Genomic DNA, 72,089 nt, shown 5'->3' with positions numbered 1-72,089 from the left:
ATTAAAATAGAGTATGGATGTTTTTGCCACAACAAATAAGTAAGCAAAAAGTCAGTTATGGTAATCAGTTAGATGTAAGCATTCACATTGTATATCAAAGCAGCACATTGTACACCATAATTGTATTAATGCACACAGATACAATTTAATAAAGAAAAAAAGAGTAAAAAAAACCAAATCAAATCAGCACATTGTACCCCATAAATGTACTAATATACACAGTTATGATTTAATAAACAGTAAAAAAAAAAACAAAAACAAAAATAGATACATAGATCTATGGAATCTAGAGATGAACCCAGGCATATATCATCGTTTGATCTTTGATAAGCTTAACAGAAGCATGCCCTGGGGAAAAGAATTCCTATTTAGTAAATGGTGCTGTGAGGACTGGTTAGCCTCATGTAGAAGACTGAAACTGGATCCACACCTTTCACCATTGACAAAAATCAAATCTCGCTGGGTGAAAGATTTAAATTTAAGACAAAACAATAAAAGTTCTACAAGAGAGTGTGGGGAAAACTCTTGAAAATATTGGCCTGGGGAAATATTTTATGAAGAATACACCCCTGGCAAATGCAGCAACACCAAAACTGAATAACTGGGATTTGATCTAGCTAAAAAGCTTCTGCTCAGCTAAGGATACCACAAGCAAACCAACAGACAGCCTTTGGAAGGGGAGAAGATTTTTGCATGTTGTGAATCTTACAAAGGCCTGATAACTAGAATCTGCAGAGAACTCAAATTAATCAATTTGAATAAATAGCCTCATTTTTTTTCTTGTTGGAGATACAGTACAAGATACCAGGTTACACTGATTGCATTTGTTAGGTAAAGTCCCTCCTATAATTGTGTCTTGTCCCCCAAAGGTGTGTCACACACTGAGACCTACCCCCTCCCTCCTTCCCTCTCTCTGCTCTTCTCTTCTCCTACCCTTCTTCCTTCCCTCTCTCTGCTTTTCCTTTCCCCCAACCCCCTCCCTCCTTCTCTCTCTGCTCTCTCCCTTTCCCACCCCCCACCATGTACTAAGTCATTAATTGTCCTCATATCAAGATTGAGTACATAGGATTCATGCTACTCCATTCTTGTGAAACTTTACTAAGAATAATGTGTTCCACTTCTTTCCAGGTTAATACAAAGGATGTAAAGTCTCCATATTTTTTAATGGCTGACTAGTATTCCATGGTATACTTATACCACAGTTTGTTAATTCATTCCTGGGTTGGTGGGTATTTAGGCTGTTTCCACATTTTGGCAATTGTAAATTGAGCTGCAATAAACAGTCTAGTGCAAGTGTCTTTAGGGTAGAAGGATTTTTTTTTCCTTCTGGAGAGATGTCCAGTAATGGGATTATAGTATCAAATGGGAGGTCTAGCTTGAGCTCTTTGAGGGTTCTCCATATTTCCCTCCAAAAAGGCTATATTAGTTTGCAGTCCCACCAGCAGTATAAAAGCGTTCCTTTCTCTCTACATCCACACCAGTATCTGCAGTTTTGAGATTTTGTGATGTGGGCCATTCTGACTGGGGTTATATGATATCTCAGGGTGGTTTAGATTTGCATTTCTCCAATAATTAGGATAATGAATATTTTTTCATATGTTTGCTGTTATTGGCCTATACAAAGGCTACTGACTTGTGGACATAGATTTTATATCCAGAGACATTACTGTATTGTTTGATGACTTCCAGGAGTCTTGTGGTTGAGTCTTTGGGGTTCTCTAAGTATAAGATCATATTGTCAGCAAAGAGGGAGAGTTTGACCACCTCTGCTCCCATCTGGATTCCCTTTATTTCCTTCTCTTGCCTGATTGTATTGGCTAGAACTTCCAGCACTATGTTGAATAGTAATGGTGACGGATGACAACCTTGTCTGGTTCCAGTTCTAAGTGGGAAAGCTTTCAGTTTTACTCCATTCAGTAAAATATTAGCTGTGGGTTTGTCATAGATAGATTCGATCAGTTTAAGAAATGTGCCATTATGCCTATTCTCTTCAGTGTTCTAATTAGAAAAGGATGCTGGATTTTATTGAATGCTTTTTCTGCATCTGTTGAGAGGATTATATGGTCTTTGTTTTTGCTTCCGTTGGTACAGTGAATAACATTTATGGACTTGTGTATGTTAAACCTGCCTTGCATCCCTGGGATGAAACCTACTTGATTATGATGTATGACTTTTTTGATGATAAGCTGTAATCTACTGGCTAGGATTTTGTTGAGAATGTTTGCATTTACATTCATTAGTTAAATTGGTCTGCAGTTCTCCTTTTAAGTTGGGTCTTTTCCTGGTTTTGTTATCAGGGTGATGTTTGTTTCATAGAATGTTTTGGGGGAAGATTCCTGCCTCAATTTTTTGGAATAGTTTCTGAAGTATGGAAATAAGCTCTTCTTTGAAGGTTTGATAGGATTCTGGTGTGAAGTCATCTGGACCATTGCCTTTTTTTGTTGGGAGATTTTTTTATTGTTTCTTTGATCTCAGTGCTTGAAATTGGTCTGTTCAGGAGATCTATTTCTCCTAGGCTAAATCTAGGGAGAGGGTGTGATTTCAAATATTGATCCATTTCCTTCACATTGTCAAATTTCTGGGCATAGAGTTTTTGGTGGTATTCAGAGATAATCTCTTGTATTATCTCTGTGGCATCTGTTGTTATTTCCCCTTTATCATTTCTGATTGTGGTTACTAGAGATTTTACTTTCCTATTCCTAGTTAGTCTGGCCAAAGGTTTATCTTTTTTATTTAGTTATCCAAAAAAATGAACCCCTGATTTATTACTTTTCTGAATTATTCCTTTGTTTTCAATTTCATTAATCTCTGATTTAATTTTGGATATTTCTTTTCTTCTGCTGGGTTTAGGCTTAAATTGTTCTTTTTCCAATTCCATAGAATGGCTTGGGATTTGTTGATGTGCTCTCTTTCTCTTTTTCAGATGTAGGCATCTAAAGTGATCAATTTTCCTCTCAGGACTGCTTTTGCTATATCCCACAGGTTTTGGTAGCTTGTGTCTTCATTGTTGTTATGCTCAAGGAAGTTAATTATTTCCTGTTTCATTTCTTCCTGCACCCATCTGTCATTCAGCATAAGGTTGTTTAATTTCCATGACTTTGTGTGGGGTTGAATGTTTTTGTTGAAGTTGAATTCTCCCTTTAATGCCTTGTGGTCTGAGAAGATACAAGGTAAAATTTCAATTCTTTTGATTCTGTTGAGGTTTGTTTTGTGTCCTAGGATATGATCAATTTTGGAGAATGTTCCAGGGGATGATGAGAAGAATGTATATTCTTTATCTTTGAGATGGAATGTTCTATATGCATCTATCAAGCACAGTTGTTCTAGGGTCTCACTTATGTCCCTTATATCTTTGTTTAATTTCTGTTTAGAGGATCTTTCCAACTCTGTAAGGGGAGTGTTAAAGTCCCCTGTTATGGTGTTATAGGATATCATGTTGTTCAGACTAATTAAGGTCTATTTCAAGAATCTAGGAGCATTTAAGTTGGATGCATAAATATTCAGAATTGAAATCTTTTCTTGTTGTATTTTTTCCTTGACCAATATGAAGTGACCATCTTTGTCTTTTTTGACTTTAGTTGCTTTAAATCTACATGTATCTGAAAATAAGATTGCAACCCCTCTTTTCTTCTGAATTCCGTTTGCCTGAAAAATTGTCTTCCAACCCTTAAGTCTGAGTTTTAATTTGCCTTTTGAGGCTAGGTGTGTTTCCTACAGACAGCAAATGGATGGCTTGTGTTTCTTAATCCAGTTAGCCAATCTATGCCTCTTCAGTGGGGAATTCAAGCCATTAACATTTGTTGAGATAATTGATAACTGTGGTAACATTCTATTCATCTTATTTTGTGAAAGTCCATTGCTTAGTTTTATCTTTTGCATCATTGTGGAAGCTAGGTTCTGTCCTTTAATTTCTGGGTGCTTACTTTGCTGGTGGTCCATTGTGATGGTCAGTGTGTAGAACAGGTGAAAGTATTTTCTGTAGAGCTTGTTGTGGCAAATTTCCTCAATGTTTGCATATCAGTAAATGATTCGATTTCTCCATCATTTTTAAAGCTTAGTTTAGCAGAATATAGAATTCTGGCCTGGAAATTGTTCTGTTTAAGTAGATTAAAGGTAGATGACCATTGTCTTAGAAGTTTTGTCCTCTACCTCTGAGATTCTTTCTTCTGCATGGTCTAATCTGTTGTTGATACTTTCTATTGCATCTTTAAGTTCCCTAATTGACTGCTTCAGTTCCTTCAGCTTTGCTATATCCTTTCTATATTCTTCATATTGTTCATCTCTTATTTGATTGTTTTTGGAATTACTTTTGGTTATTTTCCACTTTATCAGCAATTTCCTTCATTGTTTCCTTCATTTCCTTCATTGTTTTCATCATCTGTAATTTAAATTCCCCTTCTGTCATTTCTAACATTTCTTTAAAGGTGGAATCCTCTGCAGTAGTTACCTCCTGGTCTCTTGGGGGTGGGGGTGGGGTTTGCTCTGGACTGCTTTTTCATGTTGCCAGGATTTTTCTGACCAAAAGGATGAGAAGTTTGAAGAGCAAGAAGGGAAAAAAGATTTAAAAAAAGAAAAAAGAGAAAGGAGAGAGGGTGAATAAAAGGGAATGTTGACAAAAAGAGGTGAGGCAAAGAAGGAGGAAACCAGGAGTAATAAAGATGTACAGTAGGGTACTTTGACCCACACTTAAAATACCCCAACCCCTGGGAGTGCTGGTTTGGGTGGTTCCCTTGAGGTCAGTAGTTCTTTTTCAGCCTGAGCAGATACAGTACCCCCACCTCCACCAAATAGAGAGTAAAGACAAAAGTACTAAAAATCAAACTGAACAAACAAACAGAAAACCTTACAGGATAGATTTTGGGGGGAAAACCAAATAATAGGGGCAGAAACACTAGCAAAAATGAAGCTCTTATTATTAAAGAGGGCAACAATGGAAAATTATATTTAAACTAGAAAAATAAAGAAAGAAAAGAAGAAGAAGAAGAAAAAAGGAAAATCTAGAGGGAAAATGTTGAAATTAAAAAAAAAAACTAAAAAAGCAAAAACCAAAGCAGTATATGAATCTTCCTGATTATTATCTGGTGTCTGGGAAACAGGTGATCTTCTGGGGTATGAAGTATTAATCACAATGCTGATATAGCTATATGAGATGGAGACTGGAGGTCTCTGCTGATTTCTCAAATCGCACCGGGTTGAGAGCTTAAATCTCTCCTCAGCTCTCTTAAAAGACACTTTAAACTGTTAACCTGGGCTAGGCAGAAGCTTTCCCAGGAATGCATTTATTGCTGGGAACTCTCCTGAAGTGGCTGCCTGCTTATCTAGTGTGCCCCAACCGGTCTTACTCTATGCCCTTCATGGCTGAGGTTGTAAGGCAGACTTTGTACTGCCAAACCCTGAATGCTCCACTCTTCCCCAGTGTTTCAGTGGCAGCCTTTGGCCTGGTCAGTCAGAAGAGCACTTGCCCAAGGTCTCTCATCCCGAGTCTAGCTCTGTGACCCTGAGGGCAGAGCCTGCAGGGGCAGATCTCCCACAATGGTTGAGCGCGGCCTTGGCCGAAAAATATTAGCTCCATTCCAGCCACAGGGCTCAGTCCCAGTCCTAGAAACGCTTAAAGTCATCTGCACTTTCCCCCAAGTTCTCCAAAAGGTAGTTTAACCAAGTGCCCAAGTTCAAAAAAAGAAAAGCAGCTCACAGGAAAGGACTTTCCTGTTTGCAATCTTGCTGCTGTTGTTGATACAGCAATGCAGTCACTACCCGAATGCAACCACTTGCCTGTTCTCCACAGCTTTTGTCCTTCTCCTGGGGTCCAGACATCTCTTGCTGTCTCCCTGTGTTCCCAAAGGGATGTTTCTGGGCAGAGCTCACAAGCCAGAGATGCCTGAATTCTTCTCTCCCCAGTCTCACCACGCCTGGTTGCAAAGAAGCTGTTACTCTGCCACCATCTTGCTCCAACAACCTCATTTCTAAGTGAGCAAGAAACTTGAACAGAATTTCTTTGAATGACACAAGAATGACTGACAAAACATGAAAAAATACTCATTGACTTTAATCATCAGAGAAATGCAAATCAAAACCACTCTTAGATATCACCTAACTCCAGCAAGATTAGCCAATATCAGAAAGTCCCAAATCTGCATATGTTGTTGTGGATGTGGAGAGATGGGAACACTTTAGTGCTGCTGATGAGATTGAAAACTAATACAACCTTTATGTAAAGAAGTATGGAGAATTCTTTTTTTTTGTTTGCATTAACAAATTTATTCGGTTTAGCTATATATATATGAGAATTACGTTTCAACTGTATATGATGTACATGGACCTGATGTTTCAATGCAAAGAAAAAGCAACGCAACAAAATATTTCCAAGGGGAAAAAATGGGTGGCAGATAAGCACCATGCACTCAAACCTTCTCAGTGGAATAAAATATCAGAAGTAAATAAATACAGGGTCATCTCTGCATAAGTAGAGCCTATTTAACCTAGAAGGCAGGTGGTTCTCTTTTCCTTCAACCAGAACCTAATCTGAGTGAGAATCCTCTACCAGAATCATTGTCTTCTCACCCTGAAACTTGACTGAGAAAAGAAAGACACTCTGGGAGCATTTGAGAGAATCTTTGCCATTGACCTTTCACTTGCTCATTGGGTGATCTCAACAAGCTGCCTTCCCTTTAGAATCTCAGACTATCTTTCTATAAGATGAAAAGTTTCTTTCCAGATTTACAAGTTGGTGACATCTGCGTATCTCATCCATCTGTTCCATTCTGCTTTGCAGCGTTCAAGAGGACACATACTGAATAAATACAATTGTGTGATTAGTGATGGGCCATTAAGAGGATGAGGCTGCCCCCTTTCCCACAGGCCTCACACATTTCTCTAGAAACCCACATGGAATTTGACTATGATATGCTGCTTTTACCTTGATTGTCACTCTTTTTTTTTTCCTTTCTTTTTTTATATTGTTGGGGATTCATTGAGGGTACAATAAGCCAGGTTACACTGATTGCAATTGTTAGGTAAAGTCCCTCTTGCAATCATGTCTTGCCCCCATAAAGTGTGACACACACCAAGGCCCCACCCCCCTCCCTCCGTCCCTCTTTCTGCTTCCCCCCCATAACCTTAATTGTCATTAATTGTCCTCATATCAAAATTGAGTACATAGGATTCATGCTTCTCCATTCTTGTGATGCTTTACTAAGAATAATGTCTTCCACGTCCATCCAGGTTAATACGAAGGATGTAAAGTCTCCATTTTTTTTAATGGCTGAATGGTATTCCATGGTATACATATACCACAGCTTGTTAATCCATTCCTGGGTTGTTGGGCATTTAGGCTGTTTCCACATTTTGGCGATTGTAAATTGAGCTGCAATAAACAGTCTAGTACAAGTGTCCTTATCATAAAAGGATTTTTTTCCTTCTGGGTAGATGCCCAGTAATGGGATTGCAGGATCAAATGGGAGGTCTAGCTTGAGTGCTTTGAGGTTTCTCCAAGAAGTATGGAGAATTCTTAAAGCAATGAAAATTGACCTTCCATTTGATCCTGCAATCTCATTACTAGGTAATTACTCATTACCAGAAGAACAAAAATCATTTTACCACAAAGATATTTGCACCAGAATGTTTACAACAGCTCAATTTATAATTGCCAAGTTGCTGAAGCAACCCAAGTGCCCATCAACCCATGGACAGATTAACAAACTGAAGATAAGAGACTTATTTTATCAAAGAGAAGAGACTTATCAAACTGTGAAGAAAAGATAAGAGACTTTAAATCTAGTATGTTTACCTGGATGGAGCTGAAACACATTCTTCTTAGTAAAGTATACCAGGAATGGAAAAAAACTTGAGTTTTCTGTAGATCCTAGTTATCAAGCTTTTGTCTGATTCATAATATGCAAATATCCTTTCCCATTGTGTAGGTTGCCTATTTGCTTTGGCTATTGTCTTCTTAGCTGTACAAAGCTTTTCAGTTTAATTAAGTCCCATTTGTTTATTTTTGTTGCTGTTGCAATTGCCATGGAAATATTCCTCATAAAGTCTTCAAGTGTTTTCCCCACACTTTTCTTGAGTATTTTTATTGTTTCTTTCTTTCTTTCTTTTTTTTTTTTTATTGTTGGGGATTCATTGAGGGTACAATAAGCCAGGTTACACTGATTGCATTTGTTAGGTAAAGTCCCTCTTGCAATCATGTCTTGCCCCCAGAAGATTTTTATTGTTTCATGCCTTAGATTTAGATCTTTTATCCATCTTGAATCAATTTTAGTAAGTGGAGAAAGATATGGGTCATTTCAGTCTTTTCATGTTGTCCAGTTCTCCCAGCACCATTTATTGAACAGGGACTCTTTCCCACAGTGTATGTTCTCGTTTAGTTTATCAAAGATTAGGTGGCTATAAGATGTTAGTTTCATCTCCTAGTTTTCTATTTGCTTCCAGGTGCCTATGTCTCTATTTTTGTGCCAGTACCATGCTGTTTTTTTTTTTTTTTTTAATTTTTTTATTAAATCATAACTGTATACAATGATATGATTATGGGGCATCATACACTCACTTCATAAACCATTTGACACATTTTTATCACAGTGGTTAACATAGCCTTTCCGGCGTTATCTCAGTTACTGTGCCAAAACATTTATATTCTACATTTACCAAGTTTCGCAAATACCCCTGTAATATGCACCACAGGTGTGATCCCACCGATTCCCCTCCCTCTACCCACCCGCCCCTTTCCCACTTCCCCCTGTTGTTAAGTTGTAGCTGGGTTATAGCTTTCATGTGAGAGTCTCAAATTAGTTTCATAGTAGGGCTGTGTACATTGGGTATTTTTTCTTCCATTCTTGGGATACTTTACTAAGAAGAATATGTTCCAGCTCCATCCATGTAAACATGAAAGAGGTAAAGTCTCCATCTTTCTTTAAGGCTGCATAGTATTCCATGGTATACATATACCACAATTTATTAATCCATTCGTGGATCGATGGGCACTTGGGCTTTTTCCATGACTTAGCAATTATGAATTGGGCTGCAATAAACATTCTGGTACAAATATCTTTGTTATGTTGTGATTTTTGGTCTTCTGGGTATATGCCCAGCAGAGGAATTACAGGATTGAATGGCAGATCTATTTTTAGATCTCTGAGTGTTCTCCATATATCTTTCCAAAAGGAATGTATTAATTTGCATTCCCACCAGCAGTGCAGAAGTGTTCCCTTTTCTCCGCATCCACGCCAACATCTCTGGTCTAGAGATTTTGTGATATAGGCTAGTCTCATTGGAGTTAGATGATATCTCAAAGTAGTTTTGATTTGCATTTCTCTGATGATTAAAGATGATGAGCATTTTTTCATATGTCTGAAGGCCGTGCGCCTGTCTTCTTCAGAGAAGTTTCTCTTCAAATCCCTTGCCCAGCCTGCGATGGGATCCCTTGTTTTTTTCTTGCTGATGCGTTTGAGTTCTCTGTGGATTCTGGTTATTAAACCTTTGTCAGAGTTATACCCTGCAAATATCTTCTCCCATTCTGAGGGCTGTCTGCTTGCTCTGCTTACTGTGTTCTTAGCTGTGCAGAAGCTTTTTAGTTTGATCAAGTCCCAGTAGTGTATTTTTGAAGCTGCTTCAATTGCCCGGGGGGTTCTCCTCATGAAATACTCACCCAGACCAATTTCTTCAAGGGTTTTCCCTGCATTCTCCTCTAGTATTTTTATAGTTTCATGTCTTAAGTTTAAATCTTTAATCCAATGAGAGTCTATCTTAGTTAATGGTGAAAGGTGTGGGTCCAATTTCAGTCTTCTGCAGGTTGCCAGCCAGTTCACCCAGCACCATTTGTTAAATAGGGAATCTTTTCCCCACTGAATGTTTTTAATTGGCTTGTCAAAAATCAAATAGCGGTAAGTAGCTGGATTCATCTCTTGGTTCTCTATTCTATTCCAGATATCTACTTCTCTGTTTTTGTGCCAATACCATGCTGTTTTGATCACTATCGATTTGTAGTAAAGTCTGAGGTCTGGTAGTGTGATTCCTCCTGTTTTGTTTTTATTTCTGAGTAATGTCTTGGCTATTCGAGGTTTTTTCTGATTCCATATAAAACGAAGTAATGTTTTTTCAAGATCTTTAAAATATGACAGTGGAGCTTTAATAGGGAGTGCGTTGAAATTATATATTGCTTTGGGTAGTATGGACATTTTGATAATGTTGATTCTTCCTAGCCATGAGCATGGTATGTTTTTCCATTTGTTAACATTTTCAGCTATTTCTTTTCTTAGAGTTTCATAGTTCTCTTTATAGAGATCTTTCACGTCTTTTGTTAGGTAAATTCCCAAATATTTCATCTTCTTTGGCACTACTGTGAATGGGATAGAGTCCTTAACTGCTTTTTCAGTTTGACTGTTGTTGGTGTATATAAAGGCTACCGATTTGTGAATGTTGATTTTGTAACCTGAGACGCTGCTGTATTCCTTGATCACTTCTAGGAGTTTTGTAGTAGAGTCCCTAGTGTTTTCCAGATACACAATCATATCATCTGCGAAGAGCGAGAGTTTGATCTCTTCTGACCCTATATGGATACCCTTGATCGCCTTTTCTTCCCTAATTGCGGTGGCTAAAACTTCCATTACAATGTTGAAAAGCAATGGAGACAATGGGCAGCCTTGTCTGGTTCCTGATCTGAGTGGAAATGATTCCAATTTAACTCCATTCAATATGATATTGGCTGTGGGTTTGCTGTAGATAGCCTCTATCAGTTTAAGAAAAGTCCCTTCTAGACCAATTTTCTTGAGTGTTCTGATCATGAAGGGATGCTGGATATTATCAAAAGCTTTTTCTGCATCAATTGAGAGAATCATATGGTCTTTGTTTTTTAATTTGTTTATGTGCTGAATTACATTTATAGATTTACGTATATTGAACCAGCCTTGAGACCCTGGGATAAAACCAACTTGGTCATGATGTATAATTTGTTTGATGTGTTGCTGGATTCTGTTTGTTAGGATCTTGTTGAATATTTTTGCATCTATATTCATTAGTGATATTGGTCTATAATTTTCTTTTCTTGTTGGGTCTTTTCCTGGTTTGGGGATCAGGGTGATATTTGCTTCATAGAACGTGTTGGGTAGTCTTCCTTCTTTTTCTACATTTTGGAACAGGTTGAGTAATATAGGTACTAATTCCTCTTTAAAGGTTTGGTAGAATTCTGACGTGAAACCATCTGGTCCCGGGCTTTTCTTTTTAGGGAGGTTTTGTATAGTTGATGCTATTTCTGAACTTGATATGGGTCTGTTCAACATTTCCACTTGATTCTGGTTAAGTCTTGGAAGGTGGCGTGCTTCCAAGTATCGGTCTATTTCCTTCAGATTTTCATATTTCTGAGAATAAAGTTTCTTGTAATATTCATTAAGGATTTTTTGGATTTCTGATGAGTCTGTGGTTATTTCGTCTTTGTTGTTTCTGATTGATGATATTAGAGATTTTACTCTTTTTTTCCTGATTAGGTTGGCCAGAGGTTTATCTATTTTATTGACCTTTTCAAAAAACCAGCTTTTTGATTTATTGATCTGTTGTATTATTCTTTTGTTTTCAATTTCATTTAATTCTGCTCTAATTTTGGTTATTTCTTTTCTTCTACTGGGTTTGGGGTTGGAATGTTCTTCCTTTTCCAGTTGCGTGAGATGTCCCATTAAGTTGTTAACTTCCTCTCTTTCCGTTCTCTTGAGGAAGGCTTGCAGTGCTATAAATTTCCCTCTTAGAACTGCCTTTGCAGTGTCCCAGAGGTTCTGATAGCTTGTGTCTTCATTGTCATTTTGTTCCAAAAAATTGGTGATTTCTTTCTTAATCTCATCTCTGACCCAGCTATCATTCAGCATAAGGTTATTTAACTTCCATGTTTTTGTATGGGTATGCAGATTCCTGTTGTTACTCAATTCAAGTTTTATTCCATGATGGTCCGAGAAGATGCATGGAATAATTTCTTTTTTTTTTTTTTTTCTTTTTCTTTTTTATTGTTGGGGATTCATTGAGGGTACAATAAGCCAGTTACACTGATTGCAATTGCTAGGTAAAGTCCCTCTTGCAATCATGTCCTGCCCCCATAAAGTGTGACACACACTAAGGCCCCACCCCACTCCCTCTCTCTCTCTTTCTGCTTCCCCCCCCATAACCTTAATTGTCATTAATTGTCCTCATATCAAGATTGAGTACATAGGATTCATGCTTCTCCATTCTTGTGATGCTTTACTAAGAATAATGTCTTCCACTTCCATCCAGGTTAATACGAAGGATGTAAAGTCTCCATTTTTTTTAATAGCTGAATAGTATTCCATGGTATACATATACCACAGCTTGTTAATCCATTCCTGGGTTGTTGGGCATTTAGGCTGTTTCCACATTTTGGCGATTGTAAATTGAGCTGCAATAAACAGTCTAGTACAAGTGTCCTTATGATAAAAGGATTTTTTTCCTTCTGGGTAGATGCCCAGTAATGGGATTGCAGGATCGAATGGGAGGTCTAGGTTGAGTGCTTTGAGGTTTCTCCATACTTCCTTCCAGAAAGGTTGTACTAGTTTGCAGTCCCACCAGCAGTGTAAAAGTGTTCCCTTCTCTCCACATCCACGCCAGCATCTGCAGTTTTGAGATTTTGTGATGTGGGCCATTCTCTCTGGGGTTAGATGATATCTCAGGGATGTTTTGATTTGCATTTCTCTAATATATAGAGATGATGAACATTTTTTCATGTGTTTGTTAGCCATTCGTCTGTCATCTTTAGAGAAAGTTCTATTCATGTCTCTTGCCCATTGATATAAGGGATTGTTGGCTTTTTTCATGTGGATTAATTTGAGTTCTCTATAGATCCTGGTTATCAAGCTTTTGTCTGATTGAAAATATGCAAATATCCTTTCCCATTGTGTGGGTTATCTCTTTGCTTTGGTTATCGTCACCTTAGCTGTACAGAAGCTTTTCAGTTTAATGAAGTCCCATTTGTTTATTTTTGTTGTTGTTGCAATTGCCATGGCAGTCTTCTTCATGAAGTCTTCCCCCAGGCCAATATCTTCCAGTGTTTTTCCTATGCTTTCTTTGAGGATTTTTATTGTTTCGTGCCTTAAATTGAAGTCCTTTATCCATCTTGAATCAATTTTTGTGAGTGGGGAAAGGTGTGGGTCCAGTTTCAGTCTTTTACACGCAGACATCCAATTCTCCCAACACCATTTATTGAATAGGGAGTCTTTCCCCCAAGGTAAGTTCTTGTTTGGTTTATCGAAGATTAGGTGGTTGTAAGATGTTAGTTTCATTTCTTGGTGTTCAATTCGATTCCAAGTGTCTATGTCTCTGTTTTTGTGCCAGTACCAAGCTGTCTTGAGCACTATGGCTTTGTAGTACAGACTAAAATCTGGTATGCTGATGCCCCCAGCTTTATTTTTGTTACTAAGAACTGCCTTAGCTATACGGGGTTTTTTCCGGTTCCATACAAAACGCAGAATCATTTTTTCCAAATCTTGAAAATACGATGTAGGTACTTTGATAGGAATGGCATTGAATAGGTAGATTGCTTTGGGAAGTATAGACATTTTAACAATGTTGATTCTTCCCATCCATGAGCATGGTATGTTCTTCCATTTGTTAATATCCTCTGCTATTTCCTTTCTGAGGAGTTCATAGTTTTCTTTATAGAGGTCCTTCACCTCCTTCGTTAGGTATATTCCTAGGTATTTCATTTTCTTTGAAACTATGGTGAAGGGAGTTGTGTCCTTAATTAGCTTCTCCTCTTGACTGTTATTGGTGTATACAAAGGCTACTGACTTGTGGACATTGATTTTATATCCTGAAACATTACTGTATTTTTTGATGACTTCTAGGAGTCTTGTGGTTGAGTCTTTGGGGTTCTCTAAGTATAAGATCATGTCGTCAGCAAAGAGGGAGAGTTTGACCTCCTCTGCTCCCATTTGGATTCCCTTTATTTCCTTGTCTTGCCTAATTGTATTGGCTAGAACTTCCAGCACTATGTTGAATAGTAAAGGCGACAGAGGACAACCTTGTCTGGTTCCAGTTCTAAGAGGAAAAGCTTTCAGTTTTACTCCATTCAGTAAAATATTGGCTGTGGGTTTGTCATAGATAGCTTCAATCAGTTTTAGAAATGTGCCACCTATGCCTATACTCTTCAGTGTTCTAATTAGAAAAGGATGCTGGATTTTATCAAATGCTTTTTCTGCATCTATTGAGAGGATCATGTGATCTTTATTTTTGCCTCTGTTAATATGGTGGATAACGTTTATGGACTTGCGTATGTTGAACCAGCCTTGCATCCCTGGGATGAAGCCTGCTTGATCATGATGAATGACTTTTTTGATAATAAGCTGTAATCTATTGGCTAGGATTTTGTTGAGAATTTTTCCATCTATATTCATGAGTGAGATTGGTCTGAAATTCTCCTTTTTGTTTGGGTCTTTTCCTGGTTTTGGTATCAGGGTGATGTTTGCTTCATAGAATGTGTTGGGGAAGATTCCTTCTTCCTCAATTTTTTGGAATAATTTCTGCAGTACAGGAATAAGCTCTTCCTTGAAGGTTTGATAGAATTCTGGAGTGAAGCCATCTGGACCAGGGCATTTTTTAGTTGGAAGCTTTTTTATTGTTTCTTTGATCTCAGTGCTTGAAATTGGTCTGTTCAGGAGGTCTATTTCTTCCTGGCCAAGTCTAGGGAGAGGGTGTGATTCCAAATATTGATCCATTTCCTTCACATTGTCAAATTTCTGGGCATACAGTTTCTGGTAGTATTCAGAGATGATCTCTTGTATCTCTGTGGGATCAGTTGTTATTTCCCCTTTATCATTTCTGATTGAGGTTACTAGAGATTTTACTTTTCTATTTCTAGTTAGTCTGGCCAATGGTTTATCTATTTTATTTATTTTTTCAAAAAACCAACTCCTTGTTTCATTAATTTTCTGAATGATTCTTTTGTTTTCAATTTCATTGATCTCTGATTTGATTTTGGAGATTTCTATTCTTCTACTGAGTTTAGGCTTAGACTGTTCTTCTTTTTCCAATTCCATAAGGTCTCTTGTGAGATTGTTGATGTGCTCTCTGTCTGTTTTTCGAATGTAGGCATCTAAAGCGATGAATTTTCCTCTCAAAACTGCTTTTGCAGTATCCCACAGGTTTTGGTAGCTTGTGTCTTCATTGTTGTTATGCTTAAGGAAGTTAGTGATTTCCTGTTTGATTTCTTCCTTCACCCATCTGTTATTCAACAGAAGATTGTTTAATTTCCATGCCTTTGGATGGGGTCGAGCATTTTTGTTAGAGTTGAGTTCCACCTTTAGTGCCTTATGGTCTGAAAAGATACAAGGTAAAATTTCAATTCTTTTGATTCTGTTGATATTTGTTTTGTGTCCCAGGATATGATCAATTTTGGAGAATGTTCCATGGGGTGATGAGAAGAATGTATATTCTTTATCTTTGGGGTGGAGTGTTCTATATGCGTCTATCAAGCATAATTGTTCTAGGGTCTCATTTAAATCTCTTATATCTTTGTTTAATTTCTGATTAGAGGATCTGTCCAGCTCTGTAAGAGGTGTGTTAAAGTCCCCTGTTATGATGGTATTATCAGATATCATATTGCTCAGACTGAGTAAGGTCTGTTTCAAGAATCTGGGAGCATTTAAATTTGGTGCATAGATATTTATAATTGAAATGTCTTCTTGTTGTAGTTTTCCCTTGACCAATATAAAGTGACCATCTTTGTCTTTTTTGACTTTAGTTGCTTTAAATCCACATGTATCTGAAAATAAGATTGCAACTCCTCTTTTCTTCTGAATTCCATTTGCCTGAAAAATTGTCTTCCAACCCTTGACTCGGAGCTTTAATTTGTCTTTTGAAGCCAGGTGTGTTTCTTGCAGACAGCAAATGGATGGCTTGTGTTTTTTAATCCAGTCAGCCAATCTATGTCTCTTCAGTGGGGAATTCAAGCCATTAACATTTATGGAGATAATTGATAAGTGTGGTAGTATTCTATTCGTCTTATTTGGTGAGAGTCCATTGCTTAGTTTTATCTTTTGCATCAGTGTGGAGGTTAGGTTCTGTCCTTTGATTTCTGAGTTCTTACTTTGCTGCTGATCCATTGTGGTGGTCAGTGTGCAGAACAGGTTGAAGTATTCCCTGTAGAGCTGGTCTTGTTGTGGTGAATTTCCTCAATGTTTGTATATCCGTAAATGATTTGATTTCTCCATCAATTTTGAAGCTTAGCTTAGCAGGGTACAGAATTCTGGGCTGAAAATTGTTCTGTTTAAGTAGATTAAAGGTAGATGACCATTGTCTTCTTGCTTGGAAAGTTTCATTAGAGAAGTCTGAGGTCACTCTGATGGATTTGCCCCTGTAGGTCAACTGGCGCTTACTCCTGGCAGCTTGCAGAATCTTTTCTTTTGTCTTGACTTTGGACAGGTTCATCACAATGTGTCTTGGAGAAGCTCGGTTAGAGTTGAGGCGACCTGGGGTCCGATAGCCCTCTGAAAGCAGTGTGTCAGAATCTTTGGTGATGTTTGGGAAATTTTCTTTTATAATATTCTCTAGTATGGCTTCCATTCCTCTGGGGCATTCTTCTTCCCCTTCTGGAATTCCTATAACTCGTATGTTGGAACGTTTCATAAAGTCCCATAATTCTGACAGTGAACGTTCTGCTTTCTCTCTCTTCTTTTCTGCCTCTTTTACTATCTGAGTTATCTCAAAAACTTTGTCTTCTACCTCTGAAATTCTTTCTTCTGCATGGTCTAACCTGTTGCTGATACTTTCCATTGCATCTTTAAGTTCCCTGATTGACTGTTTCATTTCCTTCAGCTCTGCTATATCCTTTTTATATTCTTCATATCGTTCATCTCTGATTTGATTCTGTTTTTGGATTTCCTTTTGGTTATTTTCCACTTTATTAGCAGTTTCCTTCATTGTTTCCATCATTTCTTTCATTGTTTTCAACATGTGTATTCTAAATTCCCTTTCTGTCATTCCTAACATTTCTGTATAGGTGGAATCCTCTGCAGTAGCTACCTCATGGTCCCTTGGCGGGGTTGTTCTGGACTGGTTCTTCATGTTGCCTGGAGTTTTCTGCTGATTCTTCCTCATGAGTGATTTCTTTTATCTGTTTCCTTGCCCTAATTTTCCTTTCACTTCCTCTTGCTCTTTAAGTTCTTGTGCCTGTGGAAGTTGTGGGCGGGTTTAGACGGGTTGAACACACGCGACCACTTGCCGGTTTTCCACTGTTTTAGTCCTCCTCTTGGGGTCCAGAAGTCTCTCGCTGACTCCCTGTATCCTCATAGGAGTGATGATAGGCAGTTCCCACCAGCCAGAGATGCCTGGAGTCCTATCTCCCCAGACTCACGGTGCCCAGATGCAAGGAAGCTGTTACTCGGCTGCCATCTTGCTCCGCCCCTCCGGAATAATTTCTATTCCTTTAAATTTACTGAGGTTAGACTTGTGACCTAAAATGTGATCAATTTTGGAGTAAGTTCCGTGGGCTGATGAGAAGTATGTGTATTCAGTTTTGTTGGGATGAAATGTTCTGTAGATGTCTGCTAAATCTAAATATTGGATGGTTAGGTTTAAATCTAAGATTTCTTTGCTCAGCTTCTTTCTGGAGGATCGATCCAACACTGCCAAGGGAGTGTTGAAATCTCCAACGATTATGGAGCTGGAGGAAATCAAGTTACTCATGTCTGTTAGAGTTTCTCTTATAAATTGAGGTGCATTCTGGTTGGGTGCATAGATATTAATAATTGAGATCTCGTCATATTGAGTATTACCCTTAACAAATATGAAGTGACCATTCTTGTCCTTCCTTACTTTTGATGGTTTAAAGCCTACTGTATCTGCAAATAAAATTGCAACACCTGCTTTTTTCTGATTACCATTTGCCTGAAATATGGATGACCATCCTTTCACCCTGAGTCTGTATTTGTCTTTTAAGTAGAGATGTGACTCTTGTATGCAACAAATATCTGGCTTAAGTTTTTGTATCCAGTCAGCTAACCTATGCCTCTTTAGAGGACAGTTTAAGCCATTCACATTGATGGAGAGTAAGGATAAGTCTGGTGGAATTTTGGGTATCGAGTTTTTCAAAGGTCCAGTGGACATTTTTAATCCTTTCGCCAGTGTGGAAGTTGGAGTTTGATCCGAAGTTTCTGAGTGAGTTTACTTTTGTGGTATAGGATTGGGTGGGTCATTGTGGAGGATAGGTCTGAGAACATCCTGAAGAGCTGGTTTACTTATGGCAAATTTTTTCAACATATGAATGTCATTGAAGTATTTAATTTCTCCATCATAGATGAAACTCAGTTTAGCTGGATACAAGATCCTGGGTTGAAAGTTTTTTTGCTTTAGGAGATTAAAAGTTGATGACCAGCCTCTTCTTGCTTGAAAAGTTTCAGCAGAGAGATCTGCAGTTATTCTAATATTCTTACCTTTGTACGTTATAGTTTTCTTTCGCCGGGCTGCTTTGAGAATCTTCTCTTTCATGTTAACTTTAGTGAAGCTAATTATGATATGTGTTGGAGATGGCTTATTGGGGTTGAATCGTGCTGGGGTTCTGAAGCTGTCTGCTATCTGAATTTCAGATTCTCTAGGCATGTCTGGAAAATTTTCTTTCATAATTTCATGTAGAAGGGCCTCTGTGCCCTTGGCTGCCACTTCATCAGTCTCCGAAATTCCTATAACTCTTATGTTATTTTTTTTCGAATTATCTGAGAGCTCTCTGAGTGAGTGATCCGTTTTTGCTCTCCATTTCTCTTCCTCTTTGAGAGATTGGGAGCGTTCGAAGACTTTATCTTCAATGTCAGAAATCCTTTCTTCTGCTTGCTCCATTCTGTTACTGAGGGATTCTACTGTATTTTTCATATCTTTGAGGGCTGTAAGTTCTTGTTTCAGTGTGTCTAAGTCTTTGGTGGTTTTGTCTTTAAATTCGTTAAATTCTTGAGACAGTTTTTGAATTTCTCCTCGAATTCCTAATTCCATTTTATTAATCTTGTCTGCAAACCAAATTCTGAATTCGACTTCTGACATCTCAGCCAGTTGTTTATGAATGGGATCTTCAATCACATCTGCCGTATCTTTTCTTGGGGGGGTTGATCTATTCTGGTTATTCATGTTACCAGAGTTTTTCCGCTGATTCCGCCCCATGGTTTACTCCCTTTGGTTTTTCCCCTGGGGTTTTATCGAGGGCCCGTACAGTGTTGTGGCCTGAGAAACTGGGGCCCTGTCTGGTGTGGTGGAGCAAAGTGGTTCTGTCTTGTTTTCAGCTGGTTTCTGTTCGATCCTATTGCAACTTCTACTCTGGCTTGAAGTCTCAGCTGTGTGGAAAAATCAGCAATTAAGTCACCCCGCCTGCCCACCTCTGGCCCCAGTTGGAAAAGGAGAATCAAACCTTCCTACAATCGCACACCCAGGGCACCACCTGAAAAGTCCTCAGTCTATTAGCCCAGTTCAAAAGGTCCGAATCAACTGTCTCAATCGGCACTTGTCTCAGGTGGAAGGGTTCAAGAGGTCTCTGGGAACTGGATCACAGGGGCCTGGTGACTCCTCTGAGACAGCTCACCCCAATGCAGCGTGGAGTCAGGAGGAGCCACCCCGCAAACAGAGCAGTCTGGGAAGGTTGACGTCTCCTTCCCCACTTTGCCCCTCCGTCGGACCCAGTCACTGGTATCTCTGCAGATGGCTAACCCAGTTGCCTGCAGTGAACAGACACTCCAGGGGTTTGCACCTGCCTGCCTGCCTGAATCGCGAGGAAGTCTGCCAGGCCCCCGCAGACTGCCGCTATCTAGCAGGAGGAGATGGGGCCCGACATCTTTGAGTGTTTGATGCAGGTGATGGGAAGGAGGTGTTCACTCAGGCTTAGCCCCATCCCTGATGGATGCTGCTAACAGAACAGAACAGAACAGACAACTTTGTGAGGTTCTGTCTCTGTTCCTGTCGTCGCCTACAGGAGACGGGCTGTTTTGAGTTCAAACGTCTTTGCTGCTGGAGAATTGCGTCTGAACACCTCTCTGGGTCGGCCCCGCCCTGGAGGCTTCCGGGTTTGTGAGCCGTGTCACCGGTGGCCTCCTCTGGTTGCCCAGGAAGACAGGGGGTGTGGCCTCAGAATATCCAGAAGTGAGCGTTCTGCCGTTAAAGAAAAAACGGCTGTTGATCTACCTCCAGGGAACTGCTGCTCTGGTGTGGGCACTCAGGCGACCCTTTTCTCCTCTGTCCTGCGCCCCAGAGTCAGCATTGAGTGGCCGCAGTTTGTGCTGGGTCCACACCCCTTAAGAGATCCCCCAAGAATCAGAACTCTTGGGGGATGGGCCCCCAGACTCCGATTGGGAGTGGGGCGGGGGGAAGCTAGAGTTTCATTCAGTTTCACGCAATACTACGGTCCGGGGAGGGCTCCTGCACTTCACCGCAGGGAAGTGCCGCCAAGGCTTGATTTCCCCTCAGCGGAGTGCCCTCTCCTCGCTCACGCATCCCAGAGTCAGCGCTGACCTGACGCAGCTCAGGCACTGTGCACTCCCCTCGAGAAATCACCCAAGGAGCCGAACTCCTGGGGGATAGGCCCTCAGACCCCGAGTGAGAGTAGGGGTTCTCAGCTCTCAGCGGGGAGGCCAGAGTCTGATTCAGTCTTGGGCCCCCTATGCCCGGGGAGGGTTGGTGCACTGCACCGCAGGGAAGTGCCGCGAGGCGTGACTCCCCCTCAGCCCGGTGCTCTCTCCTCACTCGCGCGCCTCAGAGTCAATGCTGACCAGTCGCAACTCGGGGACTGTCCACTCCCCTGGAGAAATCACCCAAGGATCCGAAGTCCTGGGGGACAGGCCTCCAGACCTCAGTGGGCGGGAGGGGAGCGCCGGGGATTCAGGGTTGCCGGCAAAGGATTCCCAAAGTTTTATTCAGCCCTATGTCCGGCAGGAGAACGCCACGGCACCCCAGTAGGGGAGGTAGGTCCAGTTTTTAGAAGGTCTCTCCCGTGGAGTGTAGTGGGAGGGGCTTTAATTTCTGCCCGCTTGTTCAATTGTGGGGCTCCAGAGCCGGTCTCATGGGGGAGGGGGACTCCCGTCCGCTTGGTGGTGGATTTTGTACCTTTTGTTTGCGTCCTTGTGATCACAACTTGCCTCAGCGGTGTTGATGTGCGTTCTTCAGCCTTCTCTCTTGGTGAGGCTCAAGTCCACCAGGATACTTACTAAATTCCTGTCCCTTAACTCTCCTTCTGGACGGGAGCCTTTGTTGAAAGCTGGCTTCAGTCCGCCATCTTGTCTCCAAATCCTACCATGCTGTTTTGATCACTTTGGCCTTGTAGTATGGCCTAAAGTCTGGTAGGCTGATGCCCCTGGCTTTGTTTTTACCACTAAGGATTGCCTTGGGTATATAGGATTTTTTTCTGGTTCCATACAAAATGAAGAATTATTTTTTCCAAGTCTTGAAAGTATGATGTTGATATTTTAATAGAGATGGCATTGAATGTGTAGATAGCTTTGGGAAGCATATACATTTTAACAATGTTGATTCTTCCCAGTCATAAGCATGGTATGTTCTTCCATTTGTTAATATCTTCTGCTATTTCTTTTCTTAGGGCTTTGTAATTTTCTTTATAGAGGTCCTTGACCTCTTTTGTTAGGTATATTCCTAGGTATTTCATTTTCTTTGAAGCTACTGTGAAGGGGATTGTGTCCTTAATTAGCCTGGCTGTTATTGTTGTATACAAAGGCTACTGACTTGCGGACATTAATTAGCTACCAATCCCTTATATCACTGGGCAAGAGAAATAAATAGAACTTTCTTTAAAGAAGATAGACAAATGATAACAAGCATATGAAAAAATGCTCATTGTCCCTAATTATCAGAGAAATGCAAATCAAAACCATCTTGACATATCACCTAACCCTAGCGAGAATGTCCTACATTACAAAATCTCAAAACTGCAGATGCCGGCATGGACGTGGAGAGATGGGAACAATTCTACATTGCTGCTGGGACTGTAAACTATTACAACCTTTTTGGAAGGAAGTATGGAGAATCTTCAAACAACACAATTTAGACCTCCCATTTGATCCTGTAATCCCATTACTGGGCATCTACTCAGAAGAAAAATAATTATTTTATCATAAGGATGTTCACACTAGACTGTTAATTGCAGCTCAATTTACAACTGCCAAAATGTGGAAATGGCCTAAATGCCCACCAACCCAGGAATAGATTAACAAGCTGTGGTATATGTATAACATGGAATACTATTCACCTATTAAAAAAGATGGAGACTTTACATCTTTTGTATTAATCTGGATGGAAGTAGAACACATTATTCTTAGAAAAGAATCACAAGAATGGAGAAGCATGAATCTCATGTACTCAATTCTGATATGAGGACAATTGATGACCTAGTACATGGTGGGGGGTGGAGGAAGGTGGATGCAGTGAGAGGGAAAGAGGGAGGGGGTGGGGGGTCATGGGATGTGACACACCTTTTGGGGACAGGACATCACTGTAAGAGGGACTTTACCTAACAAATGTGATCAGTGTAATCTGGTTCTTTGTACCCCCAATGAATCCCCAACAATAAAAAAGAAAGACTATTCACAATATAAATAAAAAACAAAACAAGAAAAACCCAATACAGATATAAAATTATGTGTGTTAAAAAAAAAAAGAATGGAGAAAAAATATCCAATATACTGAATACTAACAGGAACCAATATACAAACAATTACATGTCCATATGAATGATAAAACACAAATATAGTCTAGCAAGGGGGAGGGACAGGAGGATTGAGGGAGGAAAAGGAGGAGGACTATTGATGGGAGGTGGGTGGGGAATTAGTGGGAGGTGGGTGGGGAATTAGTGGGATCTCATGTACAATGTGAGGGTGTTCAGCACACCCCCTGGATGAAGACCTCTTCTAAAACATAAATTTTACTTTGTAAGTGAGAATAATTAAACTTAAAAATTTATACCATGGTATTAAATTGAAATAAAAAAGTTTCTGTAAAACAATGATTTAAAATTTATAATCCAATATCATTTAGGTCATGAATTCCTAATCTCTCAAAAATAAAAATGGCTTTTAAACATAAGGAAAGATAAGGAACCCAAGTCTAATAAAAGTCATATGAATTAAAATACCCAGAATTATTTTTAACTTATTCCCATATAAAAGCCTCAAAGGTTTGAGCACATACTGGGTGGAGCTGGTGAGGACCAGGGATTTTCACTCTTATCTGGTGGGGGTACAGAGGTATACACCCTCCAGGGAGGGAAATTTTCAATATAAATAAACATATAAAGTACTATACTTTTCTCCCTGCAATAGCTCATCTAAGAATTCATCCCAGAGATATATTTGTGTACGTTCCAGACACATATACAAAGTTAATAAGTACAGCATTACTTGCAAAAAAAGATAGGAAAGAGCCCAAAGTTTACAGTACTGTATAAATTATGGTCCATTTCTGCAATGGAATATTCTGTGGATGTATGAAAAGATTAACAACCTGATATGAAAGGACCTCCAAGATATGTTAAATTAAACATGATGTAGACCAATGTCTATTTTGTATGAGGGAGAATATATATAGTGCATATGTATACACACACACACACACAGAGGGTGCCAAAAACATGTATATATATTTTAAGAAGGAAAAAACTGTATTAAAATTATAATATGCAAAAAATTATAATACTAAAATCACTTTTGACTCTGCATTATAAGACTTTTATTCATCTTTTGTTATTGGTGTATATTGAGAATTATATCTGTATTTGTATAGAGTAGTTTTTAACATTACATATCTCTGGAAAGTTTAGAAAATTTATATACAATAGTTTATACATCTGATAAGAAAGCGAGAATGTATCCTGAAATGCTGCTGTATTCCTTGATTGTTTCTATGAGTTTTGTAGTTGAGTCCCTGGCGTTTTGCAGGTATAAGATCATATCATCTACGAATAGTGAGAGTTTGATCTCCTCTGACCCTATTTGCATACCCTTGATCACCTTCTCTTGTCTGATCTCAATGGCAAGATCTCCATTACTATGTTGAATAGCAGTGGGGACGTGGGCATCCTTGCCTAGTTCCAGATCTGAGTGGAAATGTTTTCAATTTTACTCCATTCAATATGATTTTGGCTGTGGGTTTGCTGTATGTAGCCTCTCTCAGTCTAAGAAATGTTTCTTCTCCTGTTTTCTTAAGTATTCTGGTCATGAATGGATGCTGGATATTATCAAAAGCTTTTTCTGCGTCAATTAAGAGAATCATATGGTGTTTGTTTTTTTATTTTATTTATGTGATGTATTATATTTATAGATTTACATATTTTGAACCAAATCTGTAACCCTGGAATAAAACCAACTTGATTGTGGTGTATATTTTTTTGATGTAATGTTGAATTCTGTTTGCTAAGATTTTATAGACTATTTTTGCACTGATATTCATTAATGATATTCATCTATAATTTTCTTTCTTTGTTTGATCCTTTCCTGGTTTGAGCATCAGGGTGATATTTGCTTCATAGGATGTGTTGGGAAGTATTCCTTCTTGTTCTATGCTTTGAAAAGGTTGTATTATATAGGTATTAATTCGTCTATAAGGGTTGATAGAATCCAGATGTGAAGAATTTGGTCTTGGACTTTTCTTTTTTGGGAGATTTTACACAGTTGAAACTATTTCAGTGATTGATATATGTGTATTCAAGATTTCTAATTCTTTCTGGTTGAGTTTAGGAAGGTGGTGTGCTTCCAGGCATTGGTCCATTTCCTTCAGATTTTCATATTTTTGAAAATATAGTTTTCTGTAGTAATAATTGAGGATTTTTTGAATTTATGAGGTGTCTGCTATTATTTCTCCTTTATCATTTCTAACAGATGATTTTATAGATTTTACTTTTGTGTTTATAGTTAGGTTGGCCACAGGTTTACCAATTTTGTTGATCTTTTTGAAAAACCAACTTTTTGTTTCATTGATCTTCTAAATGATTCTTTCGTTTTCAATTTCATTTAATTCTGGCCTAATTTTGGTTATTTATATAAACCAACAATAGTCAAGCTGAAAATATAGTTAAGGACTCTATTCCTTTTATAGTAGTGCCAAAGAAGATTAAATATCTGGGAATTTACCTAACAAAGAATGTGAAAGATCTCTATAAAGAGCATTATGAAACCCTGAGAAAAGAAATAGCTAAAGATGTTAACAAATAGAAAAACATACCATGCTCATGGCTGGGATGAATCAACATTGTTAAAATATCCATACTACCCAAAGAAATCTACAAATTTATTGCAATTCCTATTAAAGCACCATTGTCATACTTTGAAGATCTTGAAAAAATAGTGCTTTGTTTTATATGGAATCAGAAAAAACCTTGAATAGCCAATACATTACTCAGAAATAAAAACAAATCAGGAGGTATCATGTTACCAGACTTCAGGCTATACTATAAATCTATAGTGATCAAAACAGCATGGTACTGGCACAAAAACACAAAGATAGATTTATGGAACAGAAGAGAGAATCAAGAGATGAACCCAGCTACTTATTGTCATTTGATCTTTGATAAGCCTATCAAAAACATTCATTAGGGGAAAGACTCTATTTAATAAATGGTGCTGGGTGAACTGGTTGGTGACATGTGGAAGACTGAAACCAGATCCCCACCTTGCCCCATTAACAAAAATTGATTCTCACTGGATAAAAGATTTAAACTTAAGACATGAAACTACAAAAATACTAGAAGAGAGTGCAGGGAAAACACTGGAAGAAATCAGCCTGGGAGGATACTTTATGAGGAGGAACCCCTGGGTAATTGAAGCAACACCAAAAAAAATCACTGGGATCTGATCAAACTAAAAAGCTTCTGCACAGCAGAGAGCACAATAAGTAAAGCAAACAGACAACCTTCAGAATCCGAGATTTTTTCAGGCTATGCTTCCAACAAAGGTCTGATAACTAGAATCCACAGAGAACTCAAACTAATCAATAAGAAAGGAACAAATAATCCCATTTCTATGTGGGCAAGAGACTTGAACAGAAACTTCTCTGAAGAAGACAGGCACATAGTTTACAAACACATAAAAAAATTCTCATCATCTTTAATCATAGAGAAATGCAAATCAAAACCACTTTGAGATATCATCTAACTCCAGTAAGATTAGCCCATGTAACGAAATCCCCAAACTACAGATGTTGATGTGGATGTGGATAAGGGAACACTTGTACACTGCTGGTGGGAATGCAAGCTAATACAACCTTTTTGGAAAGAAGTTTGGAGAATACTCAAAGAACTAAAAGTAGACTTACTGTTCAATCCTGCAATTCCTCTACTAGGTATATACCCAGATGATAAAAAATCATTTTACAACAAAGACATTTGCACCAGAATGTTTATTGCAGCCCAATTCATAATTGCCAAGACATGGAAACAACCCAAGTGCCCATCGACCCATGAATGGATTAACAAATTGTGGTATATGTACACCATGGAATACTATGCATCCATAAAAAAGATGGTGACTTCACATCTTTTATGTTTACCTGGATGGAGCTGGAACATATTCTTCTTAGCAAAGTATCTCAAGAATGGGAAAAAAAGTGTCCAATGTACTCAATACGACTATGAAATCAATATATAATCACCTACACATTCATATGAATGGTAAAACTTAACTACAATCCAGAAAGTAGAAGGGAAGAGGAGAGAGAGGGGAGGGGATGGGAGTGGGAGAAGAGGGAAGGTATTTGGGAGGACCTTACCTAATGTGCATAATACAATGGTACATTTCAAAACTATTAAGAAAAGAATATAATTGTGATGTATGTGTTAATCAGTTCAATGTAAGAATTTCACATTGTATATAAAATCAGTGCACTGAACCCCATAAATGCATCAATGTATATAGTTATGATTTAATAAAAAAGTAAATAAATACAAAATAAAATAAAAAAAGAAAGCAAGAATGCCTGAAGCCCTGAAGTGGGATGCCAATTTCCAATGTATTCATTTAAAGATTTTTATTCAGAACCTGTGCCTGTATTACTAATTCAAAAATAAATTTTAAAATGAGGAAAATAAATTCAATGATCTAGCTAAGAAAAGGGAGATAGAGATGTAAGAATATATGGAGAATATGAAGGGGACATGATAGGGAGGAAACGAAGAGTACAGAAAACTCTTTCTTATGAGATTTTCTGTAAATGATAGAAGAACTATTAGGCCATGGATGGAGGGGAACATGAACTTGGGTGGTGTTTTAAGCTAGGAAATAGAATAAACTGAAATAAGCAATGGAACAGTCCATTAAGGAAGGACTCATTGAAGTCTCTGGAGGGAGAGGCAGTAATTATCTAAAGTGTTTCTGTGAGGAGAGGGCACAGGAAACAACAGCACACAGTGGAAATACTGATGTCCATCAGAAATTTCCAGAGCCCATTTCCTGGCATGAGAGAGAAGACAGAGAATTGGCTGAAAGAATATGTTCCAGATAGTCCAGTGTGGAGAGATGGGGAAGTTCTCAGAAGAGCATTACCTGAGAGCGATGAAAGGGTGAGGAGGCAGTTTCAGAAGAGAGGAGATGATATAAAGTATTTCCTTTGGGGACTGAGAGGCAATTTTAAAAACATTATGTGATTGCTCAGGAAAGCTAAGTGGACAGTTAAGGGTCAAAATCATCAATTTAAAGTGCAACCATTGGGCATGGTTGTGTGTTATTCTCCAGCCACACTCAGCTCCTTGGGAATAGACATGGGGTGAGTGGAGAATCGTTTTCAACCAGGGCCAGAGGCTTGAAAAGATGCTTCACCAAAGGAGAGACATGGAGGGCAAATAAACACGTGAAAAGTTGTTCCACATCACTAGCTGTTAAGAAAATATCAACTAAAATCACAATATGGTACCACTCTTTAGCCTCTTAAGTGGCTAAAATATCAAATACTGATATTTATATATGTTGAATAAGATCTTTCACACACTGCCGGGGAAAAAGTAAAATGGTAAATAAAATGCAACAACTCTACCTGCAATAATTTGGATGGATCTGGAGAACATTATGCTGAGTGAAATAATTCAAACTCAAAGGGTTAGATGGTATGTGAATCCATTTACATAACACTTACAAAATCCTCAAATTATAGACACAGGATAAATTAATGGTTAGTGGTTTTGGAGAAGAGGCATGTGTTGTACATCCTAATAGGGGCAGCCCATGGGAGTTCTTTTGTAGTGAAGAACAGTTCTGTATCTTCAATGTGGTGCTGGTTATATGACTCACACATGTAACAAAATCTTATAAAACAACAGACTCAGGAATATCTCACTCCTGAAAGAATACATGCATGCAAATAGTGATGAAATATGGTAAGATTGCTTTTATAATAACTGAGTTGAACCCATGTCAATCTTCTAGTTTAGATAATATAGTATATTTATATAATATTTCTTTCTTTCTTTTTTTTTTGAGACAGAATCTCATTATGTCACTCTCAGTAGAGTGCTGTGGCGTCACTCAACCTCACAACAACCTCAAACTCTTGGGTTTAAGTTGTTGTTGAGCTCACAACAACCTCAAACTCTTGGGTTTAAACAATTCTCTTGCCTCAGCCTCCCAAGTAGCTGGGACTACAGGTGCCCGCCATAATGTCTGGCTATCTTTTGTTGCAGTTGTCATTGTTGTTTAGCTGGCCCAGGCCAGGTTTGAACCCACCACCCTCGATGTATGTGGCTGGTGCCATAACCACTGTGCTACGGGTGCCAAGCCTATTTATATAATATTTCACCATGGGTGTAGGCTGGGTGATGGGTTTATAGGAAGTATCTACTGTGTTTGTAACTTCTTGTTAGTCTTCAGCTAATTCAGAATGAAAAGTTAAAGAACTGGAAAGATCAGTTAGTTGGGTTGATTACCTCCATGAATACTGAACTCACCAAGAATAGGGGCAGTAGTATGCTGGAGATGTTTGTATATCAGGCACATAGGCCACAATATAATATTATAAGCATTCACACATCCTGTACAGCACATGTGGAATTTTGATCATGTTTCCTTCCAATCTCTTTTAAAAGTGAATAAATGTAATTTTACAGGTATGAGTAAAGGGTGAACCCTGCATCTCTCTTTTTCCTGATCTCTTCCACATGCCTGAAACTAATACACATTATTCTTTCACATGTGTAGTAGACTGTTAAAACAGAAGTATTTACCTAAATGTCATGACTCTAGATAATGCATTACAAAATATGTGTAAGATGACATAAAATTTGAATGGGAAGGTTTTGATCACTCATTACTCACTTTTTTTCTCTCAGAATACAATTTATTTATTCATTTTTTAATTAAATCATAAACACATAGATCGTGTATACATTAGTGCGTTTATGGGTTACAATGTGCTGATTTAATATAGAATTAGGAACACTTACATCATACCTCATCTCATTTACTTAGTTTCATTACTCACTCTTAAGCATTCATCTGTATCAAGTCTTTTAAGAAGTTTAATGTTCAATTTTTATGTAGGGAGTAAAAGATTAAAGTTAATTTAAAGATGAACTAGTTTCCCTTTTCTCAATTTGGGCCTTTTGCAAGCAAAACGAGTACATTGGAGGTGTGTGCATTCCACTGCTTCTTTATCCTCCCACTAAATCTTCCTACTTCTTATTGTTTCACCTCTTTAGTTTTTGTTTGTTTGTTTGTTAGTTTTAATAACCTGTGTTTTATGCCCTTGTCAGGATGGCCCAATGCATGGGAGAGCAGAATGATGCCTTTATAACTTATTGAGCTGGCTGGTCTAACTAGCCCTCCCCAGTATCCAGACTCTACATTATTGTAGAGTTGACTCCAACCTATTTTGCAAAACTTATGCCAACCTCCATCACTTCAATGCCATGACAGACATTTTTCTGAGTACTATGATTTTATGATCCATCTTAAGAGAGGGAACTTACAGCCATAACCAAATGCTTGGGGTGGCACAAAGAAAGAAGTTCATTTACAGACTGATCACTATTCCCTAAACCAACTCTATGCTATTATTAACAATACCACTGTGGATTGCCTCCTCTCCCATTTCCACCTTCCAGATCCTATTTATCATTTCTTGCCTACTTCAAAAACTTATATGCCTGACAGAAGTGACAGAGGATACATGTTGGGTAAATTGCAGAGTTTTCTGTCTTCATTCTAAATATATTAGAAAGTCTTACTTAATCTCACCTTCCTAATGAAATCTTCTCCCTATGCTCCCCATCTTTGCATCTACATTCTGGACACCCTGGAGGATTTAGAATAGTTGGACCCACATGACAGGCAGGTGTAAGGAGTTCTCCTCTTTCACACTCTAGCTCCATGAGAACAGCACCAAATTCCATCTACATTGGTGCATTGACAATACTGTTGCCCAACACGTACCACACAATCATCCAGAAAGAGCATCACAGCCATCTCCTTGAATTCTTGGTACCTTCCATGTAGGTAAGCAGAGTATGTACTTCCTGTAAATGTAGTCATTGTATAGAGACATGCATTTCTCAGGCTTTCTGAGGAGCACTTCTACACACCGTTGCCAGTAGTGGTAAAGTCAAACATTATCACTTTATTATGAAAACAGATACCTCAACAGAAATAGCAAAAGATTTAGGCTCTGGCAATTCCATAACCTCACTTCTTCTCAATGGGCCTGTAAAACTTGATGGTCTTATATTCTTAGAACTTTCACGGAAAGACTCAGCCAGATGTATCTGTACTAAACTCTGAGGTATACAGAGTTCTCCTACAACTGAAGAAATCTGAAAACTAAAAATAAATGGCTTTTCAAGATAAAGTCTACTTTGAAACTAACAGTGAGGTTGTCGTTGGCCCATCAGGACCTAGTGGGACATATTTATAGACTACACACTGGTGAGGCAAGAAGTTAATAAACAATTATCAGTTATTAAGAGCACAGGCCACAGTTTTCTAGAACCCAAGGCCAACCTGTCACCATAACATGCACAAATGCCACCAGAGGGGTTTTTATAAACTCAATTTCTTAGACTTTATTGTGCATATGTCTTTGTCTCTAGGGACATTATTTTTCCTAACCCAGATATTTCAAATGAGATTTATAAGTAGCAGAACTTCCTTATTGAGAACCAAGCTTTCCACCTGAAGCCATGCCTCAATCAAAGAACATGATTCTTTGGGAAATGGAGTCTGAGAAGAAAACAAAAATCTTCTTTTCCCACACTGTCAGTTGAAAAATATTTATAAATAAGAGATTTGGATTTTAAATCATGGACTCTTGGCTTGGTGTCTGTAGCTCAGTGAGTAGGGTGCTGGCCACATACACCAAGGCTGGCAGGTTCGAGCTTAACCCGGGCCTGCTAAACAACAATGACAACTGCAACCAAAAAATAGCCAGGCATTGTGATCGGTGCCTGTAGTCTCAGCAACTTGGGAGGCTGAGGCAAGGGAATTGCTTAAGCCCAAGAGTTTGAGGTTGCTGTGAGCTCTGGTACCACAGCATTTTGCTTAGGGCGACATGGTGAGACTCTGTCTAAAAAAAAAAAAAAAGAAAAAATCATGGACTCTTTTCATTGCAATGAAAATTGGAAAGGAAAAGCAATAAGTAAGAAGGATTAAGAATAAGAAGAAGATAGCATGATACATTTATAGATAATGTCAAGAAGAATTGGAGACATTCTCCTTTCAGGCTAATGCCTTCTTAGGAAAACTTAAAAGGCCAGGTTAAAAAGTCCGTTTGAAAACATTGGAGAATCCGTAAGGAATTTCAGAGGTAGGAGGCTGAGAGGAGAGCAGGTAATTATCAAATGTGTCAAGGCCATGTTCACTGTCAGAGTCATATCTTACTGGCCAGAGCAGATGCTGTTTCTCACTGAAACTATCTTATGTTCTGACAATTCCGGGGTTCCCTGAGGAAGGCAATCTCCACATTCAGCTGACTCAGGAGTGTTCTGTAGAGCCCTTCTTGCCACCACTGCCTGTAAGAGCCTGCAAAGAAGTAAATCATGTGGTAAGCATTCCTGTCAACAGAGGACAGGCAACTGAAACCAGATTAAGGTGATGTATGAAAGTAATTCTGAATCCAGTTCAGTACAAACCAGCAGATGCTGTGTGCAGGACACAGAGGAGGAAGCCCAGCACTGTGAACCTGAAGGTCACATTCAGCCTGGTCAGCTGTGCCAATTGGGGCTGCACAAGATCTGATCAGCAGGGCCTGGGTGGCTCCACAAAAATAAGCCACATGCATCTGTAAAACTAAGATGCCTGACACCAACCATCCTCATGTTTACTGTCTGTTGAGTCTGTTCTTCAGCAGGGTAAGGACCCAGGACAGGGCACACACATGAGCTGACAGGTGTCCCAGGTGGCAGCAGTATGAGAAGGGCCACAGGGATGACAGGCAGTGCTCAGTGCTAATGGGACTCAGTGTGCTCAGGCCTGCAAGATAGGAAGAGAGAGCATCACAGTGAGGAAAGAGAGGTGGATGAAGATGGAGATGGGAAAAGTTGGTGAGGTTCTTCAGGGAACTGGTAATGTAGAAGCAGAGGAAGAGCAAGTGGCCCCAGAGAGACTGAGATGTAGATGGAGAAGGGGTTTCTGCAAGTGGGGAAGCCATAGAAGCCACAATCAGTCTGGCCAGGGCAATAGTAAGATCAGCAAGTTTGGGATCAGAGTCACCAAGTCACAGGATAATGGAAGATTCCTTTCTCTTCCATTGATTGGTGTGAGTTCTGCCTTCCAGGCTGGGATGGTTGGATCATATTCAGAAACCTTACACTGGTGTCCCTGGGAACAGAGAGAGACTTGGGCACCAGCTGCATGATCTCTGATTCTCAGCATCCCTTGCTCTGTGGGGATAACTGTCACTGTGATACAGAGGAGGAGAGCAGAGGCTTGCAGTAATTTCTTGAAGGCCCTGGAGTCCTGGAACATGGAGTCAAATTCAGTTCTCACTGACTCTAAAGCCTGGGCTCATTATACTGCTGTACCTGCCCTGTATTGGAGTATTCTAAAGTCCCAACCCTGCTACTCACCCTCCTACCATGTCCTGCAGTCTTGTGAACAGGTGGCAGGAGGGGACAATCTGTATAGGCTGGATGCGACAGGAACAGGACTCTAAGCCTGAGAACAGAGTTTTCCTCTTATGGGGTAAGAAATCAGAAGCCCTGGGCTTGACCCATGGGTCACCAAGGTCTTATTTACCAAAGAGAGTAAAGACTTTGCTCTGGGGCCTTGAGAAGAATGTGACTCCTTGCTCAGAGAAGTGTGAGCCTGGTTAGGCCTCTTAAATGTCTCAGTGTCAACCTTTTGAGGATAGGATACACTTTTCTATACTTCATTGCTGTGCCCTCAATGTTTAGCTTCACACTGGGGACACAATGTGTATTCAAAAAACTTGTAATTAACAAATGAATGAATGAATGGGCATCTGAAATTAATGGGCATCTTAGTCTAGAAGAGGATTTGGGTTAAATGTAAAACAAAATTTTTTTAAGGAAATTAAAATTACTGGAATATACAAAGGCCTTCTGTAAAGTACCCATGTATGTAATATGAAAGATAGTATTAACAATAATCTGGATAATTTCCTGACAGCCCTCGTATATATGCACAGTGAACTTGTGCTTCTTGTAGGATAATGCGACTATTCTGACTTATGGACTGTGGCTCATGTGATTAATGGATTGACAAGGGTTGGACAGGGATACAGCGTTTATGTTCCAGTGTGAGTGTCTTTAGGAACAGGGAACTCTAAGTCTTGGGTTGGGATGGATGTTGCCTGAAGAGGGAAGCTGCCTGCCCTGCTGAATAGTGGCCCTGGAGGACAGCAGCCCTGATGAGGTTACCAGACATGCTGAGGTCTTTGTATGAACAGGAAACCAATGTCTACTGTGTTAAGTCATCAACATTTTGGTGGTGTTTATAGCCTTGTTGTCACCTGGTTCATTCTGACTAATATAGTAACAAACATGTATAATGTATATATTGAATATAATTTTTACTAATGCATAATTTGGAATCAATTAATAATGTATCATATTCAGAAATTTTATGTTATAATTTCATAAATAGTCCATAAAATTATAAATAATCTTCCTAGGATTCTTTAATATGCAGCTCACTATTTACAATTAAGCAATATCATTTTTAAGGATTAGTTGCCTAAATCATAGGCTTGTATTATTGGGCAGAACATCAAAGTTTCATTTTGCATGCTCCACAGTTCAGAGAGATATGTATCTAAACATACAATGTCACTGAGTTGTCTAAAGCAATGGCTTCTAAAATCTTGATAATCAGAAATATCAGGGGGAACATGAAACATGAAACATATCACACTTCTGGAGTTTTGTTTAAGCAGGTCCAGGATAGAACCCAGGAATTCACATTTTAAGACCTCTGCCAGATGGTATCAGTCACAGTGAGGTCTGAGAATCACTGATCTGGATGATGACTTTCAAATTTAATTTCTCATTACTGCAATGTAGGCTTGGCTCAAAATATGAATTTTGAGTCCATGTTGAAATCACTTGTAATTTTAGGCCAGGTTCACTAGAAGCAGAATGCAAGACCAGGATTCATGGGCATGTAATTATGAGTAGCTGAGGAGTGCTGTCAGGAGAAGCCTGTAAGAGAATGGGGAAAGAAGGATAGAGAGGGACTAGAAAATGAAGGACATGATTCCAGCAAAGTCTAGCCCTAGCATGATCTTGCTGGGGACTCTGGAACATAGATTGCACTATAGAGCTTGCACCCTTCCATCATTCAAGGGAGTTGAGCTTCTATACATCCTCATGCATTGGTTAGTCATTGAGTCTAAGAAGCCCAGTATGGGGGTGATGTAAACTGAGTTGGCATCAAGCATCCAAGGACATTTGTTGGTCAAGTTGCAGTTGTGAGCTGCTAGCCAGAATTCAGTTGGTAGCTGGGGGTCATATCTCCAACTGAAAAAGGGAAACAAATGCAACAACAGAACCTACTATTATCTGCCCTTGTAACACTCATGACCATTGCTTCCTAGTGAATTCACTCCATCTTGTCACAGCTTCTCCAGTATTCTGGATGGCCACAACTGGTAGGGAAAGTTACAGGCAAGGGATGTTGGGTGAGTTACAGCCCCACATCTGTAGCTGGTTTGTAGGCTGGTTTAAGAAATTGATACCAATTTTCTTCTATACCAATTTTTCTTGAGTGTTCTGATCATGAAGGAATGCTGGATATTATCAAAAGCTTTTTCTGCATCAATTGAGAGAATCATATGGTCTTTGTTTTTTAATTTGTTTATGTCTGAATTATATTTATAGATTTACGTATATTGAACCAGCCTTGAGACCCTGGGGGATAAAACCTACTTGGTCATGATATGTCATTTGTTTGATGTGTTGCTGGATTCTGTTTGTTAGGATCTTGTTGAATATTTTTGCATCTATATTCATTAGTGACATTGGTCTATAATTTTCTTTCCTTGTTGGGTCTTTTCCTGGTTTGGGGATCAAGGTGATGTTTGCTTCATAGAATGTGTTGTGTATAGTATTCTTTCTTTTTCTATATTTTGGAACAGGTTGAGTAATATAGGTACTAGTTCCTCTTTAAAGGTTTAGTAGAATTCTTACGTGAAGCCATCTGGTCCTTTCACCACTGTGGAAGTTGGAATTTGATCAAAAATTTCTGAGTGAGTTTAGATTCCTTCATTCCTTTAAGCTCATCCATATCTTTTCTATATTCTTTTTTTTTTCTTTTTAATTGTTGGGGATTCATTGAAGGTACAGGAAACCAGGTTACATTGATTGCATTTGTTATGTAAAGTCCCTCTTACAATTGTGTCTTGCCCCCAAAAGGTGTGTCACACACCAAGACCTCACTCCCCTCCCTCCTTCCCTTTCTCTGCTCTTCCTTTCCCCACCCCTCCCTTTTCTATATTCTACATATCTCTCATCTGACTTTTGGTTCTGTACTTCCATTTTCTCTTCCAATCCCTTTATTATCTTAATCAATCATATTTAAATCCCCTTTTTGTTGAATCCATTAATTCTTTATAGGAAGAGACTTCTTGGGCGGCGCCTGTGGCTCAGTCGGTGGGGCGCCGGCCCCACATACCGAGGGTGGCGGGTTCAAGCCCGGCCCCGGCTGAACTGCAACCAAAAAATAGCTGAGCATGGTGGCGGAAGAGACTTCTTTATAAGTTGCCTCATGGTCCCTTAGAGGAGTTGCTATCATTTGGTTATTTGTGGTGCCTGAGTTTTTCTGTTGGTTCTTCTTCATGTGTGCTTTCTTCTTGTTCACTTCTTTGTGCACCTTTTTCCTTCACACTTCTTCCTTTGCTTCAAGTTACCTTGTCTCAGAGTTTAGGTGAGGAAGAGGGCTCTTGGTATGGGGTCAGAAGGCAAAGAAAGGGACAGCAAGCAAAGGGAAGTGAGAGTAAAGGAGAAAGAGAAGAAGAGAAAAAGGAAATGAAAAATAAAAAGGGGTAAGTGTAGGGGAAAAGCAACAGGAAGAAAAAGAAGAAAAAGAAAGGTAAAAACAAAGGGAGAAGGGAGGCTAATAGAAGAAAATTGAGGAGCAAGTGAGATGGAGGACAGGAAGGGAGGATGAGAGTGATGGAAGAGATGTTGTTGTTCTGCTCTGTCCTACAGCCAGTCCTATAGCTCGAGGGTTGTGACGAGCTGAGCTGGGTGGATTTCTCAAAGATAGGTCCACCTTACTTTTCTGACCACAGCCAGACTCTTCCTTTGCCAAATAAATAAATAAATAAATAAAAAGAGAAGAAAAGCAAACACAAAACCCAAGAAGCAATAGTTGGATAAGTAAGAAGGTAAGGGGGGAAAAAAAGGAAAAGAAAAAAGTAGAAAAGATCTGTAATGTGATCTTCCTACTACTCTCTTCCTAGGGCTAAGATTAGAAAGTTCTTCTGGCTTCTTTGAGTCAGGCTGCTGCTGCGGTCAACCTCCTAGGCCACCGCGGTGTCCCACTTGCCCTCAGCAAGGAAAGGGTGAAAAGAGAAAGAAGAAAGAAAAAAGAGAAGACTATATATATATATATATATATACATGCATAGATCAAGGAAAATTAAATGTGCTGTTGGATCAAATTAAGGGGAGAGAGGGAGAAGGCATAAGGAAAGAAAACAGAAAGGCAACAAACCAAGAAAAAGAGAAAGGCAATACTAGAAATGGGGTGGGGGTTAATATCTTGGCTGATGCTGAAGTACTTTATGTGGGAGAGATGGGGTAAGTAGAAGGGACTCTATCAACTGAGAGAATGCCATGGGTGAGGGAGTAGGGAGTAGAGAATACTAGGGTGAGGGAGTAGTTCAAGCTAAAATTCTGCAACCAAAGCCAGAAACAAAAGAAAAATTAAAAGAATATAGATGTCCTTGCTCTTGTTCAATGTAAAAAATGGGATCTAGGAGAAAAATCCAAACTTAAAAAGCAACAGGCATTGAAACAAAATATTAGAAAAGAAAAACAAAGTAAAATTTAAAAAAAGCTAAGGTAACCTGATATAAGCACTCTCAGCAACCAATTGAGGAAACTAAATTAAGGATAAAAGAGAAGAAAAAAAAAAAACGAGAAAAGAAAAAAGCAACAGCAACCAAAAGAAAAAAAAAATTATATACAAGACATAGGGATTAGATTTCTGTAGTATATTTATGCTGTAATATACTTCCTGGACAACAAGTGGTGCTATGAATTTGGGGGACAAACAACACAGGTATTAACCTCTGTCTGGTTCCGAGGCTTAGAGCAGTATGCCAGCTTACTTGTTCCTGGTGGTTGCCCATCCACTTCAGCACTTAGCTCCCACATATCTGGGATTCCACAGTTCTGAACAGTTCCTTAGCAACAGGCCTCTGCAATCCTCTACATGGGGAGCAGGGGTCCCTGTGCCTGTCCCGAGTGAAGGATCACTCTCGCAGCCAGGATGCTGTCTACCTTGCCCTATGTCCCCAGCAAGAAGCCCACCAGCACCATGGCACAGTGTTTCCAACAATGGTATGACGCTGATAGGAAACTGCCAAACCACAGCGAGGCTGCACCAGACAGGACCCCAAACTGGTCCCCAAATTCAGCTTGGGAGTGCCTACTTCTTCATTCCTTTCAGAATTCCTGAGCCTGATAAGGGCACATGTTCACTTTCCGATGGGCGCCCAGCAACATGTCAGCTCACACTCGCTTCTGTGGCTCTCCTCTATCTGGGAACCCCTCCCCTGTGTATGACCCATGGGTTGCCACCCTTGTCAGAGTGGCTCCAGCCAGCAATCCAATCTGGCCACCGTAGCCCGGGGCCTCTTCCCTCCCAGAGGCACTGCAGCATGGGGGAACCTGACAAAACTTGCCCAGATGTGATAGTTCTCCACACCTCCAGCCGAATCCTGCTGCGTGCTTCCACGCTGCACACTCCCAGCCACCACTGTACTCGATATGCCACACAGGGACTGATCCAACCTTCTCCCTTTGCCCCTTTGCTCTTGGACGGCTCCACTAAAGGCCCATCCGCCATCATGCACAGCCCCCCATGAAAGGCATTTGTAACACATTAACTACTATGTGACTCGCATTTAGCATATGCTAGTTATGAGTCTGGGGCCTTGTGAAGCATATATAACTCACACATTTCTTGATCTAATAACACATCATGGCCCCAAGGAATTTTTTTCCTGGTGTGGCAGTCAGTGTGTTCAAATGATATTTTCCTACTGTGAACATTTCCCTTGAGAGGAAACCACAGAATAATCCCCTGACACTCTGTAATAAAAATATTTTTGTACTGCTTCCCCTTTTATTTTTCCCAGGGACAGAATGTGTTTGAATTCAAATTCTGTTGTGTGAATGATTCTTGCATGGGCGATGCCACAGAAATTAAGCCTGGGATTAAATGTGGGAGAATAAGGAAGGCTGAAAGCTTGCTCAGGCAAACAGCAATTTTATTTCTTCCACCAAGGCTTATATAGGCACATAATTTAATCAATAAACATGTGACTTAAACCTCAGCCCCAGGCCTCTTACTGCCTGGCACCTAGGGGCCTACAGATTAACCAGATTAACTGATAACCACTTCACTAATATTATCTAAAGCTATTCTATGGGCTAAGGTTTAACCGGATTAACTGGTAACCACTTCACTAACATTATCGAAAGTTATTCTTGCGCTAAATAATCAAAAACAAAACCACAAAGCAAGGTTCTGAGGAAATAAGATGTTTGAATGCTGGACCTTTAACGGACCATCTGGAGGCAGGCAATCACCTTTACGGAGTCTTCTGGAAACAGCTGAGCTATACGGGTATCTGCCTGCAGGCCTGCCCCACGAAGCTCGGCCCTAAATCACTTCTACGTGATTAGGCCCTAAGCCACATGTGCAGTTCTAGCCAGGTTCTTTCCCTTCCAACTCACAAAAGACTTCAAACTTGCCTTCACAAAATGGAACCATTTAAAGGTCTACTTATAGGCTTTTTGCCTATAATTCCCTTTTGGAAACTTTGCAGTGTGATGTGTTCGCAGCCTCCTTCCTGTATTTTCATGGCTCGGTATTTCATAACTGTCTAGAATTAATGAAGATGCCTACAGCAGCCATCTAGCAGGACATGTCCCTGAGTCATCTGCTAGAGAACAGCCTGAGATTGTAGGGGTGCAGTCTCTCTTGAGAGTAGCTACGTGCCCTGGGGCCGAGAGTTGTCCTCTGGTATCCCTTCACCTAAAAAAGCTAACCTCTTTGCTTGTTAAGATGTTCTTCTCTGTTCACCTCATTCCCACCCTTATTTGGATGCTAGTATTGAGGGGGAAAGGCAGAAATGAGTCTTGTCCTCTGGAATTCCTCACACTTGTAAAGGAAAAAAAAAAAACTTTCTAAAAAGGACAAGGAAAATCCACCTAGCAAGGTGTTGTAAAAACATACAATGCAAAAATGCACTTTAGGCACAGTGCAGTGTCTCCTGGGAGGGTAGTCACCCAGCACTTCACTGAGCAGAATAGGGGTGAGAGAATGTTCCCAACGTTAGGATGCCCTTATTGATACTGGAGTCAGATGCATCTGTATTCCAACCAGTCCTGCCCCTTTCTGGGTTTGCCACCTTAAAAAATTTTGTTTTCTTATTTGAGGCTCTGTTTTCCATTAAATATAAAAGCAGATCTCATAATAATGTATGATAAGAACAAACCTTCAGAATATTATGTTAACTGAATATGCTGGCAACAAAATGATGCATATTGCATTAATTTCACTTATATAAGCTATCTTAAGTAGTCAAACTCATAGAAATAGAAAATAGAATGGTGTTTGTCAAAGCTGTTACTCAAGGGTTGAAGAGAAGGTAAAATGAGTTTTTACTTGGGTATTGCGTGGTAGATCTGAATGATTTCAAAGTTCTAGAGATCTTTATAACAGTAAGTAACAAATATACTTAACAGTACTGAAATGTAAACTTAAAAAGATTTTTAAGGTCAGGTGCGGTGGCTCACTCCTGTAATCCTAGCACTCTGGGAGGCTGAGGTGGGTGGATAGCCTGAGCTCACAGGTTCAAGACCAGTCTGAGTCAGAGCGAGACCTCATCTCTAAAAATAGCTGGTCATTGTGGTGGTTGCCTGTAGCCCCAGCTACTTGGGAGGATGAGGCAAGAAAACTGTTTGAGCCCAAGAGTTTGAGGTTGCTGTGAACTATGATACCACAGCACTCTGCTGAGCCAAGGTGGACAAAGTGAGACTCTGTCTCAAAAAAAAAAGGTATTTTTTTATAAGATAAAAGTATATATATATATATTATATATTTGTGTGTGTGTGTGTGTGTGTGTGTGTGTGTGTGTGGTTTTTGACCAGGGCTGGGTTTGAACCCGCCACCTCCGGCATATGGGACCGGCGCCCTACTCCTTGAGCCACAGGCGCCGCCGAAAAGTATATTTTAATACAGAAAAAATTCAACATTGAAAAAAAGAAGTATTTTTAGGAATACTTTTTGCTCTGTTTTGTTTTGAGACAGAGTCTCACTCTGTTGGGTACAGTGCCATGGCATCATAATTGCTCACAGCAGCCTCAAACTCTTGGACTCAAGAGATCCTCTTCGGAAGCGGGGATTGGTGTGCTCCCACTAAATGGGCACAATGTAATGGTAGATGGCATGACTCCTCAGTGTGGGACACAATTACAATAAGGACGCTATCTAACAAATGCAAACATTGTAACCTAATTGTACCTCACATTGATCCAAAATAAAAAAAAAAAAAAGAAAGAAAGGAAGAAAGAAATCCTCTGGCCTGTCTTCTGAGTAGCTGGGACTCTAGGCATGAACCACCACAGCTGGCTAGGGTCTCTCTCTCCCTCTTGCTCAGTCAGGCTGGTCTTGAACTCCTGAGCTCAAGCAATCCGTCCACCTCAGCCTACCAGAGTGCTAGGTAGGATTCCAGGTGTGAATCAGCCAGCTGATAATACCTTTTGTTATGTGTTCTTTTAATAATACAATTTTGAGCAGATAACAAAAAGAGACAGTTTATAAGTCTTTCCAAAAATTACCTCCAAATAACAAGTGTTTCTCTCACGCACATAAAAATATAGATCCATGGTGAAATTAAGACTATTTTTATGACCATTCAACTAGATAAGAGAAAACAAATATTAAAAACTAAGGAAGAGCTGGGGCTCAGTGGCTCATGCCTGTAATCCCAGTAGTCTGGGAGGCCTAGGCAGGTGGATTGCCTGAGCTCACAGGTTCAAGACCAGCCTGAGCAAGTGCAGGACCCTGTCTCTAAAACATAGCCGGACACTGTAACTGGTCCCTGTAGTCCCAGCAACGAGGGTGTCTGAGACAAGACAATAGCCTGAGCCCAAGACTTTGAAGTTGCTGTTAGCTATAAGTACATGACACGCTACCAAAGGCGACAAAGTGAGACTCTGTCTCAGAAAAGAAAAAAAAAAAAAACTAAACAAGAAAATAAATATATAAGATGAATCATAAACAAGGTCTGTTAAGAAAAACACATACATATAGTATTTGTGATATACATATGTCTAATATTTTGATTGAACTTTATATTGTCTTAAAGTGTATATATAGAGTTACACATTCTTATCTAACAATATAAGACATAGATAAACCAAATACACAATAAACTGATGTTAAGGAAACTGACCTAACAAGAAACACAGTAATAAGGAGTTATAAAACAAGAATATTAGAAACTTTAGCCCATGAAATTCTGTATGGAAATTAATATAACATTAAAAAAGAATGTTTTTCTAGATAACTAGAAGGTTCAACTAGGACCTATGATCCCTATGTATCTATAGAGAGCAGATATTTTCAATCACTGGCACATGGTGTATGAAAATACAATTTCACAGAAAATACACTATAATCAATAATAAAAGCCTCAGGTAATGATATTTTAATGCATAGCACTTAAAAGGCTTTAAAAATAATAGGTTTTGCCTGGACGCTGTGGTTCATGCCTGTAATCTCAGCACTCTGGGAGGATGAGATGAGTGGACTGACTGACCTCAGGAGTTCAAGATCAGCCAGAGACAGAGTGAGACCCCCTCTCTACAAATGGCCAGGCATTGTGGAGGGCACCTGTAGTCCCAGCTACTTGGGAAGCTGAGGCAAGATAATCACTTGAGCCCAAGAGTTTTACATTGTTGTGAGCTATGACACCACTGCACTCTACTGTGAGTGGCAAAGGGAGACTCTGTCTCAAAAAAAGAAAAAGAAAAACCACAAGTAGCTGGGACTACAGGCATGTATCCATTGAGACTTTTCACTCTCCAGAAGATGCTCTGGTGAACATATGGCCCCTCTCACCCCCACTAAATTACTCAGTGAACACGCAGCTATTTACATACACTTGGAAAGAGAAATTCCTCCTTGAATTCACAGAGCTTGAGCTAGAACTAAGGACACAGTAATACATGTAAATATGATGAAAGTGCAGTTTGATAAGTATATTCTCACCTATGACGTTTTATAATTAAATATCTGTAACTACTGTATTTTATCTAATCCTGAACTATATTGCCTTCTTGATTCTAGAACTATTTGATGATGCAGGAACAGTAGAAATGTCCAGGGATGCATTTCAAATCAAGAATGGAACCTCTGCTTGTTGTCAACAGATCAGTTTTGTATCTTTTTCATTTCAAATCCTCACTATGGACTCTATTTGGGGGTACACCGTTTCTCTCCTATGACTTATTTTAAGAAACAGAGAACACAATGTGGGGGATTGGGGTTTAGTTTTTCAGATAAACTACTTCAACTTCGATGACAGTTTTGCACACTGAAATCCCACTTGCCTGCAGAGCAGCAGCTGGACCTCACAGTGTGGATTGTGCCTTCACTGGGAAGGCTCTGTGACGCCCATCACCATGGTGACCTGAGAGTATATATCTTGGCCCCTCCTGCTGCCACTTGCCATTCAACATGGGAAACCTGAAAAGCCGATTCAAAGGTATGTTCATACTGACCTGTGGGATGCTCTGCTCCTTCACAATGACTAGGTAGAGTATTTCTCACAATATTTTACTTACAAAATTATCCTCTGCATTTTCCCATGGGTGGTTATAGTGTGTTTCTGGTTTTGTTTGATTCCCCAATTTATATTTGATACTCCTGTCAAGCAGGTTGCTCTAAAGTTTATCTCCTCCTTTCAAAAATAGATTCTTTTTTCTTTTATCCTGTGATCCTCAAACATTGCTCAATTAGATGTCCCCTAAATTGGAAAATATGGGAACATCTATTTCCATGTCATTTTAACTTAACTGAGTACCTGCTAAAGCCATTCATTTTAGAAATTTGGAGGAAATCCAGAAGGCAGGAGATGACTTTGTGGGTTTTCACATGTTCAACTCTATGTTTCACACGTCTTTTCTTTTTCCTGAAATGTGTGCTGAGTTCAGTCAACTTTTGGCATGTCATTTCTGTTCATATGTAAATTTAAAAAAACAACAAATCTCAGTGTGTGCTCCCTGGTGTCACTCTATAAAACAAAACACACATTGACTTTAATTATATTGAGGCTGGTCAGATAAGTAGACAAGGAGGCTACTAGTTTATCTCAACTACCAAAGCACCAGCCCAGACAGCTACTCTTTTGGTGAATTCTCCCTAGCTGCTTACTCAGTTTAATGAGTGGTAGGAAAGGTTATTGTTTGTGAAAACATTATGAGGCAGATTTTCACAATGTCCTACAGTCTGAGCACACTTGGGGGACAAGCAGACACTGGTCATTCAGTGTGGTCACCTGAGGGGCAGCTTGCAGCGTGACAGTACTGGGGGAGGAAGACCACAGATGTGATGCCAAGACCCTCAGAGGATTTCCTTCAGAGGAAACAGGGCCACATTAGGGACGGAAGATGCGTAAGGTAGAGGAGAGAGGATGTGTCATGATCAGGGCAACCTCCTTATCCAGGCATGTCCTCTGGGGCATCAACTTGGATTCCCCTTGAACAATGGGTAGGAATATTGGAGAAAGAGAGTCAGGGGAGCTCTTGAATCAGGAGTCCAGGATATGGTGGAGAGGTCCCAGTCATCAGAGATTTGTGCCTCCCATGGAACCATGTACACTTCCCATGCCAGATCCATCACTCATTCATGATGTGATGCTAAAAGCCACTTAGCTTCCCTCAATGTCACAACCACTCAGTAGAAAACAGGAGGTACAGCACCTCCTCTGCCCACCCATGGGCTGATGTGGGAATCACAGGTCATAATGCCAGACATTCCCTGACAGGTGCAGAGCATCATACCCACAGAAGGGATGAGAAATCACCCTCCACCCCCACTGCCCTGCAGTGGTGCAAGCACCCTATCTGGTGTCCGGTTTGTTCCCCCTGCCATTTAGGAAACACGGAAGATGACTAATGGACCAGTCCTCTTCCTCATGATTCACCTGGATTGAGTCACTTCAGCCTCCTCATGTCATAACAAAAAATAAGCCTATTACCATTGTCATATGACAGCGTAGAGAACTGAGGACAGAGGGACTTCATGACCTTCTCAGGTGTAGATGCCTGTCAATGGGATTGGACCCCGTCCCTAACTCTGCACCACTAGCACCCTGCTCTCTGTCTCTCGGCTCTGCTGCCTTTCTGTGTGGTCTCATCTCCATGAAGGCTTGGCCCACACAGGCTCCCAGAACCCCATGATGTGCCTGAAACCCAGCTTTCATCAGATGGCTCTGCTTGGAACTCAGTAAACAATGGGATCAGATGTTCAAACTCAGAATCAAATTTTACTAGTTCTTTCTGGACTTCTGTCAGGAAGATGCTTACAGCCATCCCTATTGGGAAGGCACTAACCATGTTCTTTGCTGACAGCGCTGACTCCCATGCCACCCCCGAAGAGCAGAGCATTGTACTGCATCAGTTTTGGTCACCTGAAAAACTTACTGTGACCATGAAGGTTATTTAGAATAGTGATTGGGTATTACTTGGTGTCCCAGATGTAAGACAAACCTATGAAGAGTGTAAGCTGTGTTTTTCATGCAGCAATATTTTAATTTTCCTAGTCATAAGTGCTGCTGCAACCACAGAATTCAATATACATTTTCAAGTCAAGATTGGTTCACATTCGATGGCAGACAATAATTTAAGCTCGTGTCTGGATACTACCTGGTTATTGACCATTGGCATAAAAACATCTCACTGGACCATGGTTGGTGGGTGAGGCCTGTCATTCTTGCCCTTTGGGAGGCTGAGGCAGGAGGATCACTGGAGCACAGGACTTTGAGGTTGCAGTGAGCTATGATGACAACACCCACACTCTAGCTTTCAATCCAGGGAGACACAGTGAGACCATGTCCTGCCCCCACCCCTGAAAATATCTGCCTGAAACAATGGTGCTAAATGATGATTTTTAATAAAGGCATCATCTCATCTAGAAGAGTTTGGGGTTGACATGAAAATGGATCCATGTTCCCCTATCTTTCCTCTCTCCCCCATGTCCTATTTGCAACGATCGATAACATCTTCACTTACTGGGATACATTTGTTACGATTAATCTAAAACTTGATATCTGATTCTCTAAAGTTAATCATTTCCATTCAGGTTCACTCTTTCCACTGGCATTTGTCTGTCAGTTGTGACACCATCAAAGCCCTGTTGCCCATTGTGTCCTCACACGGTGCCCTCTCCCTGCCCTCAAAGGCCCCTTACCTTACCACTTTATCACAGTTTTTGGTCCACAAATCCTGGCAACTATTGAGATTTGCACTGTTTTTATATTTTTGCATTTCCAGAATGTCATGTAGTCGGAATGATATACAATGGAGCTGTTTTAGACTAACATTTCTCTCATCCATATATATTGTATGTGCCTTGATCTCTCTGTGATGGCTTGTGTAGATCTAACATTTCATCTGGCTTTTTATCTCCTTTGTTTCAGCAAACCAATGTTTCTCCTGCCCCTGCTGCCCTTCAGTTATCCCAAGTGTCCCACCCATCCGTCTATCCCCAGTCTGTTCCCCTGACCCCACTCATGCCACCTCCTCACCTCTGGTGCCCCCTGGACCTATTCAGGACATCAACCCCTTCTTGACCACGGTCCCTGCCTGCCCCTGCCACTTCATGTAACCTTCCTCGCCCTCGGTCCCTGCCCACCCTCACTGTTGCACGGTCCCTTCCCAACCCCCTGTTCCTGCCTGGTCACCCCCCTCCACAACCCCCTCCCAGCCCCCTGTTCCTGCCTTGTCACCCCCCTCCCCAGTCCCCTCCCAGCCCTCTGTTCCTGCCTGGTCACCCCCCTCCACAGCTCCCTCCCAGCCCCCTGTTCTTGCCTGGTCACCCTCCTCCCCAGTCCCCTCCCAGTCCCCTGTTCCTGCCTGGTCCCCTCTCTCCACAGCCTCCTCCCAGCCCCCTCTTCCTGCCTGGTGGCCCCCTTCCACAGCCCTCTCCCAGTCTCTTATTCTTGGTGGGCCATGCCCACCACAGCCCTCTCCAAGTCCAGAGCCCCTGCCCACCTGCAATTGTCTTTGGTCCCTCTTCTGCAGGACATCCAACAGAATTGCCCCAGAGTGACCAGCCAGGCAACCCTCGCCACCTGCACACTGCCTACTTCGCAGGCTGTGTTGGTGGTGGTAGCCCCATTACAAGTCCAGGAAGAATCCGGATGTGGGGCCACCAAGTCATTGCCTGGAATGGACTGGCCATGGACTGGAAGCACAGGCAAGGACTTTACTCTGCAGCATGCCTTTTTCTCAGTTGAAGTAAAAGATACCCCTCAATAAAATGGGTCTTTTTCCCTGGGACCCACATCATGGGTTTCTGTGGCCTCTGATGCTGCTGTGACAAGAGGCCTGTCCCTGGCCCAGGTCGACTTCCCCATGAACTTGTGCCTCCTCCTCTGAGGTATTCTTTCTCCTTGGAAGGTAGACTGCAGGCTAGCATCACTAGGTTGTTTATGTTATAAACTTATCAATGGCCACAACACCCAGCCATTGGTAAGGTTACAACATAAATTTTGAGGGGACAGAAATAGTGTGACTACAGGAGACGTAATGGTAGAGACTCACCTTCACTTTATTTGTTCTCCAGGAATTTGTTTTGGTGTTTCTCCTACCATTAGTGTGAAATTGACTTTTGCTCAGCGGTACAAATGCTATGGAGTCATTTCCATTCTCATTAGCATTTTCTGTGCTGCATATTGAAGAGGGACTGCAGAGCAGTAAAGCAGCGCTGTTGAAAGAGTAAGGACAGGAACTCTAGGAGCAGACGCAGTGGGTGCATCTTACCAACATGACAGTGGAGGTGCTGGTGTTTTATGTACATCAGTTCTCACTTATCATTGATAGGTCTCGCAACTTTAAGTGAAATGACATTCTTTATTCCATAGAAATTTAGCACTTTTTTTCAATTCACCTATGGTAAAATTGCTTTCCTTAATAAGTACATCATTTTGCTTGAAGTCAGTTGCTTTGAACGTATCAATGACATTAAATGAGGACTTACTACATGTGTGTATATATGCATATAAGAATTTAATACATATGCATACAAATTATATTTGTTATTTGGCTTAAATAGTGCTGATGTAGTGTATATATGTGTGTGTGCGCATGCCTGCATACACTGAGGCATTATATTGGGTGTCCATAAAGTTTGGCTGTAATTGCGCACAAACTTTATAGACACCCTGTATACTGAGGCATCATATCAATAAATACCTATATAATGCTAAAACTGTATATTTTTAAAACAATGTTATTGAATATTTATTTAAACAAGTGAAATAAACATCTGTGATAATATTTTAAATTTGAAATAGAAAAATAAAAATTGATACATTAGGATAATTCTATTTGATGACAATTTTCACGTGTGGGTAATAATTTTAAAATGACACATTTTGTGTCAAAATATACATACCATTTATGGTCTTAATTTCCATTCTAATGTATGGAAAAGAATTCAAACTTGAATCCCTTAACTAAAAGCCATATTTTTTTTAAATTCTTTTTTATTTCATAATTGAAAACAGCTGGTTTTAAATTTCATAAGTTCATAACACCAAATAATACTTAAAAAATAATTTTTCTATTTCATGCAATTAGAGACTGGATATTTATAGAAATATAAAATTCTTTTTTTGGAACTGAAAATTCCATTAATGAAATCAAATACATTGTGCAAGTCGGATAAAAATGTACATACCACATCCAGCCTTCCCTGTGCAGCTGTATTTTTAATCATTTCTATCACATAGGATGAGTTAATCATGGGGAGAAAAAAACCTTATGGTGGTGATAATTTTGACTATAAAAGAACACTGATAATGTCTGTTGATGTTTTCAGATATACAACTATTTCACCTTTAGTACAACAATGAACTTATTTTTCATTTATGCTCCCATCAAAAACTGCATATTTTTACAAACTGGTATTGGAATCTCAGCCAAGACCTCTCTCCTCTTCTGCATCTTCATACTTCCTCTGATCACAGGGTGAAACCCACGGACCTGACCACCTGTCACTTGGCTTTCGTTCATGTGTGAAGTTCTTCACTGTGCTATTATTGGGGTCTCCAGAACTCTTTGGGTCTTTGAACTTTCAGAGTGACCTTAAATGTGAGGCATTTTTCTACCTGAGCAGAGGGATCAAAGATCTCTCCATCTGCACCACCAGCCTCCTGAGCATGCTCCAGGCCATCACTGTCAGCCCCAGCACCTCCTGGTTGGCCAGATTTAAACGTAAATCCACAGATTACATCATCCATGTTTTATTCTTTTTGTGGTCCTGCACCTTGTCTTTTAATCATAGCATGATCTTCTTCAACGTAGCTACTTATAATTTGACCAGACAAATCTACTGAAGATAAACACTTCTCACTTTCCCCCATGAATCCCGTCATCAGGGGACTTCTTTTTGCTCTGTCATCATCCAGGCGTGTCTCCTTTATCGGAATCATGCTGCTCTCAAGTGCTTATGTGATGATCCTCCTGCTCAGGGAGCAGAGACGATCCCAGCACCTTCACAGCACCAGACTCTTCTCTACAGCCTCCCCAGAGAAGAGGGCCACTCAGACCATCCTGCTGCTAGTGAGTTGCTTTGTGGTCATGTAGTGGGTGGATTTTATTATTTCATTCTCCTCAACCTTGTTTTGGGCATATGGCTCAGTCATCCGGAATGTCCAGAAGATGCCACATTTGTTTTTTTTATTTTTTATTTTTTTAAATCATAACTGTATTCATTGATATGATCATGGGGCATCATACACTCGCTTCATAAACCATTTGACACATTTTTATCACAGTGGTTAACATAGCCTTTCCGGCGTTATCTCAGTTACTGTGCCAACACATTTACATTCTACCTTTACCAAGTTTCGCAAATACCCCTGTAATATGCACCACAGGTGTAATCCCACCGATCCCCCTCCCTTTCCCACTTCCCCCTATTGTTATGTTGTAGCTGGGTTATAGCTTTCATGTGAGAGTCCCAAATTAGTTTCACAGTAGGGCTGTGTACATTGGGTACTTTTTCTTCCATTCTTGGGATACTTTACTAAGAAGAATATGTTCCAGCTCCATCCATGTAAACATGAAAGAGGTAAAGTCTCCATCTTTAAGGCTGCATAGTATTCCATGGTATACATATACCACAATTTATTAATCCATTCGTGGATCAATGGGCACTTGGGCTTTTTCCATGACTTAGCTATTATGAATTGGGCTGCAATAAACATTCTGGTACAAATATCTTTGTTATGTTGTGATTTTTGGTCTTCTGGGTATATGCCCAGCAGAGGAATTACAGGATTGAATGGCAGATCTATTTTTAGATCTCTGAGTGTTCTCCATATATCTTTCCAACAGGAATGTATTAATTTGCATTCCCACCAGTGCAGAAGTGTTCCCTTTTCTCCGCATCCACGCCAACATCTCTGGTCTTGAGATTTTGTGATATAGGCTAGTCTCATTGGAGTTAGATGATATCTCAAAGTAGTTTTGATTTGCATTTCTCTGATGATTAAAGATGATGAGCATTTTTTCATATGTCTGAAGGCCTTGCGCCTGTCTTCTTCAGAGAAGTTTCTCTTCAAATCCCTTGTCCAGCCTGCGATGGGATCCCTTGTTTTTTTGTTGCTGATGCGTTTGAGTTCCCTGTGGATTCTGGTTATTAAACCTTTGTCAGAGATATACCCTGCAAATATCTTCTCCCATTCTGAGGGCTGTCTGCTTGCTCTGCTTACTGTGTTCTTAGCTGTGCAGAAGCTTTTTAGTTTGATCAAGTCCCAGTAGTGTATTTTTGAAGCTGCTTCAATTGCCCGGGGGGTTCTCCTCATGAAATACTCACCCAGACCAATTTCTTCAAGGGTTTTCCCTGCATTCTCCTCTAGTATTTTTATAGTTTCATGTCTTAAGTTTAAATCTTTAATCCAATGAGAGTCTATCTTAGTTAATGGTGAAAGGTGTGGGTCCAATTTCAGTCTTCTGCAGTTTGCCAGCCAGTTCACCCAGTACCATTTGTTAAATAGGGAATCTTTTCCCCACTGAATGTTTTTAATTGGCTTGTCAAAAATCAAATAGCGGTAAGTAGCTGGATTCATCTCTTGGTTCTCTATTCTGTTCCAGATATCTACTTCTCTGTTTTTGTGCCAATACCATGCTGTTTTGATCACTATCGATTTGTAGTAAAGTCTGAGGTCTGGTAGTGTGATCCCTCCTGTTTTGTTTTTATTTCTGAGTAATGTCTTGGCTATTCGAGGTTTTTTCTGATTCCATACAAAACGAAGTAATGTTTTTACAAGATCTTTAAAATATGACAGTGGAGCTTTAATAGGGAGTGCGTTGAAATTATATATTGCTTTGGGTAGTATGGACATTTTGATAATGTTGATTCTTCCCAGCCATGAGCATGGTATGTTTTTCCAATTGTTAACATTTTCAGCTATTTCTTTTCTTAGAGTTTCATAGTTCTCTTTATAGATATCTTTCACGTCTTTTGTTAGGTAAATTCCCAAATATTTCATCTTCTTTGGCACTACTGTGAATGGGATAGAGTCCTTAACTGCTTTTTCTTTTTTTTTTTTTTTATTTTATTTTATTTTATTTTTTTATTTATTTATTTTTTTTTTATTGTTGGGGATTCATTGAGGGTACAATAAGCCAGGTTACACTGATTGCAATTGTTAGGTAAAGTCCCTCTTGCAATCATGTCTTGCCCCCATAAAGTGTGAAACACACCAAGGCCCCACCCACCTCCCTCCTTCCCTCTTTCTGTTCCCCCCCCATAACCATAATTGTCATTAATTGTCCTCATATCAAAATTGAGTACATAGGATTCATGCTTCTCCATTCTTGTGATGCTTTACTAAGAATAATATCTTCCATGTCCATCCAGGTTAATACGAAGGATGTAAAGTCTCCATTTTTTTTTTTTCTTTTTTTTTATTGTTGGGGATTCATTGAGGGTACAATAAGCCAGTTACACTGATTGCAATTGTTAGGTAAAGTCCCTCTTGCAATCATGTCTTGCCCCCATAAAGTGTGACACACACTAAGGCCCCACCCCCCTCCCTCCCTCTCTCTTTCTGCTTCCCCCCCATAACCTTAATTGTCATTAATTGTCCTCATATCAAGATTGAGTACATAGGATTCATGCTTCTCCATTCTTGTGATGCTTTACTAAGAATAATGTCTTCCACTTCCATCCAGGTTAATACGAAGGATGTAAAGTCTCCATTTTTTTTAATGGCTGAATAGTATTCCATGGTATACATATACCACAGCTTGTTTTTTTTTTTTTTTTTTTTTTTTTTTATTGTTGGGGATTCATTGAGGGTACAATAAGCCAGGTTACACTGATTGCAATTGTTAGGTAAAGTCCCTCTTGCAATCATGTCTTGCCCCCATAAAGTGTGACATACACCAAGGCCCCACCCACCTCCCTCCTTCCCTCTTTCTGTTTCCCCCCATAACCATAATTGTCATTAATTGTCCTCATATCAAAATTGAGTACATAGGATTCATGCTTCTCCATTCTTGTGATGCTTTACTAAGAATAATATCTTCCACGTCCATCCAGGTTAATACAAAGGATGTAAAGTCTCCATTTTTTTTAATGGCTGAATAGTATTCCATGGTATACATATACCACAGCTTGTTAATCCATTCCTGGGTTGGTGGGCATTTAGGCTGTTTCCACATTTTGGCGACTGTAAATTGAGCTGCAATAAACAGTCTAGTACAAGTGTCCTTATGATAAAAGGATTTCTTTCCTTCTGGGTAGATGCCCAGTAATGGGATTGCAGGATCAAATGGGAGGTCTAGCTTGAGTGCTTTGAGGATTCTCCATACTTCCTTCCAGAAAGGTTGTACTAGTTTGCAGTCCCACCAGCAGTGTAAAAGTGTTCCCTTCTCTCCACATCCACGCCAGCATCTGCAGTTTTGAGATTTTGAGATGTCGGCCATTCTCGCTGGGGTTAGATGATATCTCAGGGTTGTTTTGATTTGCATTTCTCTAATATATAGAGATGATGAACATTTTTTCATGTGTTTGTTAGCCATTCGTCTGTCGTCTTTAGAGAAAGTTCTATTCATGTCTCTTGCCCATTGATATAAAGGATTGTTGGCTTTTTTCATGTGGATTAATTTGAGTTCTCTATAGATCCTAGTTATCAAGCTTTTGTCTGATTGAAAATATGCAAATATCCTTTCCCATTGTGTAGGTTGTCTCTTTGCTTTGGTTATTGTCTCCTTAGCTGTACAGAAGCTTTTCAGTTTAATGAAGTCCCATTTGTTTATTTTTGTTGTTGTTGCAATTGCCATGGCAGTCTTCTTCATGAAGTCTTTCCCCAGGCCAATATCTTCCAGTGTTTTTCCTATGCTTTCTTGGAGGGTTTTTATTGTTTCATGCCTTAAGTTTAAGTCCTTTATCCATCTTGAATCAATTTTTGTGAGTGGGGAAAGGTGTGGGTCCAGTTTCAGTCTTTTACATGTAGACATCCAGTTCTCCCAACACCATTTATTGAATAGGGAGTCTTTCCCCCAGGGTATGTTCTTGTTTGGTTTATCAAAGATTAGGTGGTTGTAAGATGTTAGTTTCATTTCTTGGTTTTCCATTCGATTCCAAGTGTCTATGTCTCTGTTTTTGTGCCAGTACCATGCTGTCTTGAGCACTATGGCTTTGTAGTACAGACTAAAATCTGGTATGCTGATGCCCCCAGCTTTATTTTTATTACAGAGAACTGCCTTAGCTATACGGGTTTTTTTCCAGTTCCATACAAAACGCAGAATCATTTTTTCCAAATCTTGAAAGTATGATGTTGGTATTTTGATAGGAATGGCATTGAATAGGTAGATTGCTTTGGGAAGTATGGACATTTTAACAATGTTGATTCTTCCCATCCATGAGCATGGTATGTTCTTCCATTTGTTAATATCCTCTGCTATTTCCTTTCTGAGGATTTCATAGTTTTCTTTATACAGGTCCTTCACCTCCTTCGTTAGGTATATTCCTAGGTATTTCATTTTCTTTGAGACTATGGTGAAGGGAGTTGTGTCCTTAATTAGCTTCTCATCTTGACTGTTATTGGTGTACACAAAGGCTACTGACTTGTGGACATTGATTTTATATCCTGAAACATTACTGTATTTTTTGATGACTTCTAGGAGTCTTGTGGTTGAGTCTTTGGGGTTCTCTAAGTATAAGATCATGTCATCAGCAAAGAGGGAGAGTTTGACCTCCTCTGCTCCCATTTGGATTCCCTTTATTTCCTTGTCTTGCCTAATTGTATTGGCTAGAACTTCCAGCACTATGTTGAATAGTAAAGGTGACAGAGGACAACCTTGTCTGGTTCCAGTTCTAAGAGTAAAAGCTTTCAGTTTTACTCCATTCAGTAAAATATTGGCTGTGGGTTTGTCATAGATAGCTTCAATCAGTTTTAGAAATGTGCCACCTATGCCTATACTCTTCAGAGTTCTAATTAGAAAAGGATGCTGGATTTTATCAAACGCTTTTTCTGCATCTATTGAGAGGATCATGTGATCTTTATTTTTGCCTCTGTTAATATGGTGGATAACGTTTATAGACTTGCGTATGTTAAACCAGCCTTGCATCCCTGGGATGAAGCCTACTTGATCATGATGAATGACTTTTTTGATGATAAGCTGTAATCTATTGGCTAGGATTTTGTTGAGAATTTTTGCGTCTATGTTCATGAGTGAGATTGGTCTGAAATTCTCCTTTTTGTTTGGGTCTTTTCCTGGTTTTGGTATCAGGGTGATGTTTGCTTCATAGAATGTGTTGGGGAAGATTCCTTCTTCCTCAATTTTTTGGAATAATTTCTGCAGTACAGGAATAAGCTCTTCCTTGAAGGTTTGATAGAATTCTGGAGTGAAGCCATCTGGACCAGGGCATTTTTTGGTTGGAAGCTTTTTTATTGTTTCTTTGATCTCAGTGCTTGAAATTGGTCTGTTCAGGAGCTCTATTTCTTCCTGGCTGAGTCTAGGGAGAGGGTGTGATTCCAAATATTGATCCATTTCTTTCACATTGTCAAATTTCTGGGCATAGAGTTTCTGGTAGTATTCAGAGATGATCTCTTGTATCTCTGTGGGATCAGTTGTTATTTCCCCTTTATCATTTCTGATTGAGGTTACTAGAGATTTTACTTTTCTATTCCTTGTTAGTCTGGCCAATGGTTTATCTATTTTATTTATTTTTTCGAAAAACCAACTCCTTATTTCATTAATTTTCTGAATGATTCTTTTGTTTTCAATTTCATTGATCTCTGATTTGATTTTGGATATTTCTTTTCTTCTACTGAGTTTAGGCTTAGATTGTTCTTCTTTTTCCAATTCCATAAGATCTCTTGTGAGATTGTTGATGTGCTCTCTTTCAGTTTTTCGAATGTAGGCATCTAAAGCGATGAATTTTCCTCTCAAAACTGCTTTTGCAGTATCCCACAGGTTTTGGTAGCTTGTGTCTTCATTGTTGTTATGCTCAAGGAAGTTAATGATTTCCTGTTTTATTTCTTCCTGCACCCATGTGTTATTCAACAGAAGATTGTTTAGTTTCCATGCCTTTGGGTGGGGTCGAGCATTTTTGTTAGAGTTGAGTTCCACCTTTAGTGCCTTATGGTCTGAGAAGATACAAGGTAAAATTTCAATTCTTTTGATTCTGTTGATATTTGTTTTGTGTCCCAGGATATGATCAATTTTGGAGAATGTTCCATGGGGTGATGAGAAGAATGTATATTCTTTATCTTTGGGGTGGAGTGTTCTATATGCGTCTATCAAGCACAGTTGTTCTAGAGTCTCATTTAAGTCTTTTATATCCTTGTTTAATTTGTGTTTAGAGGATCTGTCCAGCTCTGTAAGAGGAGTGTTAAAGTCCCCTGTTATGATGGTATTATCAGATATCATATTGCTCAGACTGAGTAAGGTCTGCTTCAAGAATCTGGGAGCATTTAAATTGGGTGCATAAATATTTAGAATTGAAATGTCTTCTTGTTGTATTTTTCCCTTGACCAATATAAAGTGACCATCTTTGTCTTTTTTGACTTTAGTTGCTTTAAATCCACATGTGTCTGAAAATAAGATTGCAACTCCTCTTTTCTTCTGAATTCCATTTGCCTGAAAAATTGTCTTCCAACCCTTGACTCGGAGCTTTAATTTGTCTTTTGAAGCCAGGTGTGTTTCTTGCAGACAGCAAATGGATGGCTTGTGTTTATTAATCCAGTCAACCAATCTATGTCTCTTCAGTGGGGAATTCAAGCCATTAACATTTATTGAGATAATTGACAAGTGTGGTAGTATTCTATTCATCTTATTTTGTGAGAGTCCATTGCTTAGTTTTATCTTTTGCTTCAGTGTGGAGGTTAGGTTCTGTCCTTTAATTTCTGAGTTCTTACTTTGCTGCTGATCCATTGTGGTGGTCAGTGTGCAGAACAGGTTGAAGTATTTCCTGTAGAGCTGGTCTTGTTGTGGCGAATTTCCTCAATGTTTGTATATCCGTAAATGATTTGATTTCTCCGTCAATTTTGAAGCTTAGCTTAGCAGGGTACAGAATTCTGGGCTGAAAATTGTTCTGTTTAAGTAGATTAAAGGTAGATGACCATTGTCTTCTTGCTTGGAAAGTTTCATTAGAGAAGTCTGCGGTCACTCTGATGGATTTGCCCCTGTAGGTCAACTGGCGCTTACTCCTGGCAGCTTGCAGAATCTTTTCTTTGGTCTTGACTTTGGACAGGTTCATCACAATGTGTCTTGGAGAAGCTCGGTTAGAGTTGAGGCGACCTGGGGTCCGATATCCCTCTGAAAGCAGTGTGTCAGAATCTTTGGTGATATTTGGGAAATTTTCTTTTATAATATTCTCTAGTATGGCTTCCATTCCTCTGGGGCATTCTTCTTCCCCTTCTGGAATTCCTATAACTCGTATGTTGGAACGCTTCATAAAGTCCCATAATTCTGACAGTGAACGTTCTGCTTTCTCTCTCTTCTTTTCTGCCTCTTTTACTATCTGAGTTATCTCAAAAACTTTGTCTTCTACCTCTGAAATTCTTTCTTCTGCATGGTCTAACCTGTTGCTGATACTTTCCATTGCATCTTTAAGTTCCCTGATTGACTGTTTCATTTCCTTCAGCTCTGCTATATCCTTTTTATATTCTTCATATCGTTCATCTCTTATTTGATTCTGTTTTTGAATTTCCTTTTGGTTATTTTCCACTTTATTAACAGTTTCCTTCATTGTTTCCATCATTTCCTTCATTGTTTTCAACATGTGTATTCTAAATTCCCTTTCTGTCATTCCTAACATTTCTGTATAGGTGGAATCCTCTGCAGTAGCTACCTCATGGTCCCTTGGCGGGGTAGTTCTGGACTGGTTCTTCATGTTGCCTGGAGTTTTCTGCTGATTCTTCCTCATGGGTGATTTCTTTTATCTGTTTCCTTGCCCTAATTTTCCTTTCACTTCCTCTTGCTCTTTAAGTTCTTGTGCCTGTGGACTAAGGGTTACAGGACCAGAAGGGTGAGAAGGTTTAAGAGCAAAAAAGCGATGAAAGAAATGGGGACCGAGTGATAAGAAAAGAAAAAAAAATGAAAAAAAAGAAAAATAGAGAAAGGAGAGTGGTTGGGTGAAAGGAATATTGACGAAAAGAAGAGAGGCACAGAAAGAGGAAGACAGAGCAATATAGGTGTACAGTAGGGTACTTTGATACAACCTTAAAAAAAAAAAAAACACCTTCTGGGGGTGCCAAGTGGGGTGGTTCCCTTGAGGTCAGCAGCTCTTTGCTAACCTGATCAGACACAGTACCCCACCTCCACCAAGTAGAGAGGAAAGACAAAAATGCTATAAATCAAACCAAAACAAGGAAACAGAAAACTTTACGGGATAAAATTGGCTGGAAAAACCAAATAATAGTGGTAGAAACACTAACAAAAATGAAGTTCTGATTATTGAAATAGGCAGCAATGGGAAATTATAATTAAACTAGAAAAATTGAGAAAGAAAAAGGATCTGTATGGAAAAGGTTGAACTTAAAAAACAAAACAACAATCTAGAACGTCAAAATAAACAAAAAAAACAACCAAACCAAAAAAAAACCAAACAAACAAACAAACAAACAAAAAAAAAACACACACGCAACCAAAAACAAAGCAGTATGTATATGGAATTGAATATTGTCTGGGCAACACGTGGTCTTCTGGGGTATGAGATGTTAATCACAGTTCTGATACGACTGGAGGCTGCTAGTTTCTCGAACCCCAGCAGGTAGACACCCTAAATCTCTCTTCAGCCCACTTAAAAGGCACTTTGAACTTGTTCACTTACTGAGCAGAAGCTTTCTCAGGGAAGTGCTTGTTGCTGGAATCACTGCTGAAGTGGCTATCCACTTACCCTGTGTGTCAAAACTGGTCTCCCTCTGCCCCCGAGGGTTAGGGCTGCAAGGCAGCTCAGACCCCGCCCTTAGGCTACTTGGTCGCTGGGTTACCAGCTCCCACCCAATTCCAGCTCTGCGACCCTGAGGGCGGAGCTTGCCAGGGCAGATCGCTCACAATGTCTGCCTGTGACCCAGAGCCAAACTCTATTAGCTCCGTCTGGCTCAGCGGCTCAGACTGGGGCCCCAGACAAAGGCCAAAGTTCTCCGCACTCCCGCCCAGGCTCTCCCCAAGGCAGTTCAGCTGAGTGCCAAGTCCAAAGACACCAAAACAGTTCACAGGTAAGGCCTTTCTGGTTTGCAGTCTCGCTGCTACTGACCTTACAGTTGCGGGCGGGTTTAGACGGATTGAACACACGCGACCACTTGCCGGTTTTCCACTGTTTTAGTCCTCCTCTTGGGGTCCAGAAGTCTCTCGCTGACTCCCTGTATCCTCTCAGGGGTGATGATAGGCAGATCCCACCAGCCAGAGATGCCTGGAGTCCTATATCCCCAGACTCTATATGGGCCACCGGCTCCACACCAGTCACTTAAAGATGTGCAACTCCCAGGGATGAACAGATAGCTGCATGTCAGCGACTTGAGGACAGAGAAGACTGGGATCAGAAGCTGGGACTCTGCCTCAGGCCTCCGTGGAAACCGCATCTAGAGGCCACGAAAGACAGGCTGTCAACTAACCTCCAACTAGGGGCGCATTCTGTCCGGGCCCCGCGCCACCTCTGACCTTTAGCCTGTGCCACGCCCCCACGCCTTCACCACCCTTAACTGCTTTTTCAATTTAACTGTTGTTGGTGTATATAAAGGCTACCGATTTATGAATGTTGATTTTGTAACCTGAGACGCTGCTGTATTCCTTCATCACTTCTAGGAGTTTTGTAGTAGAGTCCCTAGTGTTTTCCAGATACACAATCATATCATCTGCGAAGAGCGAGAGTTTGATCTCTTCTGACCCTATATGGATACCCTTGATCGCCTTTTCTTCCCTAATTGCGGTGGCTAAAACTTCTATTACAATGTTGAAAAGCAATGGAGACAATGGGCAGCCTTGTCTGGTTCCTGATCTGAGTGGAAATGATTCCAATTTAACTCCATTCAATATGATATTGGCTGTGGGTTTGCTGTAGATAGCCTCTATCAGTTTAAGAAAAGTCCCATTCTAGACCAATTTTCTTGAGTGTTCTGATCATGAAGGGATGCTGGATATTATCAAAAGCTTTTTCTGCATCAATTGAGAGAATCATATGGTCTTTGTTTTTTAATTTGTTTATGTGCTGAATTACATTCATAGATTTACGTATATTGAAGCAGCCTTGAGACCCTGGGATAAAACCAACTTGGTCATGATGTATAATTTGTTTGATGTGTTGCTGGATTCTGTTTGTTAGGATCTTGTTGAATATTTTTGCATCTATATTCATTAGTGATATTGGTCTATAATTTTCTTTTCTTGTTGGGTCTTTTCCTTGTTTGGGGATCAGGGTGATGTTTGCTTCATAGAATGCGTTGGGTAGTCTTCCTTCTTTTTCTACATTTTGGAACAGGTTGAGTAATATAGGTACTAATTCCTCTTTAAAGGTTTGGTAGAATTCTGACGTGAAACCATCTGGTCCCGGGCTTTTCTTTTTAGGGAGGTTTTGTATAGTTGATGCTATTTCTGAACTTGATATGGGTCTGTTCAACATTTCCACTTGATTCTGGTTAAGTCTTGGAAGGTGGCGTGCTTCCAAGTATCGGTCTATTTCCTTCAGATTTTCATATTTCTGAGAATAAAGTTTCTTGTAATATTCATTAAGGATTTTTTGGATTTCTGATGAGTCTGTTGTTATTTCGTCTTTGTTGTTTCTGATTGATGATATAAGAGATTTTACTCTTTTTTTCCTGATTAGGTTGGCCAGAGGTTTATCTATTTTATTGACCTTTTCAAAAAACCAGCTTTTTGATTTATTGATCTGTTGTATTATTCTTTTGTTTTCAATTTCATTTAATTCTGCTCTAATTTTGGTTATTTCTTTTCTTCTACTGGGTTTGGGTTTGGACTGTTCTTCCTTTTCCAGTTGCGTGAGATGTCCCATTAAGTTGTTAACTTCCTCTCTTTCCGTTCTCTTGAGGAAGGCTTGCAGTGCTATAAATTTCCCTCTTAGAGCTGCCTTTTCGGTGTCCCAGAGGTTCTGATAGTTTGTGTCTTCATTGTCATTTTGTTCCAAAAAATTGGCGATTTCTTTCTTAATCTCATCTCTGACCCAGCTATCATTCAGCATAAGGTTATTTAACTTCCATGTTTTTGTATGGGTATGTAGATTCCTGTTGTTACTCAATTCAAGTTTTATTCCATGATGGTCCAAGAAGATGCATGGGATAATTTCTATTCCTTTAAATTTACTGAGGTTAGACTTGTGACCTAAAATGTGGTCAATTTTGGTGTAAGTTCCGTGGGCTGATGAGAAGTATGTGTATTCAGTTTTGTTGGGATGAAATGTTCTGTAGATGTCTGCTAAATCTAAATATTGGATGGTTAGGTTTAAATCTAAGATTTCTTTGCTCAGCTTCTTTCTGGAGGATCGATCCAACACTGCCAAGGGAGTGTTGAAATCTCCACGATTATGGAGCTGGAGGAAATCAAGTTACTCATATCTGTTAGAGTTTCTCTAATAAATTGAGGTGCATTCTGGTTGGGTGCATAGATATTAATAATTGAGATCTCATCATATTGAGTATTACCCTTAACAAATATGAAGTGACCATTCTTGTCCTTCCTTACTTTTGATGGCTTAAAGCCTACTGTATCTGCAAATAAAATTGCAACACCTGCTTTTTTCTGATTACCATTTGCCTGAAATATGGATGACCATCCTTTCACCCTGAGTCTGTATTTGTCTTTTAAGTTGAGATGTGACTCTTGTATGCAACAAATATCTGGCTTGAGTTTTTGTATCCAGTCAGCTAACCTATGCCTCTTTAGAGGACAGTTTAAGCTATTCACATTGATGGAGAGTATTGATAAGTCTGGTGGAATTTTGGGTATCGAGTTTTTCAAAGGTCCAGTGGACATTTTTAATCCTTTCACCAGTGTGGAAGTTGGAGTTTGATCCAAATTTCTGAGTGAGTTTACTTTTGTGGTATAGGATTGGGTTGGTCATTGTGGAGGATAGGTCTGAGAATATCCTGAAGAGCTGGTTTACTTATGGCAATTTTTTTCAACAAATGAATGTCATTGAAGTATTTAATTTCTCCATCATAAATGAAACTCGGTTTAGCTGGATACAAGATCCTGGGTTGAAAGTTATTTTGCTTTAGGAGATTGAAAGTTGATGACCACCCTCTTCTGGCTTGAAAAGTTTCAGCAGAGAGATCTGCAGTTATTCTAATATTCTTTCCTTTGTACGTAATCGTTTTCTTTCACCAGGCTGCTTTGAGAATCTTCTCTTTCATATTAACTTTAGTGAAGCTAATTATGATATGCTTGGGGGATGACTTATTGGGGTTGAATTGTGCTGGGTTCTGAAGCTGTCTGCTATCTGAATTTCAGATTCTCTAGGCATGTCTGGAAAATTTTCGTTCATAATTTCATGCAGAAGGGCCTCTGTGCCCTTCTAGGCCACTTCATCATTCTCTGAAATCCCAATTATTCGTATATTGCTTTTCTTCGAATTATCCAAGAGTTCTCTGAGTGAGTGATCCATTTCTGCTCTCCATTTCTCTTCCTCTTTGAGAGATTGGGACCATTTGAAGACTTTATCTTCAATGTCAGAAATCCTTTCTTCTGCTTGCTCCATTCTGTTGCTGAGGGATTCTACTGTATTTTTCATATCTTTGATGACTGTAAATTCTTGCTTCAGTGTGTCTAAGTCTTTGGTGGTTCTGTCTTTAAATTCGTTAAATTCTTGAGGCAACTTTTGAATTTATCCTTGAATTGCTAATTGCATTTTATTAATCTTGTCTGCAATCCAAATTCTGAATTCGATTTCTGACATCTCAGCCAGTTGTTTATGAATGGGATCTTCAATCACATCTGCCGTATCTTTTCTTGGTGGGGGGGTTGATCTATTCTGGTTATTCATGTTACCAGAGTTTTTCCGCTGATTCTGCCCCATGGTTATTTTACTCCCTTTGATTTTTCCCCTGGGGCTTTATCCAGGGCCTGTACGGTGTTCTGGCCTGAGAAACTGGGGCCCTGTCTTGTGTGGTGGGGCGAAGTGGTTCTGTCTTGTTTTCAGTTGGTTTCTGTTCAATCCTATTGTAACATTTACTCTGGCTTGAAGTCTCAGATGTGTGGAAAAACCAGCAATTAAGTCACCCTGTCCGCCCACGTCTGGCACCAATTTGAAAAGGAAAAGGAAAATCAAACCTTCCTACAACCGCATACCCAGGGCACCGCCTGAAAAGTCCTCAGTCTATTAGTTCAGTTCAAAAGGTCCTAATTGATGGTCTCAATCGGCACCTGTCTCGAGTGGGAGAGTTCAAGAGTTCTCTGGGTACTGGATCACAGGGGTCTGGTGACTCCTCTGATATGGCTTACTCCAGTGCTGCGTGGAGTCAGGAGGAGCCACCTAGCAAATAGATCAGTCTGGGAAGGTGATGTCTCCTTCCCCACTTTGCCCCTCCGTCGGACCCAGTCACTGGTATCTCTGCAGATGGCTAACCCAGTTGCCTGTAGTGAACAGATACTCCAGGGGTTTGTACCTGCCTGAATTGCAAGGAAGTCTCCCAGGCCCCTGCAGTCTGCCGCTATCTAGCAGGAGGAGATGGGGCCTGACATCTTTGAGTGCTTGATACAGGTGGTGGGAGGGAGGTGTTCACTCAGGCTTAGCCCCGTCCGTGATTGATGTTGCTAACAGAATAGAACAGAACAGACAACTTTGCGGGGTTCTGTCTCTGTTTCTACTAAAACCGCCTACAGAAGACGGGCTGTTCTGTGTTCAAACGTCTTTGGTGCTGGAGGTTTGTGTCCGATTACCTCTCTGAGTCGGCCCTGCCCTGGAAGCTTCCCGGGTTTGTGAGCATGTCAGGCAAATCCTTTGCTCACTGGTGGCCTCCTCTTGTTGCCCAGGGAGATGGGGGTGTGGCTTCAGAATATCCAGAAGTGAGCCATTTTGCTGTTAAAGAAAAAATGGCTGTTGATTTGCCTCCAGGAACTGCCGCTCTGTTGTGGGCACCCAGCCAATCCTTTTCTCCTCTGTCTCGCACCCCAGAGTCAGCACTGAGTGGCCGTAGTTTATGCTCTATCTACACCCCTCGAGAGATCTCCCAAGAATCTGGACTCCTGGGGGGCAGGTCCCCAGACCCCCGAGTGAGAGTGGGGGGAAGCTAGAGTTTCATTCAGTTTTATGCCTGGCCGTATTGTTGCCTGGGGAGAGCTGCTGCACCGCACCACAGGGAAGTGCCGCCAAGGCGTGACTCCCCCTTAGCCGAGTGCCCTCTCCTCATTCGCGTGTCTCAGAGTCAGCGCTAACCAGTCGGAGCTCGGGCACTGTGCACTCCCCTCGAGAAATCACCCAAGGATCCGAACTCTTGGGGGACAGGCCCCCAGACCCTGAGTGAGAGTGGGGGGAAGCTACAGTTTCATTCAGTTTTATGCCTGGCCGTATTGATGCATGGGGAGGGCTGCTGCACCGCACCACAGGGAAGTGCCGCCGAGGCGTGACTCCCCCTTAGCCGGGTGCCCTCTCCTCACTTGTGTGCCTCAGAGTCAGCGCTGACCAGTTGCAGCTCGGGGACTGTCCACTCCCCTTGAGAAGAATCTGAACTCCTGGGGGCAGGCCTCCAGACCTCAGTGAGTGGGAGGGGAGTGTTGGGGTTTCAGGGTTGCCGGCAAAGGATTTTTAAAGTTTTATACAGTTTTATGCCTGGCAGGAGAACGCCATGGCACCCTAGTAGGGGAGGTAGGTCCAGTTTTTAGAAGGTCTCTCCCATGGAGTGTAGTGGGAGGGCCTTTAATTTCTGCCCGTTTGTTTAATTGTGGGGCTCTTGAGCCGGTCTCATGGGGGAGGGGGACTCCTGTCCATTTGGTGGTGGATTTTGTACCTCTTGTTTGCGTCCTTGTGATCACAGCTTGCCTCAGCAGTGTTGATGTGCGTTCTTCAACCTTCTCTCTTGATGCAGGTCAAATCCACCGGGATACTTACTAAATTCCTGCCCCTTAACTCTCCTTCTGGACGGGAGCCTCTGTTGAAAGCTGGCTTCAATCCACCATCTTGTCTCCCTCAGATGCCACATTTGACCCTTTGGTGCTACTCAGTTCAAACAAAAGCACAATGTTCTCCAAAATATACAAAATAAGTAGCATAAAATAAAAATAATTCTCTGTGGAGTAGGTTTTTCTCTTCTCAGTTACCTTTTCAAGTAGAAGGTAATTTGTTTGATTTAATTACCATGTATAAAAATTATACTCTTATTATATATCAATTATTTGGAAACTGATGCTGTTAAAAAACTTCATAATTGGACTTCCATCCGCTGCCACCATGGGGAAGGTGAATGTGGCCAAGTTGCACCAGGAAGGTGCATCCTGGCCAAGTTGTGGCTAGGATGACTTCAGGGTTCTGACTGCGGTTGAAATGGGCATGAAGAACCATGAGATAGTTCCCTGCAGTTTGATCGCCTCTACAGCTGGCTGTAATATAGTTTTAAGAGAATTAGTGAAACATAAACTCATAGCTTGGGAACATACCAAGACTGTCCAGGGCTATCGGTTGACAAATGCAGGCTATGATTATGGCTTTGAAAACACTTTCTTCCAGACAAGTAGTTGAGTCTGTTGGAAACCAGATGGGTGTTGGCAAAGAATCAGATATTTACATTGTTGCAAATGAAGAAGGACAGCAATTTGCATTAACACTTCACAGACTAGGAAGAACCTCCTTTCGAAATCTGAAAAACAAGCGTGATTACCATAAACATGGGCACGATGTGTCTTAGCTTTACTTATCTCCTCTCTCTGCAGTGAAGGAATTTGCCTATATGAAGGTGTTATATGACAGGAAATTTCCAGTTCCAAAGCTAGTTGATTACAATCACCATGCAGTGGTCATGGAGATCATAAATGGTTATCTTCCATGTCAGATACACCATGTTGAAGATCCTGCCTCAGTATATGATGAAGCTATGGAACTAATTGTAAGACTTGGGAATCATGGGCTGATTCATGGAGATTTCAATGAATTCAATCTCATTTTGGATGCAAATGATCGTATCACCATGGATTGATTTCCCACAGATGATCTCAACTTCTCATCCCAGTGCTGAAGGGTATTTCGACAGAGATGTCAAGTGCATTAGAGATTTCTTCATGAAGTGTTTTGGCTATGAAAGTGAGCTTTATCCAACCTTTAGTGATATCAGGACAGAAGGCTCTCTTGATGTGGAGGTTTCTGCCAGTGGCTACACAAGGGAGCTGCAAGCTGGTGACTACCTGCTGCAGCCAGTGGGCCCAGATGAGAGGGACACTGAGACAGAAGAGGGACCTTAGTTTTCATTTTCTGATGGAGAAGTGTCAGAAAAATCAGAGGCTTGTAGTTCCAAAGATGACAGGGAACAGAACTGTGTGGACCAGTCAGGTGGCCACAGATCACTCGAAGACCTGGAACACAGCAGGGAGGACAGTTCATCAGAGCAGAGTGCTGGCACACACCACTTTGAAATGACTGACTTCAGCCAGGCTTTAGAAGAAATGAAAGGGCAGGTTGTTGACAAAAATACCATACCTGAATTTTCTGAGGAGAAAAACAGAAATGAAAATTACCTGAGACACATCAAGGAGAAGCCTCTGCTGGCTCTGAGGAGTGTGTGGACGAATGCTCTCATCTAACTGCCTTGTCGTCACTGAGTAAAGAATCCAGCCCTCTCAGAGATGAAAAACATATGGGAGACATTAATTGGCGTAGAACAAGAACTCTGAGTATTACTTCTTCTATGGGCAGTGTTGTGAGCTGTTCAACAATTCCTCCCGAACTCGTGAAACAGAAGGTGTAATGTCAGTTGACAAAACAGCAAAAATCAGCAGACAGTGATTACAGAAAGGAGAAGCAAATGTGTTTACCAAGCAATGAAGGGAAAACATGCAAAGTATTAAATCAAGTTGGAAGCAGCTAGCTTTTGGGAGAATAATATATATTTTTGATATTTTTAAAAAGTTACTCTACTCACCTTTTAAGCCACTTTTAGTCTTCTTTTGCATCAAGGCCAATATATAAATAGATGAATAAACCCTATTTCATTTATAAAAAAATGAACTGATGGTGAGTAGAAGGCATATGTTCCACTGGCTTCTGATTATGATGCTTTGTATGTTGCCAATAAAATTGGGATCATTTAAACCAAGTCCCGGTGGCTCATTCTAAATATATAATTTTTTATCATAAAAAAATAAGAAATTTGTTATTTTTTAATTTGCTTCCCTGAATTTCATATCAGAAAACTTCTCCATCTAAAGAAGCTCCTATTGGTAATAAAATTTATCAATGTTTTACATTATTCATTTATTTTTTATTTCAAAAAAAAATGATACCCTTATTTTGTAAAGACATTTTAGGTAGGTATCTAATTATAGCATGGACACTAATTTCTCTCAGCACTCTATATTTCTCTGTTGTCTGTATTACACGGGCTCTAGAGATGATCTTCTCACCTTGCTTCAGACTCCATAAGAAATTAGTTTGAAAATAATTTGGTTTGCACATTTGAAAAAATTTACATTTGGGATAAGTTCATTTAGTAATTTTCCTTGTTTAAGCAAAAAGGATAAGTTGAGCAGTCCCCAAAGCCTTGAGGTCCACATGGTTATAAAGTTTCTGAAGGAAAACTGACTTCTTGGTTTGATTACTCCTATGAATTCTTCTTTTAATTTACCTTGTGCTCTTCGAAAGTTCCCATATTTTCCGATTCAATTTGTTAAGTAATTTATGAATAATTATAACATTTGAGTATTTTTAGATGTCTTTACCAAATAGTATTTATGAATATCTTTTTGCCCAGAACATGAACTATAAAGTGGCAATCTTCCACTTTAATGTATGAGACCTGATTACAGCCAGACGTACTGTTTTTCAGTACCAGAAATTCAGTATTGATAGAATTAATTATGTAAATGTAGGTCCTTTGGCTCCAGTGAAAATGCTTTCTTCTTATCAATACTTGAACTCTGGGGGTGCCCATAGCTCAGTGGTTAGGACACCAGCCACAAGCTCTGGGGCAGGTGGGTTGGAAGCCACCCAGGCCTGCTAAACCAAAATAATATAGCCGAGCACTGTGGTGGGCACCTATCGTCCCAGCTACTGGGGCAGCTGGGGCAACAGAATCGTTTGAGCCCAAGAGTTTGAGGTTGCTGTCACGCCACAGCACTCTACCAAGAGTGACAAAGTGAGGCTGTCTCAAAAAAAGAAAAAATAATACTTGAAGTCTCCTAAAGTAATGTTGGTTTAAATTTTCTCCAGTAGTTATTTAAAATTATCTTAGAGGAAATGTGCATGTGGTTATTTACATATTACTTATGGGTTATGCTGTAATTGATGGTTTCTACTGTCATTTCACAGTACTTATAAAAATCTTTTCTATAGGGTTTAAAAATTATTTTATCTTCTGTTTAGTATCAAAAATGATGTTTATGTGTGTACCTAATTACCAAATCAAACTTTTAAACAAAATTACTTAACACTTTTTGTGTTCATTAATTAATTTTGTACCAGAACAGTTGATTTCTATGAAGCTTTTAAATCACCCAAATGATTATAAATATTTCCTTACTCTGAGCTATATGCCAAACTTATTATCATTAAATATATATACATAAACACGTAGGAGTTGTGTCAAAAACAGGTATAATCTAGGTATTAACAAATCTGCTTTGTCAGAATTTTATCTCTTTGTACCGTTCTTTATTTACTGTGTCCTTTTCTATTTTTATTCAAATTTATATTTGTCCACCTAAATATTGATGAAGAGAGATAGGCTTGGATATTTTTTTTTTTTTGCTGCGGCCAGGTTTGAACCCGCCACCTCCGTTATATGGGGCTGGTGCCCTACTCCTTTGAGCCACAGGCACTGCCCATGGCTTGGATTTTTATTTTGAGTACAATTAGAACATTCTTCAAATTACTACAGATTATATGCTGCCATTTATCCCATGTAGTAAATATAGGAAATAAATACAAGAAGTACAATAATGGCCTACCCTGAGACATTGAAGAAACTTTGCTAAAAACCTTCATTTTTGCATATTACTTTTTAAAATTTTGATCTCAACTGCCTTAAAATCTAGAAATGTGGAATACGATAAATTAGAAATAAATCCCTATACAATCTCTACAAATTAATATAATAAACTCAGGCAAAAATTAAAATATTAAATTCATTTGAAACTTTTCCATATACAGAGATCAGATGCAAGCTAATTCACTGAGAAACTCTATCAAATACTTAATTAAAAATTAATACAGGTTTCTTAAGCTCACTTCTAGAAATATAGAATAAGGGAAACTTACAGTTTCACTCTATGAGGACAGTATTTCCCAGACAACAAAGCCAGGCAAAATCATTATAAGAAAAGAAAACTACACATCATCATCCCTTATGAATATAGATACAGAAATCCTGAAAATTTATAACAAACTAATTGAAACAAAATTAAAAACATTATTGACCATTTTTATTTAGGATTTTACTCAAATGCAAATGTAGCTTAATATCCAAAGGTTGGTCAATATAATACAGCAATAGAATACCAAAAACTATTATTTTGATGCAAACAGAACATTTGATAAACCCTAAACTGAATAGCAACAGAAGGGAACGTCCTAGGGCTGCTGAATGGCATCTATAAAAAACCTACAGCTGATATTACATGCAATGATGAAAATCTTGGGTTGGCTTGGTGCCCGTAGCTCAGTGATTAGGGCGCCTGCCAAATACAGTGAGGCTGGCAGGTTGAAACCCGGCCCGGGGCCAGCTAAACAACAATGACAACTGCAACAAAAAACTAGCCAGGCATTGTGGCAGGTGCTTGTAGTCCCAGCTACTTGGGAGGCTGAGGCAAGAGAATCGCTTAAGCCCAGGAGTTTGAGGTTGCTGAGAGCTGTGCCACCACAGCACTCTCCCCAGGGTGACACAGTGAGACTCTGTCTCAAAAAAAAATTTTTTTTTTGGCTTGGAAAACTTAGTTTAGAAATAAGGCAAGAATGTCTGTTTTTATCACTTTATTCAACATTATACTGGAGGTATTAAGGCAGGGATATTGTGCAACAAAGAGAAACTAATGGTCCCCAGAAGAGGATTGGGATCCTATACAAATGACATTCTATCTATAGAAGTATCTAGGAAATTCACAAAAGCCCACTAGAATAAATGAGTTCAGTAAGGTTGCATGATTCAAGATCAATATTTAAAAATCACTACTAGTTCTCTGTTAGCAAAAAATAATCTCCACATGATGTGAATAAACAATTCCAGTCACAAATCTTAAAAAGTAAAAAAAGAAAACAAGATACTGAAACATAAAATATAGTAGCTTTATATTATGCTATTTAAACATTGTTAATAATAGCATATAAGTGATGGAGTACCATGGAGTTAAGATCATCTAAGAACTTTGAATCTTCTTCTAGCAAAAAGTTTAGAGTATTTCATATGTATATTATTTCATACTGCACAGAATAGTTGTATCATGTAGGTGTGTATATATATGTATATATTAACATATATACTGACAAAAACATTCATGTTAAAATAAAGAAGGAAAAATTATATTCCTGGTTTCTGCAACTGGTCACACATTTTCTTTGCCTTCATCAACTATCTCAACTGGTTGTGATTCTTTACCTAATGGAGTAGCCCAAACCTTCATTCCTGACAGGTCCGGGTTATTAGTAGTTCTTCCTACTAATGGGTAACCCAAACCTTCATTCCTGATAGATGGAGGTCATTAGTAGTTCTTCCTGGAATATGTTGTTATTTTTTTTTCATTAAAATTAAAGATATATCATGGTTATACTAGTAGGTACTGTAAAGGATCTCATGTATTTCAAATATACTTTTCCTTATTGCTATTGTGGAAAATCAGTCTAATTTCCCGAGGGTTGTGAGAGTCAATTGTCCCAACCCACACCATACCTCCCTTCTCCGTTTGTTGATTAAAAGGCTACAGAGCCTAAAATGTCTAACTTTCAGTTCAATGGAATTGTTGTATCTCGGGATGGAGGCATTTATAACTTTGAAACTAAGACCTCTGTGCCAACAGAGTATAAATCTGTGGAGTTAGGAAGCAAAAATTTTGTAAAGGGTCATAAAACTAACGAAGACTAGTGCCAGAGCCCTATTTCCTCAAATCGATTTCTGGATCCATAGGTCCTGGACACAGGAGAAACAGTATGACATAATGAATTCTGATAACATTCTTTCAAAATAGTTGATTCAGGATGGTGGTGTTGCAGGACAGGTGAATGGAAAGCAATAGACTCTCACCAAAGGTTATAAAGGAAGGAATTTCTTCTTAGCTGCGGAGCCACAGCAGCTAAAATAAGATCCAAAATGGCTGAGATCCCAATCAACTCTGCCCTTGTCCTTTTATTGGACTCACAAGTAGACAGAAGAAGTACAATATTATTTCTCATTGGAGGCGTCAAATCACGTGCAGGGTTTACAGAAGTGGAAGCAAGCAGCAAATGTTAGAGTCAAGGACCTAGGAAGCTAAGTTTAACAAATTTTTAAGGGCTGGGTTACCATGGGAAGGACCTTGCATGAGTGTTTGTGGGTTTCACTGAGAAGCCTTTTTTTTTTTCTTTTTTTTTTTTTTTTATTGTTGGGGATTCATTGAGGGTACAATAAGCCAGTTACACTGATTGCAATTGTTAGGTAAAGTCCCTCTTGCAATCATGTCTTGCCCCCATAAAGTGACACACACTAAGGCCCCACCCTCCTCCCTCCATCCCTCTTTCTGCTTCCCCCCCCCATAAACTTAATTGTCATTAATTGTCCTCATATCAAGATTGAGTACATAGGATTCATGCTTCTCCACTTTTGTGATGCTTTACTAAGAATAATGTCTTCCACTTCCATCCAGGTTAATACGAAGGATGTAAAGTCTCCATTTTTTTTAATAGCTGAATAGTATTCCATGGTATACATATACCACAGCTTGTTAATCCACTCCTGGGTTGGTGGGCATTTAGGCTGTTTCCACATTTTGGCAATGGTAAATTGAGCTGCCATAAACAGTCTAGTACAAGTGTCCTTATGATAAAAGGATTTTTTTCCTTCTGGGTAGATGCCCAGTAATGCGATTGCAGGATCGAATGGGAGGTCTAGGTTGAGTGCTTTGAGGTTTCTCCATACTTCCTTCCAGAAAGGTTGTATTTAAGAAGTGAATGAATGGGAGAGGTGGAGCAAGATGGCAGCCGAGTAACAGCTTCCTTGCATCTGGGCACCATGAGTCTGGGGAGATAGGACTCCAGGCATCTCTGGCTGGTGGGAACTGCCTATCATCACTCCTATGAAGATACAGGGAGTCAGCGAGAGACTTCTGGACCCCAAGAGGAGGACTAAAACAGTGGAAAACCAGCAAGTGGTCGCGTGTGTTCAATCCGTCTAAACCCGCCCACAACTGTAAGTTCAGTAGCAGCGAGACTGCAAACCAGAAAGGCCTTACCTGTGAACTGTTTTGATGTCCTTGGACTTGGCACTGAGTTGAACTGACTTGGGGAAGGCCTGAGCGGGAGTGCGGAGAACTTTGGCCGTTGTCTAGGGCCCCAGTCTGAGCCGCTGAGCCAGACGGAGCT

At 40.0% G+C, this 72,089-nt stretch overlaps 1 pseudogene; it reads left to right on the top strand.

Annotated features, from left to right (window-relative positions):
* The first annotated feature begins 45,221 nt into the window (after positions 1-45,221).
* LOC128564385 (serine/threonine-protein kinase RIO2-like) lies at positions 45,222-66,442 on the top strand (annotated as a pseudogene).
* Positions 66,443-72,089: the final 5,647 nt, after the last annotated feature.

This window comes from Nycticebus coucang, chromosome 14, assembly GCF_027406575.1.
Source record: "Nycticebus coucang isolate mNycCou1 chromosome 14, mNycCou1.pri, whole genome shotgun sequence".
Taxonomy (NCBI): domain Eukaryota; kingdom Metazoa; phylum Chordata; class Mammalia; order Primates; family Lorisidae; genus Nycticebus; species Nycticebus coucang.
This window is presented reverse-complemented; position numbering and strand designations above follow the sequence as displayed.